Source organism: Oncorhynchus kisutch, linkage group LG7, assembly GCF_002021735.2.
Source record: "Oncorhynchus kisutch isolate 150728-3 linkage group LG7, Okis_V2, whole genome shotgun sequence".
NCBI classification, from domain to species: domain Eukaryota; kingdom Metazoa; phylum Chordata; class Actinopteri; order Salmoniformes; family Salmonidae; genus Oncorhynchus; species Oncorhynchus kisutch.
In genome coordinates, this window is record NC_034180.2 from 56,715,816 (window position 1) to 56,787,669 (window position 71,854).

Below are 71,854 nucleotides of genomic sequence, written 5' to 3' on the forward strand. Positions count from 1 at the left end.
CTAACCTTACAGGTCTATGGGCTAGGCTACATGAGGTGTGATACCAACCTTACAGGACTATGGGCTAGACTACATGAGGTGTGATACTAACCTTATAGGACTATGGGCTAGGCTACATGAGGTGTGATACTAACCTTATAGGACTATGGGCTAGACTACATGAGGTGTGATACTAACCTTATAGGACTATGGGCTAGGCTACATGAGGTGTGATACTAACCTATGGGCTAGACTACATGAGGTGTGATACTAACCTTATAGGACTATGGGCTAGACTACATGAGGTGTGATACTAACCTTATAGGACTATGGGCTAGACTACATGAGGTGTGATACTAACCTTATAGGACTATGGGATAGGCTACATGAGGTGTGACACTAACCTTATAGGACTATGGGCTAGACTACATGAGGTGTGATACTAATCTTATAGGACTATGGGCTAGGCTACATGAGGTGTGATACTAACCTTATAGGACTATGGACTAGACTACATGAGGTGTGATACTAACCTTATAGGACTATGGGATAGGCTACATGAGGTGTGATACTAACCTTATAGGACTATGGGCTAGGCTACATGAGGTGTGATACTAACCTTATAGGACTATGGGCTAGGCTACATGAGGTGTGATACTAACCTTATAGGACTATGGGCTAGGCTACATGAGGTGTGATACTAACCTTATAGGACTATGGGCTAGGCTACATGAGGTGTGATACTAACCTTATAGGACTATGGGCTAGGCTACATGAGGTGTGATACTAACCTTATAGGACTATGGGCTAGACTACATGAGGTGTGATACTAACCTTACAGGTCTATGGGATAGGCTACATGAGGTGTGATACTAACCTTATAGGATGATGGGCTAGGCTACATGAGGTGTGATACTAACCTTACAGGTCTATGGGATAGGCTACATGAGGTGTGATACGAACCTTATAGGATGATGGGCTAGGCTACATGAGGTGTGATACTAACCTTACAGGTCTATGGGATAGGCTACAGGAGGTGTGATACTAACCTTATAGGACTATGGGCTAGGCTACATGAGGTGTGATACCAACCGTACAGGACTATGGGCTAGGCTACATGAGGTGTGACACTAACCTTATAGGACTATGGGCTAGGCTACATGAGGTGTGACACTAACCTTATAGGACTATGGACTAGACTACATGAGGTGTGGTACTAACCTTATAGGACTATGGGCTAGGCTACATGAGGTGTGATACCAACCGTACAGGACTATGGGCTAGGCTACATGAGGTGTGACACTAACCTTATAGGACGATGGGCTAGGCTACATGAGGTGTGATACTAACCTTATAGGACTATGGACTAGACTACATGAGGTGTGATACTAACCTTATAGGACTATGGACTAGACTACATGAGGTGTGATACTAACCTTATAGGACTATGGGCTAGGATACATGAGGTGTGATACTAACCTTATTAAAACATATAGGACTATGGACTAGACTACATGAGGTGTGATACTAACCTTATAGGCCTATGGGCTAGGATACATGAGGTGTGATACTAACCTTATAGGCCTATGGGCTAGGATACATGAGGTGTGATACTAACCTTATAGGACTATGGGCTAGGATTACATGTGCATTGATGTCAGAGTGATTAGAGGGACAATGGAGTGTTGACTACCAGTTAATTATCAAGTTTGGTAGTCTACTAATGACCATCAGCAGCATCAGAGCTTGGAGAAGACTAATCAACATGACTAAACGTTCACGTGGAATTTGACTGCCTTCACGACTCGTGACCACCGGTGTGGCGGTAATACGGTCACCACAACAGCCCTATCGGAAAGTATGAAAGATATATTTTGCTGTAGTCCAATGTTAGTTTAGGTTGGGGAGGAGGGAGATGTCTGTCTGTCTGTTGTCTGTCTGTCTGTCTGTCTGTCTGTCTGTCTGTCTGTCTGTCTGTCTGTCTGTCTGTCTGTCTGTCTGTCTGTCTGTCTGTCTGTCTGTCTGTCTGTCTGTCTGTCTGTCTGTCTGTCTGTCTGTCTGTCTGTCTGTCTGTCTGTCTGTCTGTCTGTCTGTCTGTCTGTCTGTCTGTCTGTCTGTCTGTCTGTCTGTCTGGTCTGTCTGTCTGTCTGTCTGTTGTCTGTCTGTCTGTCTGTCGTCTGTCTGTCTGTCTGTCTGTCCTGTCTGTCTGTCTGCTGTCTGTCTGTCTCTGTCTGTCTGTCTGTCTGTCTGTCTGTCTGGTCTGTCTGTCTGGTCTGTCTGTCTGTCTGTCTGTCTGTCTGTCTGTCTGTCCTGTCTGTCTGTCTGTCTGTCTGTCTGTCTGTCTGTCCTGTCGTCTGTCTGTCTGTCTTCTGTCTGTCTGTCTGTCTGTCGTCTGTCTGTCTGTCTGTCTGTCTGTCTGTCTGTCTGTCTGTCTGTCTGTCCTGTCCTGTCTGTCTCTGTCTGTCTGTCTGTCTGTCTGTCTTGTCTGTCTGTCCTGTCTGTCTGTCTGTCCTGTCTGTCTGTCTGTCTGTCTGTCTGTCTGTCCTGTCTGTCTGTCTGTCTGTCTGTCTGTCTGTCTGTCTTCTGTCTGTCTGTCTGTCTGTCTGTTCTGTCTGTCTGTCTGTCCTGTCTGTCTGTCTGTCTGTCTGTCTGTCTGTCTGTCTGTCTGTCTGTCTGTCTGTCGTCTGTCTGTCTGTCTGTCTTCTGTCTGTCTGTCTGTCTGTCTGTCTGTCCTGTCTCTGTCCTGTCTGTCTGTCTGTCCTGTCTGTCTGTCTGTCTGTCTGTCTGTCTGTCTGTCTGTCTGTCTGTCTTCTGTCTGTCTGTCTCTGTCTGTCTGTCCTGTCTGTCTGTCTGTCTGTCTGTCTGTCTGTCTGTCTGTCTGTCTGTCTGTCTGTCTGTCTCTGTCTGTCTGTCTGTCTGTCTGTCTGTCTGTCTGTGGCTAAACACCTAGAGAGGAAAGGGATGTCTGTCTGTCTGTGGATAAACACCTAGAGAGAATGTTGAAGTGCCTAGAGTGTTGCTGACTGCCAGGAGGAGAATGGCCGACATTAGGACGATAAACGCAATATAAACACACTCTCACCCAAATGCACACGTGCACATACACACACACATGTAAATAGTGCCATAGATCCACTGAAACAAATTCAGTTGGCCTTGCTGTTAGGATTTTAGTTGGCCTTACTGTTAGGATTTTAGTTGGCCTTGCTGCTAGGATTTTAGTTGGCCTTGCTGCTAGGATTTTAGTTGGCCTTGCTGCTAGGATTTTAGTTGGCCTTGCTGTTAGGATTTTAGTTGGCCTTGCTGTTAGGATTTTAGTTGGCCTTGCTGTTAGGATTTTAGTTGGCCTTGCTGTTAGGATTTTAGTTGGCCTTGCTGTTAGGATTTTACTTGGCCTTGCTGTTAGGATTTTAGTTGGCCTTGCTGTTAGGATTTTAGTTGGCCTTGCTGTTAGGATTTTAGTTGGCCTTGCTGTTAGGATTTTAGTTGGCCTTGCTGTTAGGATTTTAGTTGGCCTTGCTGTTAGGATTTTAGTTGGCCTTGCTGTTAGGATTTTACTTGACCTTGCTGTTAGGATTTTACTTGACCTTGCTGTTAGGATTTTACTTGGCCTTGCTGTTAGGATTTTACTTGGCCTTGCTGTTAGGATTTTACTTGGCCTTGCTGTTAGGATTTTACTTGGCCTTGCTGTTTCTGTTTTCCTTTGTCTTTCTCTTTTTTCTCTTTTGTTCATTTTGTTGATTGTTGGTGCATTGGGGGGTGGGGAATGGAATTGTTTGTAAAAATTATTATTATTATTATTATTTTTCTGAGGGGGGGCTGTGTGTGGGGGGGTCTCGGATGGTTGAGGGGCAGTTCTTGGGGAACTCGGAGGGCTGTCGGTTGGGAGCTTGGGCCAGTGGCTGATGGATTGCTGGTTCAGGTCACTGACGACACAACAGTGGTAGACCTGATCACCGACAACGATGAGACAGCCTATAGGAAGGAGGTCAGAGAACTGGCAGTGTGGTGCCAGGACAACAACCACTCCCCCAATGTGAGCAAGACAAAGGAGCTGATCGTGGACTACAGGAAAAGGCAGGTCGAACAGTCCCCCATTAACATCGATGGGGCTGTGTGGAGCAGATTGAGAGATTCAAGTTCCTTGGTGTCCACATCACCAACAAACTATCATGGTCCAAACATACCAAGACAGTTGTGAAGAGGGCACGACAAAACCTTTTCCCCCTCAGGAGACTGAGAAGATTTGGCATAGCTCCCCAGATCCTCAAAAGGTTCTACAGCTGCACCATCGAGAGCATCCTGACTGGTTGCATCACTGCCTGGTAATGACAACTGCACAGCATCTGACCGTAAGAAGCTGCAGAGGGTAGTGCATACTGTCCAGTACATCACAGGGGCCAAGCTTCCTGCCATCCAGGACCTATATAATAGGCGGTGTCAGAGGGAAGCCCATAAATTGTCAGACACTCCAGTCACCCAAGACTGTTTTCTCAAGCGATATCGGAGCACCAAGTCTAGGACCAAAAGGCTCCTTAACAGCTTCTACCCCCAAGCCATAAGACTGCTGAAGAATGAATAAAATCGGCCCCGGACAATTTACATTGAAACCTCCCCCCGCTCCCTTTAGTACAGTGCTGCTACTCGCTGTTTATTATCTATGCATAGTCACTTCAACCCAACCTACATGTACAAATTACCTCTTGTGGATGGGGGGTGGGGGTGGACTCATGATGAAACATTTTTTAGATTCTTCAAAGTAGCCCCGCTTTGCCTTGATGACAGCTTTGCTTTGGGGTAGGGGTGGGCTCATGTCACTTCATGTGCCCAGCTGGGACACGTGTGTTGAGTGTTGGGAGCCTCACCTTGAGTGGTTTGTGGGAGTGTGGGTCAGTCTCCTCCTCCTCTTCTTCCTCCTCCTCCTCCTCCACGGCAGCAGGTTGCTGATTTGCTGCTGTGAGCTGGTGTCGTTGGAACACCAGGGCTTCTTTAAACTCCTCCTGGGTCTTGGTCTCTAGGAGCTTCTGTCTGAACGAGATGTCTGAGAATAACGTCCCAAATGTCCTGCCCAGCTCCATCGCTGTCTTTGTACTCTTCTGTGCAAAGGAGAGGAGATAGAGAGAGCATTATGACTGGACAAACCAAAACGACGAACAAGTTGTTTAGTCTGTCTATTGATTAACAAATTAGAAGAAGAAGAAAAAGAAGAAGAAGAAGAAGAAAAAGGGGAAGAGGAAGAGGAGGAGCAGGAAGTGTTGGGGAATAATCAGAATTAGTTGGTAACATAGATAAGATGTTTTATATTCATGATATGCTTGTGAGTTACTTCTCATCAGAATGTCTATTTTTGGATAATACTGTTGGCCGGTTGCAGTTATCTGTTCTCTGACATGGGGTCAGTTACTTTGCCGCAGAGAGGGGAGGGGTCATATCTTTTAAATCAATTATCTCTTGACTCCACAATGTCTGTGTGCCAGTCACTGTGTCTCTATGATCTTGTCAAGGAGGGGTGGATTTTATATATGCCGGTTGATATGAGGATTTGTTTTATGGTCCTGAGAGCGAGAAAAGAACATTGTTTAGGAGACAAAGCTGAACGATAATTTATGGCCAATGCTGTCTGGCTATGTGTGTCTTTGCTATAATCTCAGTTGCAATGTGTAGGACTCTCAGAGAATTCATTTATAAACACTGAATTGATCTGAGAGTCACAGGGTTGTGATGGAGGCTCATATAATTAAAGATGGACTTTATGATAACTCTGACTTGTGTGTAGTTTGCTCTCATGATTTGGTAAATACAGGAAATTTCCACGACAGAAGAGAAGAAGACTGCGTTCAAACAGAGAAGAAGAGACCAGCAGGGAGTTTAAAGCACCCCAACTCATCCTCCGTCTCCCCCTGGCTTCCCCCAACTCATCCTCCGTCTCCCCCTGGCTTCCCCCAACTCATCCTCCGTCTCCCCCTGGCTTCCCCCAACTCATCCTCCGTCTCCCCCTGGCTTCCCCCACCTCATCCTCCGTCTCCCCCTGGCTTCCCCCACCTCATCCTCCATCTCCCCCTGGCTTCCCCCACCTCATCCTCCATCTCCCCCTTGGCTTCCCCCACCTCATCCTCCGTCTCCCCCTTGGCTTCCCCCACCTCATCCTCCGTCTCCCCCTTGGCTTCCCCCACCTCATCCTCCGTCTCCCCTGGCTTCCCCCAACTCATCCTCCGTCTCCCCCTGGCTTCCCCCAACTCATCCTCCGTCTCCCCCTGGCTTCCCCCACCTCATCCTCCGTCTCCCCCTGGCTTCCCCCACCTCATCCTCCATCTCCCCCTGGCTTCCCCCACCTCATCCTCCGTCTCCCCCTTGGCTTCCCCCACCTCATCCTCCGTCTCCCCCTTGGCTTCCCCCACCTCATCCTCCGTCTCCCCCTTGGCTTCCCCCACCTCATCCTCCGTCTCCCCCTTGGCTTCCCCCACCTCATCCTCCGTCTCCCCCTTGGCTTCCCCCACCTCATCCTCCTTCTCCCCCTTGGCTTCCCCCACCTCATCCTCCGTCTCCCCCTTGGCTTCCCCCACCTCATCCTCCGTCTCCCCCTTGGCTTCCCCCACCTCCATCCTCCGTCTCCCCTTGGCTTCCCCCACCTCATCCTCCGTCTCCCCCTTGGCTTCCCCCACCTCATCCTCCGTCTCCCCCTTGGCTTCCCCCACCTCATCCTCCGTCTCCCCCTTGGCTTCCCCCACCTCATCCTCCGTCTCCCCCTTGGCTTCCCCCACCTCATCCTCCGTCTCCCCCTTGGCTTCCCCCACCTCATCCTCCATCTCCCCCTTGGCTTCCCCCACCTCATCCTCCGTCTCCCCCTTGACTTCCCCCACCTCATCCTCCGTCTCCCCCTGGCTTCCCCCACCTCATCCTCCGTCAAGGTAAGGTTTTGGTTTTAATAAATTATTGCCTCCTGGGTAACTGCTAAAACTGCTTGCTGACTGTACACTGTACTACATGATTGTAGCGGGTTTACTAAAGCATTAGTTATATTAGCTCTGTTGACGATGTAGGCTGTGTGTAGCGGTTAGCGGTAATGAGAGCATGGTTTGGCTTGGAAAGGTGTTTTCGCCTAGTCACAGACAGCTGATGTGTTCTGCACTGTAGTCCACAAGCGGTGAGAGAGGTGGGGAGTGCGTAGATCAGAGAAGGAATTACAACAAGCAAAGTGATCCATGTGTTTGTATGTGTCTGCTATGAGAGTGTACTGTGTTTGCGTGTGATCAGGGGTGTATTCATTCAAATCAAATAAAATGTTCTGCCGAATACAAAATGTGCTTAATTACGAGCCCCTAACCAACAATGCAATTTAAAAAAAAAATATGGATGAGAATAAGAAGTAACCAGTAATTAAAGAGCAGCAGTAAAATAACAATAGCGAGACTATATACAGGGGGGTACCGATACAGAGTCCAATGTGCGGGGGCACCGGTTAGTTGAGGTAGTATGTACATGTAGGTAGAGTTATTAAAGTGGCGATGCATAGATGATAACAACAGAGAGTAGCAGCAGTGTAAAAGAGGGGGGGGGGGAGTGGAAATGCAAATAGTCTATGACTAGTGTGGCTGGAGTCTCAGACAATTTTTAGGGCCTTCCTCTGACACCGCCCTATTATATAGGTCCTGGATGGCAGGAAGCTTGGCCCCAGCGTTGTACCGGGCCATTCGTATCACCCTCTGTAGTGCCGTGCGATCGGAGACCAGCAGTTGTCATTACCAGGCAGTGATGCAACCATGCTCTCGATGTTGCAGCTGTAGAACCTTTTGAGGATTTGAGGACCCATGGCAAATCTTTCAGTCTTCTGAGGGGGAATAGGTTTTTGTCATGCTCTCTTCACGACTGTCTTGGTGTGCTTGGACCATGTTAGTTTGTTGATGATGTGGACACCAAGGAACTTGAAGCTCTCAACTTGCTCCACTGCAGCCCCGTTAACGAGAATGGGGGCATGCTCGGTCCTCTTTTCCCTGTAATTCACAATCATCTCCTTAGTCTTGATCACGTTGAGGGAGAGGTTGTTGTCCTGGCACCACAACGGCCAGGTGTCTGACCTGCTCCCTATATAATGATGGAGACCAGGTGTGTGTAATGATGGAGACCAGGTGTGTGTAATGATGGGGGACCAGGTGTGTGGTAATGATGGGGACCAGGTGTGTGTGTAATGATGAGAGCACCATGGTTACAATTTTCAGTCGGCCAGAGAGTAGAATGATCATTCAATTTGGTTGGCCAGGAAGTTAGGAAAAGAACTCATGTTACCATTTTGAGTTGGCCAAGGAGAGAATGCTGTTACAATGTTAGGGCCAGAAGAAATGATGTTACCATTTTGATTTTAGGAAAGAATCCATAGTTACAATTTTGAGTTTAGGAAAGAATGATAGTTATCATTGTGGTTTGGCCAGGAATAGAATGATGTTACAATTTTGAGTGGGGCCAGTAAAGAATGCCATAGTTACAATTTTGAGGGGGCCAGGAATAGAATGCCATAGTTACAATTTGAATCATAGGCTGCCAAGTAACATTTTGAGTGGGCCAGGAATAAGAATGCCATAGTTAATTTTGAGTGGGGCCAGGAAGAGAATGCCATAGTTACCATTTTGAGTGGGGCCAGGATGAGAATGCCATAGTTACATTTTGAGTGGGGCCAGGAAGAGAATGCCATAGTTACCATTTTGAGTGGGGCCAGGAAGAGAATGCCATAGTTACCATTTTGAGTGGGGCAAGGAAGAGAATGCCATATTACCATTTGAGTGGGGGAAGGAAGAGAATGCCATAGTTACAATTTTGAGTGGGGCCAGGAAGAAAGAATGCCATAGTTACAATTTTGAGTGGGGCCAGGAAGAGAATGCCATAGTTACCATTTTGAGTGGGGCCAGGAAGAGAATGCCATAGTTACCATTTTGAGTGGGGCCAGGAAGAGAATGCCATAGTTACCATTTTGAGTGGGGCCAGGAAGAGAATGCCATAGTTACAATTTTGAGTGGGGCCAGGAAGAGAATGCCATAGTTACAATTTTGAGTGGGGCCAGGAAGAGAATGCCATAGTTACAATTTTGAGTGGGGCCAGGAAGAGAATGAAGAGAATTTTGAGTGGGGCCCTAGGAAGAGAATGGCCGGATAGTTACCATTTTGAGTGGGGCCAGGAACGGAGAGTGCCATAGTTACCATTTTCCAGTGGGGCCAGGAAGAGAATGCCATAGTTACCATTTTTGAGTGGGGCCCAGGATGAGAATGCATAGTTACAATTTTGAGTGGTGCCAGGTATGAGAATGCCATAGTTACATTTTGAGTGGGGCCAGGAAGAGAAATGCCATAGTTACCATTTTGAGTGGGGCCAGGATGAGAATGCCATAGGTACAATTTTGAGTGGGGCCAGGATGAGAAGCCATAGTTACAATTTTGGAGTGGGGCAGAAGAGAATGCCAGAGTTACAATTTTAAGTGGGCCAGGAAGAGAATGGCCATAGTTACCATTTTGAGTGGCGCCAGGAAGAGAATGCCATAAGTTACCATTTTGAGTGGGGCCAGGAAGAGAATGCCATATGTTACCATTTTGAGTGGGGCCAGGGGAGAATGCCATAGTTACCATTTTTGAGTGGGGCCAGGAAGAGAATGCCATAGTTACCATTTTGAGTGGGGCCAGGAAGAGAATGCCATAGTTACCATTTTGAGTGGGGCCAGGAAAGAGAATGCCATAGTTACCAATTTTGAGTGGGGCCAGGATGAGAATGCCATAGTTTACCAATTATTGAGTGGGGCCAGGAAGAGAATGCCATAGTTACCATTTTGAGTGGGGCAAGGAAGAGGAATGCCATAGTTACCAATTTTGAGTGGGGCCAGGAAGAGAGGCCATAGTTACCATTTTGAGTGGGGCCAGGAAGAGAATGCCATAGTTACCATTTTGAGTGGGGCAGGAAGAGAATGTCATAGTTACCATTTTTGAGTGGGGCCAGGAAGAGAATGCCATAGTTACCATTTTGAGTGGGGCCAAGGAGAGAATGCCATAGTTACCAATTTTGAGTGGGGCCAGGAAGAGAAATGCCATAGTTACAATTTTTGAGTGGGGCCAGGAAGAGAATGCCATAGTTACAATTTTGAGTGGGGCAGTGAGAATGCCATAGTTAGCAATTTGAGTGGGCCAGAAGAGGAATGCCATAGTTACCATTTTGAGTGGGGCCAGGAAGAGAATGCCATAGTTACAATTTTGAGTGGGGCCAGGAAGAGAATGCCATAGTTACCATTTTGAGTGGGGCCAGGATGAGAATGCCATAGTTACCATTTTGAGTGGGGCCAGGAAGAGAATGCCATAGTTACAATTTTGAGTGGGGCCAGGAGAGAATGCCATAGTTACAATTTTGAGTGGGGCCAGGGAGAGAATGCCATAGTTACCATTTTGAGTGGGGCCAGGAGAGAATGCCATAGTTACCATTTTGAGTGGGGCCAGGATGAGAATGCCATAGTTACCATTTTGAGTGGGGCCAGGAAGAGAATGCCATAGTTACCATTTTGAGTGGGGCCAGGATGAGAATGCCATAGTTACCATTTTGAGTGGGGCCAGGAGAGAATGCCATAGTTACCATTTTGAGTGGGGCCAGGAAGAGAATGCCATAGTTACCATTTTGAGTGGGGCCAGGAAGAGAATGCCATAGTTACCATTTTGAGTGGGGCCAGGAAGAGAATGCCATAGTTACCATTTTGAGTGGGGCCAGGAAGAGAATGCCATAGTTACCATTTTGAGTGGGGCCAGGAAGAGAATGCCATAGTTACCATTTTGAGTGGGGCCAGGAAGAGAATGCCATAGTTACCATTTTGAGTGGGGCCAGGAAGAGAATGCCATAGTTACAATTTTGAGTGGGGCCAGGAAGAGAATGCCATAGTTACCATTTTGAGTGGGGCCAGGAAGAGAATGCCATAGTTACCATTTTGAGTGGGGCCAGGAAGAGAATGCCATAGTTACAATTTTGAGTGGGGCCAGGAAGAGAATGCCATAGTTACCATTTTGAGTGGGGCCAGGAAGAGAATGCCATAGTTACCATTTTGAGTGGGGCCAGGAAGAGAATGCCATAGTTACAATTTTGAGTGGGGCCAGGAAGAGAATGCCATAGTTACCATTTTGAGTGGGGCCAGGAAGAGAATGCCATAGTTACAATTTTGAGTGGGGCCAGGAAGAGAATGCCATAGTTACCATTTTGAGTGGGGCCAGGAAGAGAATGCCATAGTTACCATTTTGAGTGGGGCCAGGAAGAGAATGCCATAGTTACCATTTTGAGTGGGGCCAGGAAGAGAATGCCATAGTTACCATTTTGAGTGGGGCCAGGAAGAGAATGCCATAGTTACCATTTTGAGTGGGGCCAGGAAGAGAATGCCATAGTTACCATTTTGAGTGGGGCCAGGAAGAGAATGCCATAGTTACCATTTTGAGTGGGGCCAGGAAGAGAATGCCATAGTTACCATTTTGAGTGGGGCCAGGAAGAGAATGCCATAGTTACCATTTTGAGTGGGGCCAGGAAGAGAATGCCATAGTTACCATTTTGAGTGGGGCCAGGAAGAGAATGCCATAGTTACCATTTTGAGTGGGGCCAGGAAGAGAATGCCATAGTTACCATTTTGAGTGGGGCCAGGAAGAGAATGCCATAGTTACCATTTTGAGTGGGGCCAGGAAGAGAATGCCATAGTTACCATTTTGAGTGGGGCCAGGAAGAGAATGCCATAGTTACCATTTTGAGTGGGGCCAGGAAGAGAATGCCATAGTTACCATTTTGAGTGGGGCCAGGAAGAGAATGCCATAGTTACCATTTTGAGTGGGGCCAGGAAGAGAATGCCATAGTTACCATTTTGAGTGGGGCCAGGAAGAGAATGCCATAGTTACCATTTTGAGTGGGGCCAGGAAGAGAATGCCATAGTTACCATTTTGAGTGGGGCCAGGAAGAGAATGCCATAGTTACCATTTTGAGTGGGGCCAGGAAGAGAATGCCATAGTTACATTTTGAGTGGGGCCAGGAAGAGAATGCCATAGTTACCATTTTGAGTGGGGCCAGGAAGAGAATGCCATAGTTACAATTTTGAGTGGGGCCAGGAAGAGAATGCCATAGTTACCATTTTGAGTGGGGCCAGGAAGAGAATGCCATAGTTACCATTTTGAGTGGGGCCAGGAAGAGAATGCCATAGTTACCATTTTGAGTGGGGCCAGGAAGAGAATGCCATAGTTACCATTTTGAGTGGGGCCAGGAAGAGAATGCCATAGTTACCATTTTGAGTGGGGCCAGGAAGAGAATGCCATAGTTACCATTTTGAGTGGGGCCAGGAAGAGAATGCCATAGTTACCATTTTGAGTGGGGCCAGGAAGAGAATGCCATAGTTACCATTTTGAGTGGGGCCAGGAAGAGAATGCCATAGTTACCATTTTGAGTGGGGCCAGGAAGAGAATGCCATAGTTACCATTTTGAGTGGGGCCAGGAAGAGAATGCCATAGTTACCATTTTGAGTGGGGCCAGGAAGAGAATGCCATAGTTACCATTTTGAGTGGGGCCAGGAAGAGAATGCCATAGTTACCATTTTGAGTGGGGCCAGGAAGAGAATGCCATAGTTACCATTTTGAGTGGGGCCAGGAAGAGAATGCCATAGTTACCATTTTGAGTGGGGCCAGGAAGAGAATGCCATAGTTACCATTTTGAGTGGGGCCAGGAAGAGAATGCCATAGTTACCATTTTGAGTGGGGCCAGGAAGAGAATGCCATAGTTACCATTTTGAGTGGGGCCAGGAAGAGAATGCCATAGTTACCATTTTGAGTGGGGCCAGGAAGAGAATGCCATAGTTACCATTTTGAGTGGGGCCAGGAAGAGAATGCCATAGTTACCATTTTGAGTGGGGCCAGGAAGAGAATGCCATAGTTACCATTTTGAGTGGGGCCAGGAAGAGAATGCCATAGTTACAATTTTGAGTGGGGCCAGGAAGAGAATGCCATAGTTACCATTTTGAGTGGGGCCAGGAAGAGAATGCCATAGTTACAATTTTGAGTGGGGCCAGGAAGAGAATGCCATAGTTACAATTTTGAGTGGGGCCAGGAAGAGAATGCCATAGTTACCATTTTGAGTGGGGCCAGGAAGAGAATGCCATAGTTACCATTTTGAGTGGGGCCAGGAAGAGAATGCCATAGTTACCATTTTGAGTGGGGCCAGGAAGAGAATGCCATAGTTACCATTTTGAGTGGGGCCAGGAAGAGAATGCCATAGTTACCATTTTGAGTGGGGCCAGGAAGAGAATGCCATAGTTACCATTTTGAGTGGGGCCAGGAAGAGAATGCCATAGTTACCATTTTGAGTGGGGCCAGGAAGAGAATGCCATAGTTACCATTTTGAGTGGGGCCAGGAAGAGAATGCCATAGTTACCATTTTGAGTGGGGCCAGGAAGAGAATGCCATAGTTACCATTTTGAGTGGGGCCAGGAAGAGAATGCCATAGTTACCATTTTGAGTGGGGCCAGGAAGAGAATGCCATAGTTACCATTTTGAGTGGGGCCAGGAAGAGAATGCCATAGTTACCATTTTGAGTGGGGCCAGGAAGAGAATGCCATAGTTACCATTTTGAGTGGGGCCAGGAAGAGAATGCCATAGTTACCATTTTGAGTGGGGCCAGGAAGAGAATGCCATAGTTACAATTTTGAGTGGGGCCAGGAAGAGAATGCCATAGTTACATTTTGAGTGGGGCCAGGAAGAGAATGCCATAGTTACAATTTTGAGTGGGGCCAGGAAGAGAATGCCATAGTTACAATTTTGAGTGGGGCCAGGAAGAGAATGCCATAGTTACAATTTTGAGTGGGGCCAGGAAGAGAATGCCATAGTTACAATTTTGAGTGGGGCCAGGAAGAGAATGCCATAGTTACAATTTTGAGTGGGGCCAGGAAGAGAATGCCATAGTTACAATTTTGAGTGGGGCCAGGAAGAGAATGCCATAGTTACAATTTTGAGTGGGGCCAGGAAGAGAATGCCATAGTTACCATTTTGAGTGGGGCCAGGAAGAGAATGCCATAGTTACCATTTTGAGTGGGGCCAGGAAGAGAATGCCATAGTTACCATTTTGAGTGGGGCCAGGAAGAGAATGCCATAGTTACCATTTTGAGTGGGGCCAGGAAGAGAATGCCATAGTTACCATTTTGAGTGGGGCCAGGAAGAGAATGCCATAGTTACCATTTTGAGTGGGGCCAGGAAGAGAATGCCATAGTTACCATTTTGAGTGGGGCCAGGAAGAGAATGCCATAGTTACCATTTTGAGTGGGGCCAGGAAGAGAATGCCATAGTTACCATTTTGAGTGGGGCCAGGAAGAGAATGCCATAGTTACCATTTTGAGTGGGGCCAGGAAGAGAATGCCATAGTTACCATTTTGAGTGGGGCCAGGAAGAGAATGCCATAGTTACCATTTTGAGTGGGGCCAGGAAGAGAATGCCATAGTTACCATTTTGAGTGGGGCCAGGAAGAGAATGCCATAGTTACCATTTTGAGTGGGGCCAGGAAGAGAATGCCATAGTTACCATTTTGAGTGGGGCCAGGAAGAGAATGCCATAGTTACCATTTTGAGTGGGGCCAGGAAGAGAATGCCATAGTTACCATTTTGAGTGGGGCCAGGAAGAGAATGCCATAGTTACCATTTTGAGTGGGGCCAGGAAGAGAATGCCATAGTTACCATTTTGAGTGGGGCCAGGAAGAGAATGCCATAGTTACCATTTTGAGTGGGGCCAGGAAGAGAATGCCATAGTTACCATTTTGAGTGGGGCCAGGAAGAGAATGCCATAGTTACCATTTTGAGTGGGGCCAGGAAGAGAATGCCATAGTTACCATTTTGAGTGGGGCCAGGAAGAGAATGCCATAGTTACAATTTTGAGTGGGGCCAGGAAGAGAATGCCATAGTTACCATTTTGAGTGGGGCCAGGAAGAGAATGCCATAGTTACCATTTTGAGTGGGGCCAGGAAGAGAATGCCATAGTTACCATTTTGAGTGGGGCCAGGAAGAGAATGCCATAGTTACCATTTTGAGTGGGGCCAGGAAGAGAATGCCATAGTTACCATTTTGAGTGGGGCCAGGAAGAGAATGCCATAGTTACCATTTTGAGTGGGGCCAGGAAGAGAATGCCATAGTTACCATTTTGAGTGGGGCCAGGAAGAGAATGCCATAGTTACCATTTTGAGTGGGGCCAGGAAGAGAATGCCATAGTTACCATTTTGAGTGGGGCCAGGAAGAGAATGCCATAGTTACCATTTTGAGTGGGGCCAGGAAGAGAATGCCATAGTTACCATTTTGAGTGGGGCCAGGAAGAGAATGCCATAGTTACCATTTTGAGTGGGGCCAGGAAGAGAATGCCATAGTTACCATTTTGAGTGGGGCCAGGAAGAGAATGCCATAGTTACAATTTTGAGTGGGGCCAGGAAGAGAATGCCATAGTTACCATTTTGAGTGGGGCCAGGAAGAGAATGCCATAGTTACCATTTTGAGTGGGGCCAGGAAGAGAATGCCATAGTTACCATTTTGAGTGGGGCCAGGAAGAGAATGCCATAGTTACCATTTTGAGTGGGGCCAGGAAGAGAATGCCATAGTTACCATTTTGAGTGGGGCCAGGAAGAGAATGCCATAGTTACCATTTTGAGTGGGGCCAGGAAGAGAATGCCATAGTTACCATTTTGAGTGGGGCCAGGAAGAGAATGCCATAGTTACCATTTTGAGTGGGGCCAGGAAGAGAATGCCATAGTTACCATTTTGAGTGGGGCCAGGAAGAGAATGCCATAGTTACCATTTTGAGTGGGGCCAGGAAGAGAATGCCATAGTTACAATTTTGAGTGGGGCCAGGAAGAGAATGCCATAGTTACCATTTTGAGTGGGGCCAGGAAGAGAATGCCATAGTTACCATTTTGAGTGGGGCCAGGAAGAGAATGCCATAGTTACCATTTTGAGTGGGGCCAGGAAGAGAATGCCATAGTTACCATTTTGAGTGGGGCCAGGAAGAGAATGCCATAGTTACCATTTTGAGTGGGGCCAGGAAGAGAATGCCATAGTTACCATTTTGAGTGGGGCCAGGAAGAGAATGCCATAGTTACAATTTTGAGTGGGGCCAGGAAGAGAATGCCATAGTTACCATTTTGAGTGGGGCCAGGAAGAGAATGCCATAGTTACCATTTTGAGTGGGGCCAGGAAGAGAATGCCATAGTTACCATTTTGAGTGGGGCCAGGAAGAGAATGCCATAGTTACCATTTTGAGTGGGGCCAGGAAGAGAATGCCATAGTTACCATTTTGAGTGGGGCCAGGAAGAGAATGCCATAGTTACCATTTTGAGTGGGGCCAGGAAGAGAATGCCATAGTTACAATTTTGAGTGGGGCCAGGAAGAGAATGCCATAGTTACCATTTTGAGTGGGGCCAGGAAGAGAATGCCATAGTTACCATTTTGAGTGGGGCCAGGAAGAGAATGCCATAGTTACCATTTTGAGTGGGGCCAGGAAGAGAATGCCATAGTTACCATTTTGAGTGGGGCCAGGAAGAGAATGCCATAGTTACCATTTTGAGTGGGGCCAGGAAGAGAATGCCATAGTTACAATTTTGAGTGGGGCCAGGAAGAGAATGCCATAGTTACCATTTTGAGTGGGGCCAGGAAGAGAATGCCATAGTTACCATTTTGAGTGGGGCCAGGAAGAGAATGCCATAGTTACCATTTTGAGTGGGGCCAGGAAGAGAATGCCATAGTTACCATTTTGAGTGGGGCCAGGAAGAGAATGCCATAGTTACCATTTTGAGTGGGGCCAGGAAGAGAATGCCATAGTTACAATTTTGAGTGGGGCCAGGAAGAGAATGCCATAGTTACAATTTTGAGTGGGGCCAGGAAGAGAATGCCATAGTTACCATTTTGAGTGGGGCCAGGAAGAGAATGCCATAGTTACCATTTTGAGTGGGGCCAGGAAGAGAATGCCATAGTTACCATTTTGAGTGGGGCCAGGAAGAGAATGCCATAGTTACCATTTTGAGTGGGGCCAGGAAGAGAATGCCATAGTTACCATTTTGAGTGGGGCCAGGAAGAGAATGCCATAGTTACCATTTTGAGTGGGGCCAGGAAGAGAATGCCATAGTTACCATTTTGAGTGGGGCCAGGAAGAGAATGCCATAGTTACCATTTTGAGTGGGGCCAGGAAGAGAATGCCATAGTTACCATTTTGAGTGGGGCCAGGAAGAGAATGCCATAGTTACCATTTTGAGTGGGGCCAGGAAGAGAATGCCATAGTTACCATTTTGAGTGGGGCCAGGAAGAGAATGCCATAGTTACCATTTTGAGTGGGGCCAGGAAGAGAATGCCATAGTTACCATTTTGAGTGGGGCCAGGAAGAGAATGCCATAGTTACCATTTTGAGTGGGGCCAGGAAGAGAATGCCATAGTTACAATTTTGAGTGGGGCCAGGAAGAGAATGCCATAGTTACCATTTTGAGTGGGGCCAGGAAGAGAATGCCATAGTTACCATTTTGAGTGGGGCCAGGAAGAGAATGCCATAGTTACATTTTGAGTGGGGCCAGGAAGAGAATGCCATAGTTACCATTTTGAGTGGGGCCAGGAAGAGAATGCCATAGTTACCATTTTGAGTGGGGCCAGGAAGAGAATGCCATAGTTACCATTTTGAGTGGGGCCAGGAAGAGAATGCCATAGTTACCATTTTGAGTGGGGCCAGGAAGAGAATGCCATAGTTACAATTTTGAGTGGGGCCAGGAAGAGAATGCCATAGTTACCATTTTGAGTGGGGCCAGGAAGAGAATGCCATAGTTACCATTTTGAGTGGGGCCAGGAAGAGAATGCCATAGTTACCATTTTGAGTGGGGCCAGGAAGAGAATGCCATAGTTACCATTTTGAGTGGGGCCAGGAAGAGAATGCCATAGTTACCATTTTGAGTGGGGCCAGGAAGAGAATGCCATAGTTACCATTTTGAGTGGGGCCAGGAAGAGAATGCCATAGTTACCATTTTGAGTGGGGCCAGGAAGAGAATGCCATAGTTACCATTTTGAGTGGGGCCAGGAAGAGAATGCCATAGTTACCATTTTGAGTGGGGCCAGGAAGAGAATGCCATAGTTACCATTTTGAGTGGGGCCAGGAAGAGAATGCCATAGTTACCATTTTGAGTGGGGCCAGGAAGAGAATGCCATAGTTACCATTTTGAGTGGGGCCAGGAAGAGAATGCCATAGTTACCATTTTGAGTGGGGCCAGGAAGAGAATGCCATAGTTACCATTTTGAGTGGGGCCAGGAAGAGAATGCCATAGTTACAATTTTGAGTGGGGCCAGGAAGAGAATGCCATAGTTACAATTTTGAGTGGGGCCAGGAAGAGAATGCCATAGTTACAATTTTGAGTGGGGCCAGGAAGAGAATGCCATAGTTACATTTTGAGTGGGGCCAGGAAGAGAATGCCATAGTTACCATTTTGAGTGGGGCCAGGAAGAGAATGCCATAGTTACAATTTTGAGTGGGGCCAGGAAGAGAATGCCATAGTTACCATTTTGAGTGGGGCCAGGAAGAGAATGCCATAGTTACCATTTTGAGTGGGGCCAGGAAGAGAATGCCATAGTTACCATTTTGAGTGGGGCCAGGAAGAGAATGCCATAGTTACCATTTTGAGTGGGGCCAGGAAGAGAATGCCATAGTTACCATTTTGAGTGGGGCCAGGAAGAGAATGCCATAGTTACATTTTGAGTGGGGCCAGGAAGAGAATGCCATAGTTACCATTTTGAGTGGGGCCAGGAAGAGAATGCCATAGTTACCATTTTGAGTGGGGCCAGGAAGAGAATGCCATAGTTACCATTTTGAGTGGGGCCAGGAAGAGAATGCCATAGTTACCATTTTGAGTGGGGCCAGGAAGAGAATGCCATAGTTACAATTTTGAGTGGGGCCAGGAAGAGAATGCCATAGTTACCATTTTGAGTGGGGCCAGGAAGAGAATGCCATAGTTACCATTTTGAGTGGGGCCAGGAAGAGAATGCCATAGTTACCATTTTGAGTGGGGCCAGGAAGAGAATGCCATAGTTACCATTTTGAGTGGGGCCAGGAAGAGAATGCCATAGTTACCATTTTGAGTGGGGCCAGGAAGAGAATGCCATAGTTACCATTTTGAGTGGGGCCAGGAAGAGAATGCCATAGTTACCATTTTGAGTGGGGCCAGGAAGAGAATGCCATAGTTACCATTTTGAGTGGGGCCAGGAAGAGAATGCCATAGTTACCATTTTGAGTGGGGCCAGGAAGAGAATGCCATAGTTACCATTTTGAGTGGGGCCAGGAAGAGAATGCCATAGTTACCATTTTGAGTGGGGCCAGGAAGAGAATGCCATAGTTACCATTTTGAGTGGGGCCAGGAAGAGAATGCCATAGTTACAATTTTGAGTGGGGCCAGGAAGAGAATGCCATAGTTACCATTTTGAGTGGGGCCAGGAAGAGAATGCCATAGTTACAATTTTGAGTGGGGCCAGGAAGAGAATGCCATAGTTACCATTTTGAGTGGGGCCAGGAAGAGAATGCCATAGTTACCATTTTGAGTGGGGCCAGGAAGAGAATGCCATAGTTACCATTTTGAGTGGGGCCAGGAAGAGAATGCCATAGTTACCATTTTGAGTGGGGCCAGGAAGAGAATGCCATAGTTACCATTTTGAGTGGGGCCAGGAAGAGAATGCCATAGTTACCATTTTGAGTGGGGCCAGGAAGAGAATGCCATAGTTACCATTTTGAGTGGGGCCAGGAAGAGAATGCCATAGTTACCATTTTGAGTGGGGCCAGGAAGAGAATGCCATAGTTACCATTTTGAGTGGGGCCAGGAAGAGAATGCCATAGTTACCATTTTGAGTGGGGCCAGGAAGAGAATGCCATAGTTACCATTTTGAGTGGGGCCAGGAAGAGAATGCCATAGTTACCATTTTGAGTGGGGCCAGGAAGAGAATGCCATAGTTACAATTTTGAGTGGGGCCAGGAAGAGAATGCCATAGTTACATTTTGAGTGGGGCCAGGAAGAGAATGCCATAGTTACAATTTTGAGTGGGGCCAGGAAGAGAATGCCATAGTTACAATTTTGAGTGGGGCCAGGAAGAGAATGCCATAGTTACCATTTTGAGTGGGGCCAGGAAGAGAATGCCATAGTTACCATTTTGAGTGGGGCCAGGAAGAGAATGCCATAGTTACCATTTTGAGTGGGGCCAGGAAGAGAATGCCATAGTTACCATTTTGAGTGGGGCCAGGAAGAGAATGCCATAGTTACCATTTTGAGTGGGGCCAGGAAGAGAATGCCATAGTTACCATTTTGAGTGGGGCCAGGAAGAGAATGCCATAGTTACCATTTTGAGTGGGGCCAGGAAGAGAATGCCATAGTTACCATTTTGAGTGGGGCCAGGAAGAGAATGCCATAGTTACCATTTTGAGTGGGGCCAGGAAGAGAATGCCATAGTTACCATTTTGAGTGGGGCCAGGAAGAGAATGCCATAGTTACCATTTTGAGTGGGGCCAGGAAGAGAATGCCATAGTTACCATTTTGAGTGGGGCCAGGAAGAGAATGCCATAGTTACCATTTTGAGTGGGGCCAGGAAGAGAATGCCATAGTTACCATTTTGAGTGGGGCCAGGAAGAGAATGCCATAGTTACCATTTTGAGTGGGGCCAGGAAGAGAATGCCATAGTTACAATTTTGAGTGGGGCCAGGAAGAGAATGCCATAGTTACCATTTTGAGTGGGGCCAGGAAGAGAATGCCATAGTTACAATTTTGAGTGGGGCCAGGAAGAGAATGCCATAGTTACCATTTTGAGTGGGGCCAGGAAGAGAATGCCATAGTTACCATTTTGAGTGGGGCCAGGAAGAGAATGCCATAGTTACAATTTTGAGTGGGGCCAGGAAGAGAATGCCATAGTTACCATTTTGAGTGGGGCCAGGAAGAGAATGCCATAGTTACCATTTTGAGTGGGGCCAGGAAGAGAATGCCATAGTTACCATTTTGAGTGGGGCCAGGAAGAGAATGCCATAGTTACCATTTTGAGTGGGGCCAGGAAGAGAATGCCATAGTTACCATTTTGAGTGGGGCCAGGAAGAGAATGCCATAGTTACCATTTTGAGTGGGGCCAGGAAGAGAATGCCATAGTTACCATTTTGAGTGGGGCCAGGAAGAGAATGCCATAGTTACAATTTTGAGTGGGGCCAGGAAGAGAATGCCATAGTTACCATTTTGAGTGGGGCCAGGAAGAGAATGCCATAGTTACCATTTTGAGTGGGGCCAGGAAGAGAATGCCATAGTTACCATTTTGAGTGGGGCCAGGAAGAGAATGCCATAGTTACCATTTTGAGTGGGGCCAGGAAGAGAATGCCATAGTTACCATTTTGAGTGGGGCCAGGAAGAGAATGCCATAGTTACCATTTTGAGTGGGGCCAGGAAGAGAATGCCATAGTTACCATTTTGAGTGGGGCCAGGAAGAGAATGCCATAGTTACCATTTTGAGTGGGGCCAGGAAGAGAATGCCATAGTTACCATTTTGAGTGGGGCCAGGAAGAGAATGCCATAGTTACCATTTTGAGTGGGGCCAGGAAGAGAATGCCATAGTTACCATTTTGAGTGGGGCCAGGAAGAGAATGCCATAGTTACAATTTTGAGTGGGGCCAGGAAGAGAATGCCATAGTTACCATTTTGAGTGGGGCCAGGAAGAGAATGCCATAGTTACCATTTTGAGTGGGGCCAGGAAGAGAATGCCATAGTTACCATTTTGAGTGGGGCCAGGAAGAGAATGCCATAGTTACCATTTTGAGTGGGGCCAGGAAGAGAATGCCATAGTTACCATTTTGAGTGGGGCCAGGAAGAGAATGCCATAGTTACCATTTTGAGTGGGGCCAGGAAGAGAATGCCATAGTTACCATTTTGAGTGGGGCCAGGAAGAGAATGCCATAGTTACCATTTTGAGTGGGGCCAGGAAGAGAATGCCATAGTTACCATTTTGAGTGGGGCCAGGAAGAGAATGCCATAGTTACCATTTTGAGTGGGGCCAGGAAGAGAATGCCATAGTTACCATTTTGAGTGGGGCCAGGAAGAGAATGCCATAGTTACCATTTTGAGTGGGGCCAGGAAGAGAATGCCATAGTTACCATTTTGAGTGGGGCCAGGAAGAGAATGCCATAGTTACCATTTTGAGTGGGGCCAGGAAGAGAATGCCATAGTTACCATTTTGAGTGGGGCCAGGAAGAGAATGCCATAGTTACAATTTTGAGTGGGGCCAGGAAGAGAATGCCATAGTTACCATTTTGAGTGGGGCCAGGAAGAGAATGCCATAGTTACCATTTTGAGTGGGGCCAGGAAGAGAATGCCATAGTTACCATTTTGAGTGGGGCCAGGAAGAGAATGCCATAGTTACCATTTTGAGTGGGGCCAGGAAGAGAATGCCATAGTTACAATTTTGAGTGGGGCCAGGAAGAGAATGCCATAGTTACAATTTTGAGTGGGGCCAGGAAGAGAATGCCATAGTTACCATTTTGAGTGGGGCCAGGAAGAGAATGCCATAGTTACCATTTTGAGTGGGGCCAGGAAGAGAATGCCATAGTTACCATTTTGAGTGGGGCCAGGAAGAGAATGCCATAGTTACCATTTTGAGTGGGGCCAGGAAGAGAATGCCATAGTTACCATTTTGAGTGGGGCCAGGAAGAGAATGCCATAGTTACCATTTTGAGTGGGGCCAGGAAGAGAATGCCATAGTTACCATTTTGAGTGGGGCCAGGAAGAGAATGCCATAGTTACCATTTTGAGTGGGGCCAGGAAGAGAATGCCATAGTTACCATTTTGAGTGGGGCCAGGAAGAGAATGCCATAGTTACCATTTTGAGTGGGGCCAGGAAGAGAATGCCATAGTTACCATTTTGAGTGGGGCCAGGAAGAGAATGCCATAGTTACCATTTTGAGTGGGGCCAGGAAGAGAATGCCATAGTTACCATTTTGAGTGGGGCCAGGAAGAGAATGCCATAGTTACCATTTTGAGTGGGGCCAGGAAGAGAATGCCATAGTTACCATTTTGAGTGGGGCCAGGAAGAGAATGCCATAGTTACAATTTTGAGTGGGGCCAGGAAGAGAATGCCATAGTTACCATTTTGAGTGGGGCCAGGAAGAGAATGCCATAGTTACCATTTTGAGTGGGGCCAGGAAGAGAATGCCATAGTTACCATTTTGAGTGGGGCCAGGAAGAGAATGCCATAGTTACCATTTTGAGTGGGGCCAGGAAGAGAATGCCATAGTTACCATTTTGAGTGGGGCCAGGAAGAGAATGCCATAGTTACCATTTTGAGTGGGGCCAGGAAGAGAATGCCATAGTTACCATTTTGAGTGGGGCCAGGAAGAGAATGCCATAGTTACCATTTTGAGTGGGGCCAGGAAGAGAATGCCATAGTTACCATTTTGAGTGGGGCCAGGAAGAGAATGCCATAGTTACCATTTTGAGTGGGGCCAGGAAGAGAATGCCATAGTTACCATTTTGAGTGGGGCCAGGAAGAGAATGCCATAGTTACCATTTTGAGTGGGGCCAGGAAGAGAATGCCATAGTTACCATTTTGAGTGGGGCCAGGAAGAGAATGCCATAGTTACCATTTTGAGTGGGGCCAGGAAGAGAATGCCATAGTTACCATTTTGAGTGGGGCCAGGAAGAGAATGCCATAGTTACCATTTTGAGTGGGGCCAGGAAGAGAATGCCATAGTTACCATTTTGAGTGGGGCCAGGAAGAGAATGCCATAGTTACCATTTTGAGTGGGGCCAGGAAGAGAATGCCATAGTTACCATTTTGAGTGGGGCCAGGAAGAGAATGCCATAGTTACCATTTTGAGTGGGGCCAGGAAGAGAATGCCATAGTTACCATTTTGAGTGGGGCCAGGAAGAGAATGCCATAGTTACCATTTTGAGTGGGGCCAGGAAGAGAATGCCATAGTTACCATTTTGAGTGGGGCCAGGAAGAGAATGCCATAGTTACCATTTTGAGTGGGGCCAGGAAGAGAATGCCATAGTTACCATTTTGAGTGGGGCCAGGAAGAGAATGCCATAGTTACCATTTTGAGTGGGGCCAGGAAGAGAATGCCATAGTTACCATTTTGAGTGGGGCCAGGAAGAGAATGCCATAGTTACCATTTTGAGTGGGGCCAGGAAGAGAATGCCATAGTTACCATTTTGAGTGGGGCCAGGAAGAGAATGCCATAGTTACCATTTTGAGTGGGGCCAGGAAGAGAATGCCATAGTTACCATTTTGAGTGGGGCCAGGAAGAGAATGCCATAGTTACCATTTTGAGTGGGGCCAGGAAGAGAATGCCATAGTTACCATTTTGAGTGGGGCCAGGAAGAGAATGCCATAGTTACCATTTTGAGTGGGGCCAGGAAGAGAATGCCATAGTTACCATTTTGAGTGGGGCCAGGAAGAGAATGCCATAGTTACCATTTTGAGTGGGGCCAGGAAGAGAATGCCATAGTTACCATTTTGAGTGGGGCCAGGAAGAGAATGCCATAGTTACCATTTTGAGTGGGGCCAGGAAGAGAATGCCATAGTTACCATTTTGAGTGGGGCCAGGAAGAGAATGCCATAGTTACCATTTTGAGTGGGGCCAGGAAGAGAATGCCATAGTTACCATTTTGAGTGGGGCCAGGAAGAGAATGCCATAGTTACCATTTTGAGTGGGGCCAGGAAGAGAATGCCATAGTTACCATTTTGAGTGGGGCCAGGAAGAGAATGCCATAGTTACCATTTTGAGTGGGGCCAGGAAGAGAATGCCATAGTTACCATTTTGAGTGGGGCCAGGAAGAGAATGCCATAGTTACCATTTTGAGTGGGGCCAGGAAGAGAATGCCATAGTTACCATTTTGAGTGGGGCCAGGAAGAGAATGCCATAGTTACCATTTTGAGTGGGGCCAGGAAGAGAATGCCATAGTTACCATTTTGAGTGGGGCCAGGAAGAGAATGCCATAGTTACCATTTTGAGTGGGGCCAGGAAGAGAATGCCATAGTTACCATTTTGAGTGGGGCCAGGAAGAGAATGCCATAGTTACCATTTTGAGTGGGGCCAGGAAGAGAATGCCATAGTTACCATTTTGAGTGGGGCCAGGAAGAGAATGCCATAGTTACCATTTTGAGTGGGGCCAGGAAGAGAATGCCATAGTTACAATTTTGAGTGGGGCCAGGAAGAGAATGCCATAGTTACCATTTTGAGTGGGGCCAGGAAGAGAATGCCATAGTTACCATTTTGAGTGGGGCCAGGAAGAGAATGCCATAGTTACATTTTGAGTGGGGCCAGGAAGAGAATGCCATAGTTACCATTTTGAGTGGGGCCAGGAAGAGAATGCCATAGTTACCATTTTGAGTGGGGCCAGGAAGAGAATGCCATAGTTACCATTTTGAGTGGGGCCAGGAAGAGAATGCCATAGTTACCATTTTGAGTGGGGCCAGGAAGAGAATGCCATAGTTACAATTTTGAGTGGGGCCAGGAAGAGAATGCCATAGTTACCATTTTGAGTGGGGCCAGGAAGAGAATGCCATAGTTACCATTTTGAGTGGGGCCAGGAAGAGAATGCCATAGTTACCATTTTGAGTGGGGCCAGGATGAGAATGCCATAGTTACCATTTTGAGTGGGGCCAGGAAGAGAATGCCATAGTTACAATTTGAGTGGGGCCAGGAAGAGAATGCCATAGTTACATTTTGAGTGGGGCAGGAAGAGAATGCCATAGTTTACCATTTTGAGTGGGCCAGGAAGAGAATGCATAGTTACCATTTTGAGTGGGCCAGGAATGAGAATGCATAGTTACATTTTGAGTGGGGCCAGGAGAGAATGCCATAGTTACCATTTTGAGTGGGGCCAGGAAGAGAATGCCATAGTTTACCATTTGAGTGGGGCCAGGAAGAGAATGCCATAGTTACCATTTTGAGTGGGGCCAGGAAGAGAATGCATAGTTACCATTTTGAGTGGGCAGGAAAGAGAATGCCATAGTTACAATTTGAGTGGGGCAGGAAGGAAATGCCATAGTTACAATTTTGAGTGGGGCCAGGTGAGAATGCCATAGTTACCATTTTGAGTGGGGCCAGGAAGAGAATGCCATAGTTACAATTTTGAGTGGGGCCAGGAAGAGAATGCCATAGTTACATTTTGAGTGGGGCCAAGGATGAGAATGCCATAGTTACAATTTTGAGTGGGGCCAGGATGAGAAGCCATAGTTACAATTTTGAGTGGGGGCCAGGAAGAGAATGCCATAGTTACAATTTTGAGTGGGGCCAGGATGAGAATGCCATAGTTACAATTTTGAGTGGGGCCAGGATGAGAATGCCATAGTTACAATTTTGAGTGGGGCCAGGAAGAGAATGCCATAGTTACAATTTTGAGTGGGGCCAGGAGAGAATGCCATAGTTACCATTTTGAGTGGGGCCAGGAAGAGAATGCCATAGTTACCATTTTGAGTGGGGCCAGGAAGAGCAATGCCATAGTTACCATTTTGAGTGGGGCCAGGAAGAGAATGCCATAGTTACCATTTTGAGTGGGGCCAGGAAGAGAATGCCATAGTTACCATTTGAGTGGGGCCAGGAGAGAATGCCATAGTTACAATTTTGAGTGGGGCCAGGAAGAGAATGCCATAGTTACCATTTTGAGTGGGGCAAGGAAGAGAATGCCATAGTTACAATTTTGAGTGGGGCAAGGAAGAGAATGCCATAGTTACCATTTTGAGTGGGGCCAGGATGAGAATGCCATAGTTACCATTTTGAGTGGGGCCAGGAAGAGAATGCCATAGTTACCATTTTGAGTGGGGCCAGGAAGAGAATGCCATAGTTACCATTTTGAGTGGGGCCAGGAAGAGAATGCCATAGTTACCATTTTGAGTGGGGCCAGGAAGAGAATGCCATAGTTACCATTTTGAGTGGGGCCAGGAAGAGAATGCCATAGTTACCATTTTGAGTGGGGCCAGGAAGAGAATGCCATAGTTACCATTTTGAGTGGGGCCAGGAAGAGAATGCCATAGTTACAATTTTGAGTGGGGCCAGGATGAGAATGCCATAGTTACAATTTTGAGTGGGGCCAGGATGAGAATGCCATAGTTACCATTTTGAGTGGGGCCAGGAGAGAATGCCATAGTTACAATTTTGAGTGGGGCCAGGATGAGAATGCCATAGTTACATTTTGAGTGGGGCCAGGAAGAGAATGCCATAGTTACCATTTTGAGTGGGGCCAGGAAGAGAATGCCATAGTTACAATTTTGAGTGGGGCCAGGAAGAGAATGCCATAGTTACAATTTTGAGTGGGGGCCAGGAAGCAGAATGCATAGTTACCATTTTGAGTGGGGCCAGGATGAGGATGCATAGTTTAACCATTTTGAGTGGGGCAGGACGAGAATGCCATAGTTACCATTTTGAGTGGGGCCAGGGTGAGAATGCATAGTTACCATTTTGAGTGGGGCCAGGAAGAGAATGCCATAGTTACCATTTTGAGTGGGCCAGGAAGAGAATGCCCATAGTTACCATTTTGAGTGGGGCCAGGTATGAGAATGCCATAGTTACCATTTTGAGTGGGCCAGGATGAGAATGGCATAGTTACCATTTTGAGTGGGGCCAGGAAGAGAATGCCATAGTTACAATTTTTGAGTGGGGCCAGGAAGAGAATGCCATAGTTACCATTTTGAGTGGGGCAGGAAGAGAATGCCATAGTTTACCATTTTGAGTGGGGCCAGGAGAGAATGCCATTTACCATTTTGAGTGGGGCCAGGAAGAGAATGCCATAGTTACCATTTTGAGTGGGGCCAGGAAGATAATGCCATAGTTACCATTTTGAGTGGGGCCAGGAAGAGAATGCCATAGTTACAATTTTGAGTGGGGCAAGGAAGAGAATGCCATAGTTACAATTTTGAGTGGGGCCAGGAAGAGAATGCCATAGTTACCATTTTGAGTGGGCCAGGAAGAGAATGCCATAGTTACAATTTTGAGTGGGCCAGGATGAGAATGCCATAGTTACCATTTTGAGTGGGGCCAGGAAGAGAATGCCATAGTTACCATTTTGAGTGGGGGCCAGGAAGAGAATGCCATAGTTACAATTTTGAGTGGGGCCAGGAGAGAATGCCATAGTTACCATTTGAGTGGGGCCAGGGAAGAGAATGCCATAGTTACAATTTTGAGTGGGGCCAGGAGCAGAATGCCATAGTACCATTTGAGTGGGGCCAGGATGAGAATGCCATAGTTACCATTTTGAGTGGGGCCAGGAAGAGAATGCCATAGTTACCATTTTGAGTGGGGCCAGGAAGAGAATGCCATAGTTACCATTTTGAGTGGGGCCAGGATGAGAATGCCATAGTTACCATTTTGAGTGGGGCCAGGATGAGAATGCCATAGTTACAATTTTGAGTGGGGCCAGGATGAGAATGCCATAGTTGCCATTTTGAGCGGGGCCAGGAAGAGAATGCCATAGTTACAATTTTGAGTGGGGCCAGGATGCGAATGCCATAGTTACCATTTTGAGTGGGGCCAGGATGAGAATGCCATAGTTACAATTTTGAGTGGGGCCAGGAAGAGAATGCCATAGTTACAATTTTGAGTGGGGCCAGGAAGAGAATGCCATAGTTACCATTTTGAGTGGGGCGAGGAAGAGAATGCCATAGTTACAATTTTGAGTGGGGCCAGGATGCGAATGCCATAGTTACCATTTTGAGTGGGGCCAGGATGAGAATGCCATAGTTACCATTTTGAGTGGGGCCAGGAAGAGAATGCCATAGTTACCATTTTGAGTGGGGCCAGGAAGAAAATGCCCTAGTTACCATTTTGAGTGGGGCCAGGATGAGAATGCCATAGTTACCATTTTGAGTGGGGCCAGGATGAGAATGCCATAGTTACAATTTTTCAGTGGGGGCCAGGATGAGATGCCATAGTTGCCAATTTTGAGCGGGGCCAGGAAGAGAATGCCATAGTTACAATTTTGAGTGGGGCCAGGAAGAGAATGCCATAGTTACAATGTTGAGTGGGGCCAGGATGAGGGTGACATAGTTACCATTTTGAGTGGGGCCAGGATGAGGGTGACATAGTTACCATTTTGAGTGGGGCCAGGGTGAGAATGCCATTGTTACCATTTTGAGTGGGGCCAGGAAGTAGAATGCCATAGTTACCATTTTGAGTGGGCCAGGATGAGAATACCATAGTTACCATTTTGAGTGGGGCCAGGGTGAGAATGCCATTGTTACCATTTTGAGTGGGGCCAGGAAGAGAATGCCATAGTTACAATTTTGAGTGGGGCCAGGAAGAGAATGCCATAGTTACCATTTTGAGTGGGGGCCAGATGAGAATGCCATAGTTACCATTTTGAGTGGGGCCAGGATGAGGGTGACATAGTTACCATTTTGAGTGGGGCAAGGATTAGGATTGCATAGTTACCATTTTGAGTGGGGCCAGGATGAGGATGGCATAGTTACCATTTTGAGTGGGGCCAGGCAGAGAATGGCATAGTTACCATTTTGAGTGGGGCCAGGAAGAGAATATCATAGTTAAATTTTGAGTGGGGCAAGGAAGAGAATGCCATAGTTACCATTTTGAGTGGGGGCCAGGTAGAGAATGCCATAGTTACAATTTTGAGTGGGGCCAGGAAGAGAATGCCATAGTTACAATTTTGAGTGGGGCCAGGAAGAGAATGCCATAGTTACAATTTTGAGTGGGGCCAGGAAAGAGAATGCCATAGTTAACAATTTTTGAGTGGGGCCAGGAAGAGAAGCATGTTACAATTTTGAGTGGGGCCAGGAAGAGAATGCCATAGTTTACAAATTTTGAGGGGCCAGGATGAGAATGCCATAGTTACAATTTTGAGTGGGGCCAGGATGCGAATGCATAAGTTACAATTTTGAGTGGGGCCAGGATGAAGATGCCATAGTTACATTTGAGTGGGGCCCAGGAAGAGATGCCATAGTTACCGATTTTAGTGGGGCCAGGTAGAAGAAATGCCATAGTTACAATTTTGAGTGGGGCCAGGAAGAGAAGGCCATAGTTACCATTTTGAGTGGGGCCAGGTTGAGAATGCCATAGTTACCATTTTGAGTGGGGCCAGGATGAGGGTGACATAGTTACCATTTTGAGTGGGGCCAGGGTGAGAATGCCATTGTTACCATTTTGAGTGGGGCCAGGAAGAGAATGCCATAGTTACCATTTTGAGTGGGGCCAGGATGAGAATTCCATAGTTACCATTTTGAGTGGGGCCAGGGTGAGAATGCCATTGTTACCATTTTGAGTGGGGCCAAGATGAGAATGCCATAGTTACCATTTTGAGTGGGGCCAGGATGAGAATGCCATAGTTACCATTTTGAGTGGGGCCAGGAAGAGAATGCCATAGTTACCATTTTGAGTGGGGCCAGGAAGAGAATGCCATAGTTACAATTTTGAGTGGGGCCAGGAAGAGAATGCCATAGTTACCATTTTGAGTGGGACCAGGAAGAGAATGCCATAGTTTCAATTTTGAGTGGGGCCAGGATGCGAATGCCATAGTTACCATTTTGAGTGGGGTCAGGATGAGAATGCCATAGTTACCATTTTGAGTGGGGCCAGGTTGAGAATGCCATAGTTACCATTTTGAGTGGGGCCAGGAAGAAAATGCCATAGTTACCATTTTGAGTGGGGCCAGGATGAGAATGCCATAGTTACCATTTTGAGTGGGGCCAGGATGAGAATGCCATAGTTACAATTTTCAGTGGGGCCAGGATGAGAATGCCATAGTTGCCATTTTGAGCAGGGCCAGGAAGAGAATGCCATAGTTACAATTTTGAGTGGGGCCAGGAAGAGAATGCCATAGTTACAATTTTGAGTGGGGCCAGGATGAGGGTGACATAGTTACCATTTTGAGTGGGGCCAGGATGAGGGTGACATAGTTTACATTTTGAGTGGGGCCAGGGTGAGAATGCCATTGTTACCATTTTGAGTGGGGCCAGGAAGAGAATGCCATAGTTACCATTTTGAGTGGGGCCAGGATGAGAATACCATAGTTACCATTTTGAGTGGGGCCAGGGTGAGAATGCCATTGTTACCATTTTGAGTGGGGCCAAGATGAGAATGCCATAGTTTACCATTTTGAGTGGGGCCAGGATGAGAATGCCATAGTTACCATTTTGAGTGGGGCCAGGAAGAGAATGCCATAGTTACCATTTTGAGTGGGGCCAGGAAGAGAATGCCATAGTTTACAATTTTGAGTGGGGCCAGGAAGAGAATGCCATAGTTACCATTTTGAGTGGGACCAGGAAGAGAATGCCATAGTTTCAATTTTGAGTGGGGCCAGGATGCGAATGCCATAGTTACCATTTTGAGTGGGGTCAGGATGAGAATGCCATAGTTACCATTTTGAGTGGGGCCAGGAAGAGAATGCCATAGTTACAATTTTGAGTGGGGCCAGGATGAGAAGGCCATAGTTACCATTTTGAGTGGGGCCAGGTTGAGAATGCCATAGTTACCATTTTGAGTGGGGCCAGGTAGAGAATGCCATAGTTACAATTTTGAGTGGGGCCAGGAAGAGAAGGCCATAGTTACCATTTGAGTGGGGCCAGGTTGAGAATGCCATAGTTACCATTTTGAGTGGGGCCAGGATGAGGGTGACATAGTTACCATTTTGAGTGGGGCCAGGGTGAGAATGCCATTGTTACCATTTTGAGTGGGGCCAGGAAGAGAATGCCATAGTTACCATTTTGAGTGGGGCCAGGATGAGAATTCCATAGTTACCATTTTGAGTGGGGCCAGGGTGAGAATGCCATTGTTACCATTTTGAGTGGGGCCAAGATGAGAATGCCATAGTTACCATTTTGAGTGGGGCCAGGATGAGAATGCCATAGTTACCATTTTGAGTGGGGCCAGGAAGAGAATGCCATAGTTACCATTTTGAGTGGGGCCAGGGAGAGAATGCCATAGTTACAATTTTGAGTGGGGCCAGGAAGAGAATGCCATAGTTACCATTTTGAGTGGGACCAGGAAGAGAATGCCATAGTTTCAATTTTGAGTGGGGCCAGGATGCGAATGCCATAGTTACCATTTTGAGTGGGGTCAGGATGAGAATGCCATAGTTACCATTTTGAGTGGGGCCAGGTTGAGAATGCCATAGTTACCATTTTGAGTGGGGCCAGGAAGAAAATGCCATAGTTACCATTTGAGTGGGGCCAGGATGAGAATGCCATAGTTACCATTTTGAGTGGGGCCAGGATGAGAATGCCATAGTTACAATTTTCAGTGGGGCCAGGATGAGAATGCCATAGTTGCCATTTTGAGCAGGGCCAGGAAGAGAATGCCATAGTTACAATTTTGAGTGGGGCCAGGAAGAGAATGCCATAGTTACAATTTTGAGTGGGGCCAGGATGAGGGTGACATAGTTACCATTTTGAGTGGGGCCAGGATGAGGGTGACATAGTTTACATTTTGAGTGGGGCCAGGAAGAGAATGCCATAGTTACAATTTTGAGTGGGGCCAGGATGAGGGTGACATAGTTACCATTTTGAGTGGGGCCAGGATGAGGGTGACATAGTTTACATTTTGAGTGGGGGCCAGGGTGAGAATGCCATTGTTACCATTTTGAGTGGGGCCAGGAAGAGAATGCCATAGTTACCATTTTGAGTGGGGCCAGGATGAGAATACCATAGTTACCATTTTGAGTGGGGCCAGGGTGAGAATGCCATTGTTACCATTTTGAGTGGGGCCAAGATGAGAATGCCATAGTTACCATTTTGAGTGGGGCCAGGATGAGAATGCCATAGTTACCATTTTGAGTGGGGCCAGGAAGAGAATGCCATAGTTACCATTTTGAGTGGGGCCAGGAAGAGAATGCCATAGTTACAATTTTGAGTGGGGCCAGGAAGAGAATGCCATAGTTACCATTTTGAGTGGGACCAGGAAGAGAATGCCATAGTTTCAATTTTGAGTGGGGCCAGGATGCGAATGCCATAGTTACCATTTTGAGTGGGGTCAGGATGAGAATGCCATAGTTACCATTTTGAGTGGGGCCAGGAAGAGAATGCCATAGTTACAATTTTGAGTGGGGCCAGGATGAGAAGGCCATAGTTACCATTTTGAGTGGGGCCAGGTTGAGAATGCCATAGTTACCATTTTGAGTGGGGCCAGGAAGAAAATGCCATAGTTACCATTTTGAGTGGGGCCAGGATGAGAATGCCATAGTTACCATTTTGAGTGGGGCCAGGATGAGAATGCCATAGTTACAATTTTCAGTGGGGCCAGGATGAGAATGCCATAGTTGCCATTTTGAGCAGGGCCAGGAAGAGAATGCCATAGTTACAATTTTGAGTGGGGCCAGGATGCGAATGCCATAGTTACCATTTTGAGTGGGGCCAGGATGAGAATGCCATAGTTACCATTTTGAGTGGGGCCAGGAAGAGAATGCCATAGTTACCATTTTGAGTGGGGCCAGGAAGAAAATGCCCTAGTTACCATTTTGAGTGGGGCCAGGATGAGAATGCCATAGTTACCATTTTGAGTGGGGCCAGGATGAGAATACCATAGTTACCATTTTGAGTGGGGCCAGGGTGAGAATGCCATTGTTACCATTTTGAGTGGGGCCAGGAAGAGAATGCCATAGTTACAATTTTGAGTGGGGCCAGGAAGAGAATGCCATAGTTACCATTTTGAGTGGGGCCAGGATGAGAATGCCATAGTTACCATTTTGAGTGGGGCCAGGATGAGGGTGACATAGTTACCATTTTGAGTGGGGCAAGGATTAGGATTGCATAGTTACCATTTTGAGTGGGGCCAGGATGAGGATGGCATAGTTACCATTTTGAGTGGGGCCAGGCAGAGAATGGCATAGTTACCATTTTGAGTGGGGCCAGGCAGAGAATGGCATAGTTACCATTTTGAGTGGGGCCAGGGTGAGAATGCCATTGTTGCCATTTTGAGTGGGGCCAGGATGAGAATATCATAGTTACCATTTTGAGTGGGGCCAGGGTGAGAATGCCATTGTTGCCATTTTGAGTGTGGCCAGTGTGAGAATGCCATTGTTACAATTTTGAGTGGGGCCAGGAAGAGAATGCCATAGTTACCATTTTGAGTTGGGCCAGGATGAGAATGCCATAGTTACCATTTTGAGTGGGGCCAGGATGAGAATGCCATAGTTACCATTTTGAGTGGGGCCAGGATGAGAATGCCATAGTTACCATTTTGAGTGGGGCCAGGAAGAGAATGCCATAGTTACAATTTTGAGTGGGGCCAGGATGAGAAGGCCATAGTTATCATTTTGAGTGGGGCCAGGTTGAGAATGCCATAGTTACCATTTTGAGTGGGGACAGGAAGAAAATGCCGTAGTTACCATTTTGAGTGGGGCCAGGATGAGAATGCCATAGTTACCATTTTGAGTGGGGCCAGGATGAGAATGCCATATTTACCATTTTCAGTGGGGCCAGGATGAGAATGCCATAGTTGCCATTTTGAGCGGGGCCAGGATGAGAATGCCATAGTTACAATTTTGAGTGGGCCCAGGAAGAGAATGCCATAGTTACAATTTTGAGTGGGGCCAGAATGAGGGTGACATAGTTACCATTTTGAGTGGGGCCAGGGTGAGAATGCCATTGTTATCATTTTGAGTGGGGCCAGGAAGAGAATGCCATAGTTACCATTTTGAGTGGGGCCAGGATGAGAATACCATAGTTACCATTTTGAGTGGGGCCAGGGTGAGAATGACATTGTTACCATTTTGAGTGGGGCCAGGATGAGAATGGCATAGTTACCATTTTGAATGGGGCCAGGAAGAGAATGGCATAGTTACCATTTTGAGGGGGGCCAGGTTGAGAATGCCATAGTTACCATTTTGAGTGGGGCCAGGATGAGGATGACATAACGGACTTCACAGCAGTTCTCTCCCCAGTTCTGAGGCCGCTCCAGACGAGAGATACAGACATGACGTCTCTGGAGACTCTTCACATTGCAGCTGTGGAAACAGAGGTTACCACACATCATACCGAGGTTATAACACAAACACATTATAACACATTACACAGGTTATTACACATCATACAGGTTATAACACATCATACCGAGGTTATTACACAAACACATTATAACACATCATAGAGGTTATTACACATCATACAGGTTATAACACATCATACCGAGGTTATTACACAAACACATTATAACACATCATAGAGGTTATTACACATCATACCGAGGTTATTACACAAACACATTATAGCACATCACACAGGTTATAACACATCATACAGGTTATAACACATCATACCGAGGTTATTACACAAACACATTATAACACATTACACAGGTTATTACACATCATACAGGTTATAACACATCATACCGAGGTTATTACACAAACACATTATAACACATCATAGAGGTTATTACACATCATACCGAGGTTATTACACAAACACATTATAACACATCACACAGGTTATAACACATCATAACGAGGTTAAACACAAACACATTATAACACATCACACAGGTTATTACACATCATACAGGTTATAACACATCATCTTCAAAGCAGGCTATTTGGGTGGTCTCCGTCTCGGAAGTGCAGAGCGTTTGGCACAGCAGGTACTTCTTATTTCCCAAGAGTGATGGAATGTTATACCCCATCATGAACTTGGTGTTTTAAAAAAGCACCTCATGGTTTGCAAGTTCAAAATGCTCACACTTCACCGGCTATTGCAGTCGGTAGGCCCCAGTGATTGGTACAGGTCCATAAGATGTGTATCGGTAGGCCCCAGTGATTGGTACAGGTCCATAGTATGTGTATCGGTAGGACACAGTGATTGGTACAGGTCCATAGTATGTGTATCGGTAGGCCTCAGTGATTGGTACAGGTCCATAGGATGTGTATCGGTAGGTCCCAGTTATTGGTACAGGTCCATAAGATGTGTATCGGTAGGCCCCAGCGATTGTGTCTTATAGGTCCCTGTGTCTTATAGGTCCCTGTATCTTATAGGTCCCTGTATCTTATAGGTCCCTGTGTCTTACAGGCCTTACAGGTCCCTGTGTCCTACAGGTCCCTGTATCTTATAGGTCCCTGTGTCTTATAGGTCCCTGTGTCTTACAGGTCCCTGTGTCTTTTAGGTCCCTGTGTCTTATAGGTCCCTGTGTCTTACAGGTCCCTGTGTCTTATAGGTATCTGTGTCTTACAGGTCTCTGTGTCTGATAGGTCCCTGTGTTTTGCAGGTCCCTGTGTCTTACAGGTCCCTGTGTCTTTTAGGTCCCTGTGTCTTATAGGTCCCTGTGTCTTACAGGTCCCTGTGTCTTATAGGTATCTGTGTCTTACAGGTCTCTGTGTCTGATAGGTCCCTGTGTTTTGCAGGTCCCTGTGTCTTACAGGTCCCTGTGTCTTATAGGTCTCTGTGTCTTACAGGTCTCTGTGTCTTATAGGTCCCTGTGTCTTACAGGTCTCTGTGTCTGATAGGTCCCTGTGTTTTACAGGTCCCTGTGTCTTATTTGGTCCCTGTGTTTTACAGGTCCCTGTGTCTTATTTGGTCCCTGTATCTTATAGGTCCCTGTGTCTTATAGGTCCCTGTATCTTATAGGTCCCTGTGTCTTATAGGTCCCTGTGTCTTATAGGTCCTAAAGGTCCCTGTGTCTTTTAGGTCTCTGTGTCTTATAGGTCCTACAGGTCCCTGTGTCTTATAGGTCCTTCAGGTCCCTGTGTTTTATAGGTCCCTGTGTTTTAAACGTCCCTGTGTCTTTCAGGTCCCTGTGTCTTACAGGTCTCTGTGTCTTACAGGTCCTACAGGTCCCTGTATCTTATAGCTCCCTGTGTCTTATAGGTCCCTGTGCTTTATAGCTCCCTGTGTCTTACAGGTCTCTGTGTCTTATAGGTCCCTGTGTCTTACAGGTCTCTGTGTCTGATAGGTCCCTGTGTTTTACAGGTCCCTGTGTCTTATTTGGTCCCTGTGTTTTACAGGTCCCTGTGTCTTATTTGGTCCCTGTATCTTATAGGTCCCTGTGTCTTATAGGTCCCTGTATCTTATAGGTCCCTGTGTCTTATAGGTCCCTGTGTCTTATAGGTCCTAAAGGTCCCTGTGTCTTTTAGGTCTCTGTGTCTTATAGGTCCTACAGGTCCCTGTGTCTTATAGGTCCTTCAGGTCCCTGTGTTTTATAGGTCCCTGTGTTTTAAACGTCCCTGTGTCTTTCAGGTCCCTGTGTCTTACAGGTCTCTGTGTCTTACAGGTCCTACAGGTCCCTGTATCTTATAGCTCCCTGTGTCTTATAGGTCCCTGTGTCTTATAGGTCCCTGTGCTTTATAGCTCCCTGTGTCTTACAGGTCTCTGTGTCTTATAGGTCCTACAGGTCCCTGTGTCTTATAGGTCCTTCAGGTCCCTGTGTCTTTTAGGTCCCTGTGTTTTATAGGTCCCTGTGTCTTATAGGTCCCTGTGTCTTATAGGTCCTACAGGTCCCTGTATCTTATAGGTCCCTGTGTCTTATAGGTCCCTGTGTCTTATAGGTCCTACAGGTCCCTGTATCTTATAGGTCCCTGTGTTTTATAGGTCCCTGTGTCTTATAGGTCCCTGTGTCTTATAGGTCCTACAGGTCCCTGTGTCTTTTAGGTCCCTGTGTTTTATAGGTCCCTGTGTCTTATAGGTCCCTGTGTCTTATAGGTCCCTGTGCTTTATAGCTCCCTGTGTCTTATAGGTCTCTGTGTCTTATAGGTCTTACAGGTCCCTGTATCTTATAGGTCCCTGTGTCTTACAGGTCTCTGTGCCTTATAGGTCCTACAGGTCCCTGTGTCTTATAGGTCCCTGTGTCTTACAGGTCCCTGTGTCTTACAGGCCCTACAGGTCCCGGTGTCTTATAGGTCCCTGTGTCTTATAGGTCCCTGTATCTTTTAGGTCCCTGTGTCTTACAGGTCCCTGTGTCTTATAGGTCCATGTGTCTTACAGGCCCTACAGGTCCCTGTGTCTTATAGGTCCCTGTGTCTTACAGGCCCTACAGGTCCCGGTGTCTTATAGGTCCCTGTGTCTTATAGGTCCCTGTGTCTTACAGGTCCCTGTATCTTTTAGGTCCCTGTGTCTTACAGGTCCCTGTGTCTTACAGGTCCCTGTGTCTTACAGGTCCCTGTGTCTTATAGGTCTCTGTGTCTTATAGGTCCTACAGGTCCCTGTGTCTTATAGGTCTTACAGGTCCCTGTGTTTTACAGGTCCCTGTGTCTTTTAGGTCCCTGTGTCTTATAGGTCCCTGTGTCTTATAGGTCCCTGTGTCTTATAGGTCTCTGTGTCTTACAGGTCTCTGTGTCTTATAGGTCTCTGTGTCTTATAGGTCCCTGTGTCTTACAGATCTCTGTGTCTGATAGGTCCCTGTGTTTTACATGTCCCTGTGTCTTATTTGGTCCCTGTGTTTTACAGGTCCCTGTGTCTTATTTGGTCCCTGTATCTTATAGGTCCCTGTGTCTTATAGGTCCCTGTATCTTATAGGTCCCTGTGTCTTATAGGTCCCTGTGTCTTATAGGTCCTAAAGGTCCCTGTGTCTTTTAGGTCTCTGTGTCTTATAGGTCCTACAGGTCCCTGTGTCTTATAGGTCTTACAGGTCCCTGTGTTTTACAGGTCCCTGTGTCTTATTTGGTCCCTGTGTCTTACAGGTCCCTGTGTCTTATAGGTCTCTGTGTCTTATAGGTCCTACAGGTCCCTGTGTCTTATAGGTCTTACAGGTCCCGGTGTTTTACAGGTCCCTGTGTCTTTTAGGTCCCTGTGTCTTATAGGTCCCTGAGTCTTATAGGTCCCTGAGTCTTATAGGTCCCTGTGTCTTATAGGTCCCTTTGTCTTTCAGGCCCTACAGGTCCCTGTGTCTTTTAGGTCCTTCAGGTCCCTGTGTTTTATAGGTCCCTGTGTTTATACGTCCCTGTGTCTTTCAGGTCCCTGTGTCTTACAGGTCTCTGTGTCTTATAGGTCCTACAGGTCCCTGTATCTTATAGGTCCCTGTGTCTTATAGGTCCCTGTGTTTTATAGGTCCCTGTGTCTTATAGCTCCCTGTGTTTTATAGGTCCCTGTGCTTTATAGCTCCCTGTGTCTTATAGGTCTCTGTGTCTTATAGGTCCTACAGGTCCCTGTGTCTTATAGGTCTTACAGGTCCCTGTGTTTTACAGGTCCCTGTGTCTTTTAGGTCCCTGTGTCTTATAGGTCCCTGAGTCTTATAGGTCTCTGTGTCTTATAGGTCCTACAGGTCCCTGTGTCTTATAGGTCCTACAGGTCCCTGTGTCTTTTAGGTCCCTGTGTCTTACAGGTCCCTGTATCTTTTAGGTCCCTGTGTCTTGTTGGTCCCTGTATCTTATAGGTCCCTGTGTTTTACAGGTCCCTGTGTCTTATTTGGTCCCTGTGTCTTATAGGTCCCTGTGTTTTATACATCCCTTTGTCTTACAGGTCCCTGTGTCTTATAGGTCCCTGTGTCTTACAGGTCCCTGTATCTTATAGGTCTCTGTGTCTTACAGGTCTCTGTGTCTTACAGGTCTCTGTGTCTAACAGGTCCTACAGGTCCCTACACGTACATATGAATTACATATGAAAATCTGAAATGTCTTGAGTCAATAAGTATTCAGCCCCTACAGTACCAGTTTGGACACACCTACTCATTCAAGGGCTTTTCTTTATTTGTACTATTTTCTACATTGTAGAATAATAGTGAAGACATCAAAACTATGAAATAACACATATGGAATCATGTAGTAACCAGAAAAGTGTCAAACCCTTTGCCTTGATGACAGCTTTGCACACTCTTGGCATTCTCTCAACCAGCTTCACCTGGAATGCTCTTCCAAGGCCATTGAAGGAGTTCCCACATATGCTGAGCACTTGTTGGCAGATTTTTAAATTTTTAATTGAACCTTTATTTATCTAGGCAAGTCAGTTTTAAGAACTAATTCTTATTTACAATGACCTATCCCAGTCAAACCCAGACGACGCTGAGCCAATTGTGCGCCGCCCTATGGGACTTCCAATTACAGCTTGTGATACAGCCTGGAATCGAACCAGGGTATGTAGTGACGCCTCTAGCACTGAGATGCAGTGCCTTAGACTGCTGCGCCACTCGGGAGACCCACTCTGCGGTCCAACCCATCCCAAACCATCTCAATTGGGTTGAGGTCAGGTGATTGTTGAGGCCAGGTCATCTGATGCTGCACTCCATCCCCCTCCTTGGTAAAATAGCCCTTACACAGACTGGAGGTGTAAAGGCCACTAAGAGCAAACCAGATGGGATGGGGTACCGCTGCAGAATGCTGTGGTAGCCATGTTGGTTAAGAATGCCTTGAATTCTAAAAATCACCCACAGGACACCAGTTGGGGAACCCTGACTTACAGGATACATAGCCAGGATTGTTAGGGAACCCTGACTTACAGGATACATAACCAGGATTGTTATTGAACAATGACTTACAGGATACTGTGGCAAACCTCTTCATGGTTAGGAGCGTTTTCACAAATTAAGTGGTGAACTGTCACCAAATCACCCAAGAATGAGAGTTCTTTCGAACAGGACAGTACCTGTGTGTTTGTTTCTCCATCCTGGTCCACCCAGGCCGTAGGCGAGGTCAAGGATAGCAGGGTTCGGTACACAAATCGGGTTCTCGATAGGTCCAGGTCCAAACGCCAACAGGTCCAAAACAATCCAGCTCATACACGGTAAATCCAGCCAATCTCTATAGTCTCTTTCTCTATTGTTCATAGCTCCTTCCAGCACTCTCTCTTCCTCTTCCTGGTATTTCTTGACCCTTTATCTGTGGGTCGGCTCCAACTTCTGAGGGTTCCCCTTGCTTCTGGGACTTGTAGTTTTGGCGGTCGGCCATTTTGTGATCTGTAGTTCTGACAGGGGTGGCCATTTGAGTGATCGGGCAGAGCCCGTTTATTAGTTCTGCTCTCCATTTATCACTCGACCCCCTTCTTTGCCACAATACATAACCAGGATTGTTAGGGAACACTGACTTACAGGATACATAACCAGGATTGTTAGGGAACCCTGACTTACAGGATACATAACCAGGATTTTTAGGGAACCCTGACTTACAGGATACATGACCAGGATTGTTGGGGAACCCTGATTTACAGGATACAGAACCAGGATTGTTAGGGAACCCTGACCTACAGGATACATAACCAGGATTGTTGGGGAACCCTGACTTACAGGATACATAACCAGGATTGTTGGGGAACCCTGACTTACAGGATACATAACCAGGATTGTTGGTATTGGACCCCGGTGGCAGTGGCTGTTACTCCCTGGATGGTCTCTGACACCAGGTGGGCTGCAGGGGGGGACAGACAGCTGGTTAGAGGAGGGTGGTGGTGTTCACAAAGTAACCAGCTATGAATGAAAATGACATTTTATTTTCGTGTCAAATCGCCAGTCTCTTATGGGATTAATTGAGACATAAACAAACATTACAATAATTCCCTCACTCCCTAAGATGTTCAAAACATCAAATAAAGAATTAAACAAAGTTCAATAAGGGCCTTGATACAACCTAGGTTTGCAATGGACTGGACTAGTTTTCCAGTGGACTGGACTAGGTTTCCAGTGGACTGGACTAGGTTTCCAGGGGACTGGACTAGGTTTCCAGTGGACTGGACTAGGTTTCCAGTGGACTGGACTAGGTTTCCAGTGGACTGGACTAGGTTTCCAGTGGACTGGACTAGGTTTCCAGTGGACTATGTTTCCAGTGGACTGGACTAGTTTTCCAGTGGACTGGACTAGTTTTCCAGTGGCAGACCATCATTATTAGGCTCTAAAACAATCCCTATATCCCTCCCTCGCTCTATATCCCTCCCTCCCCTATATCCTCCCGCCTTCCATATCCCTCCCTCCCTCCCTCTATATCCCTCCTCCCTCCCTCTATATCCTCCCTTCCTCTATATCCCTCCCTCCCTCTATATCCCTCCCTCCCTCTATATCCCTCCCTCCCTCTATATCCTACCTCCCTCAATATCCCTCCTTCCCTACCTCTATATCCCCCTACTTCTATATCCATCTCTCTCTCCCTCTATATCCCTCCCTCCCTCCCTCTATATCCTACCTCCCTCTATATCCCTCCTTCCCTCCCTCTATATCCCCCTCCCTCTTTATCCCTTCCTCCCTCTATGTCCCCCCTTCCCTCCCTCTATATCCCCCTCCTTCTATATCTCCTCCTTCCCTCCCTCTATATCACCCCTCCTTCTATATCCCTCTCTCTATATCCCCACCTCTATATCCCCCTCCTTCTATATCCCTTCCTCCTTCTATATCCCTCCCTGTATATCCTACATCCTTCTATATCCCCCTCCTTCTATATCCCTCCCTCCCTCTATATCCTACCTCCTTCTATATCCCTCCTTCCTTCCCTCTATATCCCCCTCCCTCTATATCCCTCCCTCCCTCTATATCCCTTCCTCCTTCTATATCCCTCCCTGTATATCCTACCTCCTTCTATATCCCCCTCTTATATATCCCTCCCTCCCTCTATATCCTACCTCCTTCTATATCCCTCCTTCCCTCCCTCTATATCCCCCTCCCTCTATATCCCTCTCCCTCTCTCTATATCCCTCCTTCCCTCCCTCTATATCCTACCTCCCTCTATATCCCCCTCCCTCTATATCCCTCCCTCTCTCCCACTATATTTCTCTCCCTCTATATCCTCCCTCCTTCCATATCCCTCCCTCCCTCTCTCTATATCCCTCCTTCCCTCCCTCTATATCCTACCTCCCTCTATATCCCCCCCCCCTCTATATCCTCCCTCCTTCTATATCCCTCCCTCCCTCTATATCCCTCCCTCCCTCTATATCCTACCACCTCTATCCCTCCTCCCTCCCTCTATATCCATTCCTCCCTCTATATCCTACCTCCCTCTATATCCCTCCTTCCCTCCCTCTATATCCCCCTCTTATATATCCCTCCCTCTCTCCCTCTATATCCCTCCCCCTCCCTCTATATCCTACCTCCCTCTATATCCCTCCTTCCCTCCCTCTATATCCCCCTCCTTCTATATCCCTTCCTCCCTCTATGTCCCCCTCCCTCTATATCCCTCCTTCCCTCCCTCTATATCCCCCTCCTCTATATCCCTCCCTCTCTCCCACTATATCCCTCCCTCTATATCCTCCCTCCTTCCATATCCATCCCTCCCTCCCTCTATATCCTCCCTCTCTCTATATCCCTCCCTCCTTCTATATCCCTCCCTCCCTCTATATCCCTCCCTCCTTCTATATCCCTCCCTCCTTCTATATCCTCCCTCCTTCCATATCCCTCCCTCCCTCTATATCCCTCCCTCCCTCTATATCCCTCCCTCCCTCCCTCTATATCCCTCCCTCCTTCTATATCCCTCCCTCCTTCTATATCCTCCCTCCTTCCATATCCCTCCCTCCCTCTATATCCCTCCTTCCCTCTATATCCCTCCCTCCCTCTGTATCCTCTCTCCTTTCATATCCCTCCCTCCCTCCCTCGATATCCCTCCCCCTCCCTCTAAATCCCTCCCCCTCCCTCTATATCCTACCTCCCTCTATATCCCTCCCTCCCTCTATATCCTACCTCCCTCTATATCCCCCTCCTTCTATATCCCTCCCTCCCTCTCTATCCCTCCCTCCATCTCTATCCCTCCCTCTATATCCCTCCTTCCCTCCCTCTATATCCCCCTCCTTCTATATCCCTCTCTCCCTCCCTCTATATCCTACCTCCCTCTATATCCCTCCTTCCCTCCCTCTATATCCCTCCTTCCCTCCCTCTATATCCCCCTCCTTCTATATCCCTCCCTCTATATCCTACCTCCCTCTATATCCCTCCTTCCCTCCCTCTATATCCATCCATCCCTCCCTCCCTCTATATCCTTTCTCCCTCTATCCCTCCCACTATATCCCCCTCCTTCTCTATGCCTCCCTCTCTCCCACTATATCCCTCCCTCTATATCCTACCTCCCTCTATATCCCCCTCCTTCTATATCCCTCCCTCCCTCTATATTCCTCCTTCCCTCCCTCTATATCCCCTTCCCTCTATATCCCTCCCTCCCTCTATATCCCTCCTTCCCTCCCTCTATATACCTCCCTCAAACTATATCCTACCTCCCTCTATATCCCCCTCTTATATATCCCTCCCTCTCTCCCTCTATATCCCTCCCTCTATATCCTACCTCCCTCTATATCCTACCTCCCTCTATATCCTACCTCCCTCTATATCCCTTCCTCCCTCTATGTCCCCCTTCCCTCCCTCTATATCCCCTCCATCTATATCCCTCCTTCCCTCCCTCTATATCACCCCTCCTTCTATATCCCTCCCTCCCCTCCATAGCCCCCCTCTATATCCCCCTCCCTCTATATCCCTTCCTCCTTCTATATCCCCTCTCTCTATATCACCCCCCTCTATATCCCTCCTTCTATATCCCTCCCTCTATATCCTCCCTCCTTCTATATCCCTCCCCCTTCCCTCCCTCTATATGCCTCCTTCCCTCCCTCTATATCCCTCCCTCCCTCTATATCCCTCCCTCCCTCCTTCTATATCCCTCCCTCTATATCCTCCCTCCTTCTATATCCCTCCCCCTTCCCTCCATCTATATGCCTCCTTCCCTCCCTCTATATCCCTCCCTCCCTCTATATCCTACCTCCCTCTAAATCCATCCCTCTATAACCCCCTCTTTTATATCCCTCCCTCTCCCCTCTATATCCCTCCCCCTCCATCTATATCCTACCTCCCTCTATATCCTACCTCCCTCTATATCCCTCCCTCCCTCTATATCCCTCCTTCCCTCCCTCTATTTCCCCCTCCCTCTATATGCCTCCTTCCCTCCCTCTATATCCCTCCCTCAAACTATATCCTACCTCCCTCTATATCCATCCCTATATATCCCCCTCTTATATATCCCTACCTCTCTCCCTCTATACCCCTCCCTCTATATCCTACCTCCCTCTATATCCTACCTCCCTCTATATCCCCCTCCTTCTATATCCCTTCCTCCCTCTATGTCCCCCCTTCCCTCTCTCTATATCCCCTCCCTCTATATCCCTCCTTCCCTCCCTCTATATCACCCCTCCTTCTATATCCCTCCCTCCCTCCCTCCATAGCCCCCTCTATATCCCCCTCCCTCTATATCCCTTCGTCCTTCTATATCCCTCTCTCTATATCACCCCCCTCTATATCCCTCCCTCTATATCCCTCCCTCCCTCCTTCTATATCCCTCCCTCTATATCCTCCCTCCTTCTATATCCCTCCCCCCCTTCCCTCCCTCTATATGCCTCCTTCCCTCCCTCTATATCCCTCCCTCCCTCTATATCCTACCTCCCTCTATATCCATCCCTCTATATCCCCCTCTTTTATATCCCTCCCTCTCCCCTCTATATCCCTCCCCCTCCATCTATATCCTACCTCCCTCTATATCCCCCTCCTTCTATATCCCTCCCTCCCTCTATATCCCTCCCTCCCTCCCTCTATATCCCTCCTTCTATATCCCTCCCTCCATATCCCTCCTTCCCTCCCTCTATATCCATCCCTCCATCCCTCCCTCTATATCCTTTCTCCCTCTATCCCTCCTTCCCTCCCTCTATATCCCCCTCCTTCTATATCCCTCCCTCTCTCCCACTATATCCCTCTATATCCTACCTCCCTCTATATCAACCTCCTTCTATATCCCTCCCTCCCTCTATATCCCTCCCTCCCTCTATATCCCACCTCCCTCTATATCCCTCCTTCCCTCCCTCTATATCCCCCTCCCTCTATTTCCCTCCCTTCCTCTATATCCCTCCTTCCTTCCCTCCCTCTATATCCCCCTCCCTCTATATGCCTCCCTCTCTCCCACTATATCCCTCCCTCTATATCCTACCTCCCTCTATATCCCTCCCTCCCTCTATATCCCTCCCTCCCTCTATATCCTACCTCCCTCTATATCCCTCCTTGCCCTCCCTCTATACCCCCCTCCCTCTATATCCCTCCCTCCTTCTATATCCCCCTCCCTCTATATGCCTCCTTCCCTCCCTCTATATCCCTCCCTCAAACTATATCCTACCTCCCTCTATATCCATCCCTCTATATCCCCCTCTTATATATCCCTCCCTCTCTCCCTCTATATCCCTCCCCCTCCCTCTATATCCTACCTCCCTCGATATCCCCCTCCTTCTATATCCCTTCCTCCCTCTATGTCCCCCCTTCCCTCCATCTATATCCCCTCCCTCTACATCCCTCCCTCTATATACTCTCTCCTTTCATATCCCTCCTCCCTCCCTCCATCTCCATCTCCATCTCAGCCTCCAGTATTTATGCTGCAGTAGTTTATGTGTCGGGGGGCTGGGGTCAGTTTGTTATATCTGGAGTACTTCTCCTGTCCTATTCGGTGTCCTGTGTGAATCTAAGTGTGCGTTCTCTAATTCTCTCCTTCTCTCTTTCTTTCTCTCTCTCGGAGGACCTGAGCCCTAGGACCATGCCCCAGGACTACCTGACATGATGACTCCTTGCTGTCCCCAGTCCACCTGGCCATGCTGCTGCTCCAGTTTCAACTTCCACCTGACTGTGCTGCTGCTCTAGTTTCAAACTGTTCTGCCTTATTATTATTCGACCATGCTGGTCATTTATGAACATTTGAACATCTTGGCCATGTTCTGTTATAATCTCCACCCCGGCACAGCCAGAAGAGGACTGGCCACCCCACATAGCCTGGTTCCTCTCTAGGTTTCTTCCTAGGTATTGGCCTTTCTAGGGAGTTTTTCCTAGCCACCGTGCTTCTACACCTGCATTGCTTGCTGTTTGGGGTTTTAGGCTGGGTTTCTGTACAGCACTTTGAGATATCAGCTGATGTACGAAGGGCTATATAAATAAATTTGATTTGATTTGATTTGATCCATAGCCCCCCTCTAGATCCCCCTCCTTCTATATCCCTTCCTCCTTCTATATCCCTCTCTCTATATCACCCCCCTCTATATCCCCTCCCTCCCTCCTTCTATATCCCTCCCTCTATATCCTCCCTCCTTCCATATCCCTCCCCCCTTCCCTCCCTCTATATGCCTCCCTCCCTCTATATCCTACCTCCCTCTATATCATCCCTCTATATCCCCCTCCTATAGATCCCTCCCCTCTCCCCTCTATATCCCTCCCCCTCCATCTATATCCTACCTCCCGCTATATCCCCCCTCCTTCTATATCCCTCCCTCCCTCCCTCTATATCCCTCCCGCTATATCCTCCCTCCCTCTATATCCTCCCTCCCTCTATATCCCTCCCTCCCTCTATATCCCTCCCTCCCTCTATATCCCTCCTTCCCTCCCTCTAATATCCCCCTCCCTCTATATCCCTCCCTCCCTCTATATCCCCCTCCCTCTATATGCATCCTTCCCTCCTTTATATCCTCCCTCAAACTAATATCCTACCTCCCTCTATATCCATCCCTCTATATCCCCCTCTTATATATCCCTCCCTCTCTCCCTCTATATCCTCCCCCTCCCTCTATATCCTACCTCCCTCGATATCCCCCTCCTTCTATAATCCCTTCCTCCCTCTATGTCCCCCCTTCCCTCCATCTATATCCCCTCCCTCTACATCCCTCCCTCTATATACTCTCTCCTTTCAAATCCCTCCTCCCTCCCTCCATAGCCCCCCTCTAGATCTCCCTCCTTCTATATCCCTTCCTCCTTCTATATCCCTCTCTCTATATCACCCCCTCTATATCCCTCCCGTCTATATCCTCCTCCCTCCTTCTATATCCCTCCCCTCTATAATCCTCCCTCCTCTAATATCCTCCCTCCTTCCCTCCCTCTATATGCCTCTCCCCCTCTATATCCCTCCCCCTCCATCTATATCCTACCTCCCGCTATATCCCCCTCCTTCTATATCCCTCCCTCCCTCCTCCCTCTATATCCCTCCCTCCCTCTATATCCTCCCTCTATATCCCTCCTTCCCTCCCTCTATATCCCCCTCCTTCTATATCCTACCTCCCTCTATATCCTTCCTTCCCTCCCTCTATATCCATCCACCCCCCCTCTATATCCTTCTCTTCTCCCTCTATCCCTCCTTCCCTCCCTCTATATCCCCCTCCTTCTATATCCCTCCCTCCCTCTATATCCCTCCCTCCCTCTATATCCTACCTCCNTATATCCTACCTCCCTCGATATCCCCCTCCTTCTATATCCCTTCCTCCTCTATGTCCCCCTTCCTCCATCTATATCCCCTCCCTCTACATCCCTCCCTCTATATACTCTCTCCTTTCAAATCCCTCCTCCCTCCCTCCATAGCCCCCCTCTAGATCTCCCTCCTTCTATATCCTTCCTCCTTCTATATCCCTCTCTCTATATCACCCCCTCTATATCCCTCCCTCTATATCCCTCCCTCCCTCCTTCTATATCCCTCCCTCTATATCCTCCCTCCTTCTATATCCCTCCCTCCTTCCCTCCCTCTATATGCCTCTCCCCCTCTATATCCCTCCCCCTCCATCTATATCCTACCTCCCGCTATATCCCCCTCCTTCTATATCCCTCCCTCCCTCCCTCTATATCCCTCCCTCCCTCTATATCCCTCCCTCTATATCCCTCCTTCCCTCCCTCTATATCCCCCTCCTTCTATATCCTACCTCCCTCTATATCCTTCCTTCCTCCCTCTATATCCATCCACCCCCCTCTATATCCTTTCTCCCTCTATGCCCTCCTTCCCTCCCTCTTATATCCCCTCCTTTCTATATCCCTCCCTCCCTCTTATATCCCTTCCCTCCCTCTATATCCTAACCTCCCTCTATATCCCCCTCCTTCTATTATCTTCCCTCCCTTCTATATCCCTCCCTCCCTTCTATATCTAACCTCCCTCTATTATCCCCTCCTTCCATTCCCTCCCTCTATATCCCTCCTTTCCTTCCTCCCTCTATATCCCCCTCCCTCTTATATGGCCTCCTTCCCTCCCTCTATATCCCTCCCATTCCCTCTATATCCTACCTCCCTCTAATATCCATCCCTCTATTTATCCCCCTCTTATATATCCCTCCCTCTCTCCCTCTATATCCCTTCCCCCTCCCTCTATATCCTACCTCCCTCTATATCCCCCTCCTTTCTATATCCCTTCCTCCCTCTATGTTCCCCCTTCCCTCCCTCTATATCCCCTCCCTCTATATCCCTCCTTCCCTCCCTCTATATCACCCCTCCTTCTATATCCCTCCCTCCCTCCCTCTATAGCCCCCCTCTATATCCCCCTCCTTCTATATCCCTTCCTCCTATATCCCTCTCTCTATATCACCCCCCTCTATATCCCTCCCTCTATATCCCTCCCTCCCTCCTATATACCTCCCTCTATATCCTCCCTCCTTCCATATCCCTCCCTCCCTCCCACTATATCCTCCCTCCTATATCCCTCCTTCCCTCTATATACCTCCCTCCCTCCCTCCCTCCCTCTATATACTCTCTCCTTTCATATCCCTCCTCCCTCCCTCTATATCCCTCCCCCTCCCTCTATATCCCTCCCCCTCCCTCTATATCCTACCTCCCTCTATATCCCTCCCTCCCTCTATATCCCTCCCTCCCTCCCTCTATATCCCTCCCTCCCTCCCTCTATATCCCTCCCTCTATATCCTCCCTCCTTCCATATCCCTCCCTCCCTCCCTCCCACTATATCCTCCCTCCTTCTATATCCCTCCTTCCTCTATATACCTCCCTCCCTCTAAATCCTCTCTCCTTTCATATCCCTCCCTTCCTCCCTCTATATCCCTCCCCCTCCCTCTATATCCCTCCCCCCCTCTATATCCCTCCCTCTATATCCCCCTCCCTCTATATGCCTCCCTCTATAACCCCCTCTTATATATCCCTCCCTCTCTCCCTCTATATCCCTCCCTCTATATCCTACCTCCCCTCTATATCCCCCTCCTTCTATATCCCTTCCTCCCTCTATGTCCCCCCCTTCCCTCCCTCTATATCCCCTCCCTCTATATCCCTCCTTCCCTCCATCTATATCCCCCTCCTTCTATATCCCTTCCTCCTTCTATATCCCTCTCTCTATATCACCCCCCTCTATATCCCTCCCTCTATATCCATCCCTCCCTCCCTCCTTCTATATCCCTCCCTCTATATCCTCCCTCCTTCTATATCCCTCCCCCCCTTCCCTCCCTCTATATGCCTCCTTCCCTCCCTCTATATCCCTCCCTCCCTCTATATCCATCCCTCTATAACCCCCTCTTTTATATCCCTCCCTCTCCCCCTCTATATCCCTCCCTCCCTCTATATCCCCCCTCCCTCCCTCTATATCCTTTCTCCCTCTATCCCTCCTTCCCTCCCTCTATATCCCCCTCCTTCTATATCCCTCCCTCCCTCTATATCCCTTCCTCCCTCCCTCTATATCCTTTCTCCTTCTATCCTTCCTTCCCTCCCTCTATATCCCCCTCCTTCTATATCCCTCCCTCCCACTATATCCCTCCCTCCCACTATATCCCTCCCTCCCACTATATCCCTCCTTCCCTCCCTCTATATCCCCCTCCTATGTCCCTCCCTCCCTCTATATCCCTCCCTCCCTCTGTATCCTACCTCCCTCTATATCCCTCCTTCCCTCCATATCCCTCCCGCTATATCCCTCCCTCCCTCCCTTTTTATCCTTTCTCCCTCTATCCCTCCTTCCCTCCCTCTATATCCCCCCTCCTTCTATATCCCTCCCTCTCTCCCACTATATCCCTCCCTCTATATCCTACCTCCCTCTATATCCCCTCCCTACTATATCCCTCCCTCTATATCCCTCCCTCCCTCTATATCCCTCCTTCCCTCCCTCTATATCCCCCTCCTATATCCCTCCCTCCCTCTATATCCCTCCTTCCCTCCCTCTATATCCCCCTCCCTCTATATCCCTCCTTCCCTCCCTCTATATCCCCCTCTTATATATCCCTCCCTCTCTCCCTCTATATCCCTCCCCCTCCCTCTATATCCTACCTCCCTCTATATCCCTCCTTCCCTCCCTCTATATCCCCCTCCTTCTATTTCCCTTCCTCCCTCTATATCCCCCCTTTCCTCCCTCTATATCTCCCTCCCTCTATATCACCCCTCCTACTATATCCCTCCCTCCCTCTATAGCCCCCCCCTCTATATCCCCCTCCTGCTATATCCCTTCCTCCTTCTATATCCCTATCTCTATATCCCTCCCTCCCTCCTATATACCTCCCTCCCTCTATATCCTCCCTCCTTCCATATCCCTCCCTCCCCACTATATCATCCCTCCTTCTATTTCCCTCCTTCCCTCTATATTCCTCCCTCCCTGCCTCTATATCCTCTCTCCTTTCATATCCCTCCCTCCCTCCTTCTATATCCCTCCACCTCCCTCTATATCCCTCCCCGTCCCTCTATTTCCTACCTCCCTCTATATCCCTCCCACCCTTCCTCTATATCCTCCCTCCCTCCCTCTATATCCCTCCCTCCCTCTATATCCTACCTCCCTCTATATCCCTCCTTCCCTCCCTCTATATCCCTCCCTCCCTCTATATCCCTCCCTCTCTCTATATCCCTTCTCCCTCTATCCCTCCTTCCCTCCCTCTATATCCCCCTCCTTCTATATTCTTCCCTCTCTCCCACTATATCCCTCCCTCTGTATCCTACCTCCCTCTATATCCCCCTCCTTCTATATCCCTCCCTCCCTCTATATCCCCCTCTTTCTATATCCCTCCCTCCCTCCCTCTATATCTCTCTCTCCATATCCTACCTCCCTCTATATCCCTCCCTCTATATCCCTCCCTCCCTCTATATCCTCCCTCCTTCCATATCCCTCCCTCCCACTATATCCTCCCTCCTTCTATATCCCTCCTTCCCTCTATATTCCTCCCTCCCTCCCTCTATATCCTCTCTCCTTTCATATCCCATGCTGCTGCTCCAGTTTCAACTTCCACCTGACTGCGCTGCTGCTCCAGTTTCAACTGTTCTGCCTTATTATTATTCGACCATGCTGGTCATTTATGAACATTTGAACATCTTGGCCATGTTCTGTTATAATCTCCACCCGGCACAGCCAGAAGAGGACTGGCCACCCCACATAGCCTGGTTCCTCTCTAGGTTTCTTCCTAGGTATTGGCCTTTCTAGGGAGTTTTTCCTAGCCACCGTGCTTCTACCCCTGCATTGCTTGCTGTTTGGGGTTTTAGGCTGGGTTTTGTACAGCACTTTGAGATATCAGCTGATGTACGAAGGTTTGATTTGATTCCCTCCCTCCCTCTATATCCTTCCCCCTCCCTCTATATCCCTCCCCCTCCCTCTAATATCCCTCCCTCCCTCTATATCCCTCCCTCCCTCTATATCCCTCCCTCTCTCTATATCTCTCCCTCCATCCCTCTATATCCTACCTCCCTCTATATCCTCCCTCCCTCCCTCTATATCCCTCCCTCCCTCCCTCCCTCTATATCCCTCCCTCCCTCTATATCCCTCCCTCCCTCCCTCTATATCCTACCTCCCTCTATATTCCTCCCCTCCCCTCTATATCCCTCCCTCCCTCTCTCTATATCTCTCCCTCCATCCGTCTATATCCTACCTCCCTCTATATCCCTCCCTCCATATCCCTCCCTCTATATCCCTCCCTCCCTCTATATCCCTCCCTCCCTCCCTCTATATCCCTCCCTCCCTCCCTCTATATCCCTCCCTCCCTCCCTCTATATCCCTCCCTCCCTCTATATCCTTCCCTCCCTCTATATCCTTTCTCCCGCTATCCCTCCTTCCCTCCCTCTATATCCCCCTCCTTCTATATACCTCCCTCGCTCCCACTATATCCCTCCCTCTGTATCCTACCTCCCTCTATATCCCCCTCCTTCTATATCCCTCCCTCCCTCTATATCCCCTCCTTCTATATCCTACCTCCCTCTATATCCCCCTCCTTCTATATCCCTCCCTCCCTCTATATCCCTCCCTCCCTCTATATCCCCCTCCTTCTATATCCTACCTCCCTCTATATCCTACCTCCCTCCCTCTATATCCCCCTCCTTCTATATCCCTCCCTCCCTCCCTCTATAGCCCTCCTTCCCTCCCTCTATATCACCCTCCCTCCCTCTATATCCCTCCCTCTATATCACCCTCCCTCTATATCCCTCCTTCCCTCCCTCTATATCCCTCCCTCCCTCTATATCCTACCTCCCTCTATCCCTCCTTCCCTCCCTCTATATCCCCCTCCTTCTATATCTCTCCCTTTCTCCCACTATATCCCTCCCTCTATATCCTACCTCCCTCTATAACCTACCTCCCTCTATATCCCCCTCCTATCTCCTCCCTCCTTCTATATCCCTCCCTCCCTCTAGATCCCTCCCTCCCTCTAAATCCCTCCTTCTATAACCCTCCCTCTATATCCCTCCCTCCTTCTATATCCCTCCATCCCTCTATATCCCTTCCTCCTTCTATATCCCTCCCTCCCTCTATATCCCTCCTTCTCTCCCTCTATATCCCCCTCCTTCTATATCTCTCCCTTTCTCCCACTATATCCCTCCCTCTATATCCTACCTCCCTCTATATCCCCCTCCTTCTATATCCTCCCTCCTTCTATATCCCTCCTTCCCTCCCTCTATATCCCCCTCCCTCTATCTCCTCTCTCCTTCTATATCCCTCCCTCCCTCTATTTTCATCCCCCCTCTATATCCTACCTCCCTCTATATCCCTCCTTCCCTCCCTCTATCCCCCTCCTTCTATATCCCTCCCACTATATCCCTCCCCCCTCTATATCCCTCTCTCCCTCTATATCCCTACTTCCCTCCCTCTATATCCTCCTCCTTATATATCCCTCCCTCTATATCCTCCCTCCTATATCCCACCCTCCCTCTATATTCCTCCCTCCGTCTATATCCCTTCCACTCTATCACCCCCCCTTTTTCCCTCAATCTATAACCCTCCCTCTATATCCCTCCCTCCTTCTATATCCCTCCATCCCTCCCTCTATATCCCTCCATATCCTACATCCCTCTATATCCCTCCTTCTCTCCCTCTATATCCCTCCCTCTACATCCCTCCCTCTATATCCTACCCTCCTTCTATAACCCTCCCTCTATATCCCTCCCTCCTATATCCCTCCATCCCTCTCTATATCCCTCCCTCCCTCTATATCCTCCCTCCTTCCATATCCCTCCCTCCCGCCCTCCCTCTATATCCTCCCTTGTTCCGTATCCCTCCCTCCCTCCCTCTATATCCTTCCCCCCTCCCTCTATATCCTCCCTCCTATATCCCTCCCTCCTTCTATATCTCTCCCTCCCTCAAAATCTCCCTCTATATCCCTCCCTCTATATCCCTCCCTCCTATATCATCCCTCCCTCTATATCCATCCCTCCCTCTATATCCATCCCTACTTCTATATTCCCCTCCTTCTATATACTCCCTCTGTGGGGATGTTTCTCAGCGGCAGGGACTGGGAGACTAGTTAGGATTGAGGGAAAGATGAACGGATCAAAGTACAGAGAGATCCTTGATGAAAACCTGCTCCAGAGCACTCAGGACCTCAGACTGGGGTGAAGGTTCACCTTCCAACAAGACAACGACCCTAAGCACACAGCCAAGACAACACAGTAGTGGCATCGGTACAAGCATCAGAATGTCCTTGAGTGGCCCAGCCAGAGGCTGGACTTGAACCCGATTGAACATCTCTGGAGAGACCTGAAAATAGCTGTGCAGCGACACTCCCCATCCAACCTGACAGAGCTTGAGAGGATCTGCAGAGAAGAATGGGAGAGACTCCCCAAATACAGGTGTGCCAAGCTTGTAGCATTATACCCAAGAAGGCTGGAGGCTGTAATCGCTGCCAAAGGTGCTTCAACAAAGTACTGAGTAAAGCGTCTGAATACTTACTGTATCTAAATGTTATATTTCAGCTTTTCATTTTTATAAATTAGCAAACATTTCTAAAAAACACAGGGAGAGACAGAGGGAGAGACAGAGGGGGAGACAGAGGGGGAGACAGAGGGAGAGTCAGAGGGAGAGACAGTGAAAGACATAGGGAGAGACAGAGGGAGAATCAGTGAGAGACAGAGGGAGTCAGTGAGAGACAGAGGGAGAGTCAGTGAGAGACAGAGAGAGAGACAGAGGGAGAGACAGAGGGAGAGACAGTGAGAGACAGAGAGAGAGAGGGAAAATACAAATGCCTGGATGCCCAACATTGAACCTGGATCCTTCCAACATGGCTCATGTCTGTCAGTTTATTTCTAAACACAACTCCCTCCATCCATCACCATCTCTGTTATAAACTATCATATAGACCTCATAGAGAGCTGTACAAGGTTAGGATTACAGCTGCTCACTGTTAACCTCTGCGCTCCAGCACCAGTGAACAACATGCTCATGACCTGCCAATAACCTGTCATTAGACTGCTATAACCTGACATAGGGACCTCATATAGAGCTCCTTACCGTTAACCTCCTGAGCTCCTGCGTCAGTGAACAACATGCTCATGAACTACCAATAACCTGTCATTAGAATGCTATAACCTGACATAGGGACCTCATATAGAGCTCCTTACCGTTAACCTCCTGAGCTCCTGTGTCAGTGAACAACATGCACATAACCTGTCATTAAACTGCCAGTTATAACCTGTCATATAGACCTCATAAAGAGCTATGTAGTGTGTTGCTCACCGTTAATCTCCTGTGCTCCTGTGTCAGTGAACAACATGCACATAACCTGTCATTAAACTGCCAGTTATAACCTGTCATATAGACCTCATAAAGAGCTATGTAGTGTGTTGCTCACCGTTAACCTCCTGAGCTCCTGTGTCAGTGAACAACATGCACATAACCTGTCATTAAACTGCCAGTTATAACCTGTCATATAGACCTCATAAAGAGCTATGTAGTGTGTTGCTCACCGTTAACCTCCTGAGCTCCTGTGTCAGTGAACAACATGCTCATGACCTCCTCAAAATGGCATCCTGGCTCGGCCGTGTGGCTGTCCTGCCCCACGTGATGCAACATCCTCTTCAGAACGTCGTCTAGTGCCGGCGCAGTTTCATCCAATATGATGCTAGCTCTGGCCAGGAAGCCGTCCAGGTCTCGATGCGCCCTCACCTCCTCCTCGAAGTTCATCAGCTTCACGTACTGGGAGGGAAGGATTGTGGAGGTGGGTAGTTACACACACAGGCTTCACTAACCTTAATCACAGATTGGAACAGTGTTTCCGATGCAGTCGTTTATCTGTGGCGCTGCACCACGGCAATTAAAAAAAATGTCTTCTATGTTCTGAGGCGCACTACGAAGATGATAAAACTGGTCATGAATAGAAACATCAGACAACCCCATAGTGGAATAGTTCATCTATTTACCTAGTGGGGTTGTTGTGTTCTATGAGATAACTGGAGGCAACATACATTATATTTACCTAGTGGGGTAGTTGTTGTGTTCTATGAGATAACTGGAGGCAACATACATTCTGAAAAGCAGTTCAAGCAAAGCGGGGAAATCAGCAGTTTTAATGAGATTTCCATTAGATTTCCATTAAAAAGGAGAGGGATCCCAGATTTCCATTAAAAAGGAGAGGGATCCCAGATTTTCATTAAAAAGGAGAGGGAACCCAGATTTTCATTAAAAAGGAGAGGGGTCCCAGATTTCCATTAAAAAGGAGAGGGATCCCAGATTTTCATTAAAAAGGAGAGGGATCCCAGATTTCCATTAGATTTCCATTAAAAAGGAGAGGGATCACAGATTTCCATTAAAAGAAGAGGGATCCCAGATTTCCATTAAAAAGGAGTTATCCCAGATATATTTCCATTACATTTCCGTTAAAAAGGAGAGGGATCCCAGATTTCCATTAGATTTCGATAAAAAAGGAGAGGAGTCCCAGATTTCCATTAAAAAGGAGAGGGGTCCCAGATTTCCATTAAAAAGGAGAGGAGTCCCAGATTTCCATTAAAAAGGAGAGGGATCCCAGATTTCCATTAAAAAGGAGAGGGATCCCAGATTTCCATTAGATTTCCATTAAAAAGGAGTGGGATCACAGATTTCCATTAAAAAGAAGAGGGATCCCAGATTTCCATTAAAAAGGAGAGTTATCCCAGATTTCCATTAGATTTCCATTAAAAAGGAGAGGGATCCCAGATTTCCATTAGATTTCGATTAAAAAGGAGAGGGATCCCAGATTTCCATTAGATTTCCATTCAAAAGGAGAGGGATCCCAGATTTCCATTAAAAAGGAGAGGGATCCCAGATTTCCATTAAAAGGAGGGATCCCAGATTTCGAATAAAAAGGAGAGGGATCCCAGATTTCGACCCAGATTTCCATTAAAAAGGAGAGTGATCCCAGATTTCCATTAAAAAGGAGAGGGATCCCAGATTTCCATTAAAAAGGAGAGGGATCCCAGATGTCCATTAAAAAGGAGAGGGATCCCAGATGTATATTAAAAAGGAGGGATCCCAGATGTCCATTAAAAAGGAGAGGGATCCCAGATTTCCATTAAAAAGGAGAGGGATCCCAGATTTCCATTAAAAAGGAGAGGGATCCCAGATTTCCATTAAAAAGGAGAGGGATCCCAGATTTCCATTAAAAAGGAGAGGGATCCCAGATTTCCATTAAAAAGGAGAGGGATCCCAGATGTCCATTAAAAAGGAGAGGGATCCCAGATGTCCATTAAAAAGGAGGGATCCCAGATGTCCATTAAAAAGGAGAGGGATCCCAGATTTCCATTAAAAAGGAGAGGGATCCCAGATTTCCATCAAAAAGGAGAGGGATCCCAGATTTCCATTAAAAAGAAGAGGGATCCCAGATGTCCATTAAAAAGGAGAGGGATCCCAGATGTCCATTAAAAAGGAGAGGGATCCCAGATGTCCATTAAAAAGGAGGGATCCCAGATGTCCATTAAAAAGGAGGGATCCCAGATGTCCATTAAAAAGGAGAGGGATCCCAGATGTCCATTAAAAAGGAGAGGGATCCCAGATGTCCATTAAAAAGGATAGGGATCCCAGATTTCCATTAAAAAGGAGAGGGATCCCAGATTTCCATTAAAAAGGAGAGGGATCCCAGATGTCCATTAAAAAGGAGAGGGATCCCAGATGTCCATTAAAAAGGAGAGGGATCCCAGATGTCCATTAAAAAGGAGAGGGATCCCAGATTTCCATTAAAAAGGAGAGGGATCCCAGATTTCCATTAAAAAGGAGAGGGATCCCAGATTTCCATTAGATTTCCATTAAAAAGGAGAGGGATCCCAGATTTCCATTAGATTTCCATTAAAAAGGAGAGGGATCCCAGATTTCCATTAAAAAGGAGAGGAGTCCCAGATTTCCATTAAAAAGGAGCGGGGTCCCAGATTTCCATTAAAAAGGAGAGGGATCCCAGATTTCCATTAAAAAGGAGAGGGATCCCAGATGTCCATTCAAAAGGAGAGGGATCCCAGATGTCCATTCAAAAGGAGAGGGATCCCAGATTTCCATTAGATTTCCATTAAAAAGGAGAGGGATCACAGATTTCCATTAAAAAGAAGAGGGATCCCAGATGTCCATTAAAAAGGAGGGATCCCAGATGTCCATTAAAAAGGAGGGATCCCAGATGTCCATTAAAAAGGAGAGGGATCCCAGATGTCCATTAAAAAGGAGAGGGATCCCAGATGTCCATTAAAAAGGATAGGGATCCCAGATTTCCATTAAAAAGGAGAGGGATCCCAGATTTCCATTAAAAAGGAGAGGGATCCCAGATGTCCATTAAAAAGGAGAGGGATCCCAGATGTCCATTAAAAAGGAGAGGGATCCCAGATGTCCATTAAAAAGGAGAGGGATCCCAGATTTCCATTAAAAAGGAGAGGGATCCCAGATTTCCATTAAAAAGGAGAGGGATCCCAGATTTCCATTAGATTTCCATTAAAAAGGAGAGGGATCCCAGATTTCCATTAGATTTCCATTAAAAAGGAGAGGGATCCCAGATTTCCATTAAAAAGGAGAGGAGTCCCAGATTTCCATTAAAAAGGAGCGGGGTCCCAGATTTCCATTAAAAAGGAGAGGGATCCCAGATTTCCATTAAAAAGGAGAGGGATCCCAGATTTCCATTAGATTTCCATTAAAAAGGAGAGGGATCCCAGATTTCCATTAAAAAGGAGAGTTATCCCAGATTTCCATTAAAAAGGAGAGGGGTCCCAGATTTCCATTAAAAAGGAGAGGGGTCCCAGATTTCCATTAAAAAGGAGAGGGATCCCAGATTTCCATTAAAAAGGAGAGGGATCCCAGATTTCCATTAGATTTCCATTAAAAAGGAGAGGGATCACAGATTTCCATTAAAAAGAAGAGGGATCCCAGATTTCCATTAAAAAGGAGAGTTATCCCAGATTTCCATTAAAAAGCAGAGGGATCCCAGATTTCCATTAGATTTCCATTCAAAAGGAGAGGGATCCCAGATTTCCATTAGATTTCCATTCAAAAGGAGAGGGATCCCAGATTTCCATTAGATTTCCATTAAAAAGGAGAGGAGTCCCAGATTTCCATTAAAAAGGAGAGTGATCACAGATTTCCATTAAAAAGGAGAGGGATCCAAGATTTCCACTAAAAAGGAGGGATCCCAGATTTCCATTAGATTTCCATTAAAAAGGAGAGGGATCCCAGATGTCCATTAAAAAGGAGAGGGATCCAAGATTTCCACTAAAAAGGAGGGATCCCAGATTTCCGTTAGATTTCCATTAAAAAGGAGAGGGATCCCAGATTTCCATTAAAAAGGAGAGGGATCCCAGATTTCCATTAAAAAGGAGAGGGATCCAAGATTTCCACTAAAAAGGAGAGGGATCCCAGATTTCCATTAGATTTCCATTAAAAAGGAGAGGGATCCCAGATGTCCATTAAAAAGGAGAGGGATCCCAGATGTCCATTAAAAAGGAGAGGGATCCCAGATGTCCATTAAAAAGGAGAGGGATCCCAGATTTCCATTAAAAAGGAGAGGGATCCCAGATTTCCATTAGATTTCCATTAAAAAGGAGAGGGATCCCAGATTTCCATTAAAAAGAAGAGGGATCCCAGATGTCCATTAAAAAGGAGAGGGATCCCAGATGTCCATTAAAAAGGAGAGGGATCCCAGATGTCCATTAAAAAGGAGGGATCCCAGATGTCCATTAAAAAGGAGGGATCCCAGATGTCCATTAAAAAGGAGAGGGATCCCAGATGTCCATTAAAAAGGAGAGGGATCCCAGATGTCCATTAAAAAGGATAGGGATCCCAGATTTCCATTAAAAAGGAGAGGGATCCCAGATTTCCATTAAAAAGGAGAGGGATCCCAGATGTCCATTAAAAAGGAGAGGGATCCCAGATGTCCATTAAAAAGGAGAGGGATCCCAGATGTCCATTAAAAAGGAGAGGGATCCCAGATTTCCATTAAAAAGGAGAGGGATCCCAGATTTCCATTAAAAAGGAGAGGGATCACAGATTTCCATTAGATTTCCATTAAAAAGGAGAGGGATCCCAGATTTCCATTAGATTTCCATTAAAAAGGAGAGGGATCCCAGATTTCCATTAAAAAGGAGAGGAGTCCCAGATTTCCATTAAAAAGGAGCGGGGTCCCAGATTTCCATTAAAAAGGAGAGGGATCCCAGATTTCCATTAAAAAGGAGAGGGATCCCAGATTTCCATTAGATTTCCATTAAAAAGGAGAGGGATCCCAGATTTCCATTAAAAAGGAGAGTTATCCCAGATTTCCATTAAAAAGGAGAGGGGTCCCAGATTTCCATTAAAAAGGAGAGGGGTCCCAGATTTCCATTAAAAAGGAGAGGGATCCCAGATTTCCATTAAAAAGGAGAGGGATCCCAGATTTCCATTAGATTTCCATTAAAAAGGAGAGGGATCCCAGATTTCCAATAAAAAGAAGAGGGATCCCAGATTTCCATTAAAAAGGAGAGTTATCCCAGATTTCCATTAAAAAGCAGAGGGATCCCAGATTTCCATTAGATTTCCATTCAAAAGGAGAGGGATCCCAGATTTCCATTAGATTTCCATTCAAAAGGAGAGGGATCCCAGATTTCCATTAGATTTCCATTAAAAAGGAGAGGAGTCCCAGATTTCCATTAAAAAGGAGAGTGATCACAGATTTCCATTAAAAAGGAGAGGGATCCAAGATTTCCACTAAAAAGGAGGGATCCCAGATTTCCATTAGATTTCCATTAAAAAGGAGAGGGATCCCAGATGTCCATTAAAAAGGAGAGGGATCCAAGATTTCCACTAAAAAGGAGGGATCCCAGATTTCCATTAGATTTCCATTAAAAAGGAGAGGGATCCCAGATTTCCATTAAAAAGGAGAGGGATCCCAGATTTCCATTAAAAAGGAGAGGGATCCAAGATTTCCACTAAAAAGGAGAGGGATCCCAGATTTCCATTAGATTTCCATTAAAAAGGAGAGGGATCCCAGATGTCCATTAAAAAGGAGAGGGATCCCAGATGTCCATTAAAAAGGAGAGGGATCCCAGATGTCCATTAAAAAGGAGATGGATCCCAGATTTCCATTAAAAAGGAGAGGGATCCCAGATTTCCATTAGATTTCCATTAAAAAGGAGAGGGATCCCAGATTTCCATTAGATTTCCATTAAAAAGGAGAGGAGTCCCAGATTTCCATTAAAAAGGAGAGGGATCCCAGATTTCCATTAAAAAGGAGAGGGATCCCAGATTTCCATTAAAAAGGAGAGGGATCCCAGATGTCCATTAAAAAGGAGAGGGATCCCAGATGTCCATTAAAAAGGAGGGATCCCAGATGTCCATTAAAAAGGAGAGGGATCCCAGATTTCCATTAAAAAGGAGAGGGATCCCAGATTTCCATCAAAAAGGAGAGGGATCCCAGATTTCCATTAAAAAGAAGAGGGATCCCAGATGTCCATTAAAAAGGAGAGGGATCCCAGATGTCCATTAAAAAGGAGGGATCCCAGATGTCCATTAAAAAGGAGGGATCCCAGATGTCCATTAAAAAGGAGAGGGATCCCAGATGTCCATTAAAAAGGAGAGGGATCCCAGATGTCCATTAAAAAGGATAGGGATCCCAGATTTCCATTAAAAAGGAGAGGGATCCCAGATTTCCATTAAAAAGGAGAGGGATCCCAGATGTCCATTAAAAAGGAGAGGGATCCCAGATGTCCATTAAAAAGGAGAGGGTTCCCAGATGTCCATTAAAAAGGAGAGGGATCCCAGATTTCCATTAAAAAGGAGAGGGATCACAGATTTCCATTAAAAAGGAGAGGGATCACAGATTTCCATTAGATTTCCATTAAAAAGGAGAGGGATCCCAGATTTCCATTAGATTTCCATTAAAAAGGAGAGGGATCCCAGATTTCCATTAAAAAGGAGAGGAGTCCCAGATTTCCATTAAAAAGGAGCGGGGTCCCAGATTTCCATTAAAAAGGAGAGGGATCCCAGATTTCCATTAAAAAGGAGAGGGATCCCAGATTTCCATTAGATTTCCATTAAAAAGGAGAGGGATCCCAGATTTCCATTAAAAAGGAGAGTTATCCCAGATTTCCATTAAAAAGGAGAGGGGTCCCAGATTTCCATTAAAAAGGAGATGGGTCCCAGATTTCCATTAAAAAGGAGAGGGATCCCAGATTTCCATTAAAAAGGAGAGGGATCCCAGATTTCCATTAGATTTCCATTAAAAAGGAGAGGGATCACAGATTTCCATTAAAAAGAAGAGGGATCCCAGATTTCCATTAAAAAGGAGAGTTATCCCAGATTTCCATTAAAAAGCAGAGGGATCCCAGATTTCCATTAGATTTCCATTCAAAAGGAGAGGGATCCCAGATTTCCATTAGATTTCCATTCAAAAGGAGAGGGATCCCAGATTTCCATTAGATTTCCATTAAAAAGGAGAGGAGTCCCAGATTTCCATTAAAAAGGAGAGTGATCACAGATTTCCATTAAAAAGGAGAGGGATCCAAGATTTCCACTAAAAAGGAGGGATCCCAGATTTCCATTAGATTTCCATTAAAAAGGAGAGGGATCCCAGATGTCCATTAAAAAGGAGAGGGATCCAAGATTTCCACTAAAAAGGAGGGATCCCAGATTTCCATTAGATTTCCATTAAAAAGGAGAGGGATCCCAGATTTCCATTAAAAAGGAGAGGGATCCCAGATTTCCATTAAAAAGGAGAGGGATCCAAGATTTCCACTAAAAAGGAGAGGGATCCCAGATTTCCATTAGATTTCCATTAAAAAGGAGAGGGATCCCAGATGTCCATTAAAAAGGAGAGGGATCCCAGATGTCCATTAAAAAGGAGAGGGATCCCAGATGTCCATTAAAAAGGAGATGGATCCCAGATTTCCATTAAAAAGGAGAGGGATCCCAGATTTCCATTAGATTTCCATTAAAAAGGAGAGGGATCCCAGATTTCCATTAGATTTCCATTAAAAAGGAGAGGAGTCCCAGATTTCCATTAAAAAAGAGAGGGATCCCAGATTTCCATTAAAAAGGAGAGGGATCCCAGATTTCCATTAAAAATGAGAGTGATCCCAGATTTCCATTAGATTTCCATTAAAAAGGAGAGGGATCCCAGATTTCCATCAGATTTCCATTAAAAAGGAGAGGGATCCCAGATTTCCATTAGATTTCCATTAAAAAGGACAGGGATCCCAGATTTCCATCAGATTTCCATTAAAAAGGAGAGGGATCCCAGATTTCCATTAGATTTCCATTAAAAAGGAGAGGGTTCCCAGATGTCCATTAAAAAGGAGAGGGATCCCAGATTTCCATTAAAAAAGAGAGGGATCTCAGATTTCCATTAGATTTCCATTAAAAAGGAGAGGGATCCCAGATTTCCATTAGATTTCCATTAAAAAGTAGAGGGATCCCAGATTTCCATCAGATTTCCATTAAAAAGGAGAGGGATCCCAGATTTCCATTAGATTTCCATTAAAAAGGACAGGGATCCCAGATTTCCATCAGATTTCCATTAAAAAGGAGAGGGATCCCAGATTTCCATTAGATTTCCATTAAAAAGGAGAGGGTTCCCAGATGTCCATTAAAAAGGAGAGGGATCCCAGATTTCCATTAAAAAAGAGAGGGATCTCAGATTTCCATTAGATTTCCATTAAAAAGGAGAGGGATCCCAGATTTCCATTAGATTTCCATTAAAAAGTAGAGGGATCCCAGATTTCCATTAGATTTCCATTAAAAAGGAGGGGTCCGAGATTTCCATTAAAAAGGAGAGGGATCCCAGATTTCCATTAGATTTCCATTAAAAAGGAGAGGGATCCCAGATTTCCATTAGATTTCCATTAAAAAGGAGAGGGATCCCAGATTTCCATCAGATTTCCATTAAAAAGGAGAGGGATCCCAGATTTCCATTAGATTTCCATTAAAAAGGAGAGGGTTCCCAGATGTCCATTAAAAAGGAGAGGGATCCCAGATTTCCATTAAAAAAGAGAGGGATCTCAGATTTCCATTAGATTTCCATTAAAAAGGAGAGGGATCCCAGATTTCCATTAGATTTCCATTAAAAAGTAGAGGGATCCCAGATTTCCATTAGATTTCCATTAAAAAGGAGAGGGATCCCAGATTTCCATTAGATTTCCATTAAAAAGGAGAGGGATCCCAGATTTCCATTAGATTTCCATTAAAAAGGAGAGGGATCCCAGATTTCCATTAAAAAAGAGAGGGATCTCAGATTTCCATTAGATTTCCATTAAAAAGGAGAGGGATCCCAGATTTCCATTAGATTTCCATTAAAAAGTAGAGGGATCCCAGATTTCCATTAGATTTCCATTAAAAAGGAGGGGTCCGAGATTTCCATTAAAAAGGAGAGGGATCCCAGATTTCCATTAGATTTCCATTAAAAAGGAGAGGGATCCCAGATTTCCATTAGATTTCCATTAAAAAGGAGAGGGATCCCAGATTTCCATTAGATTTCCATTAAAAAGGAGAGTTATCCCAGATTTCCATTAGATGTCCTTTAAAAAGGAGAGGGATCCCAGATTTCCATTAGATGTCCATTCAAAAGGAGAGGGATCCCAGATTTCCATTAGATGTCCATTCAAAAGGAGAGGGATCCCAGATTTCCATTAGATGTCCATTCAAAAGGAGAGGGATCCCAGATTTCCATTAGATGTCCATTCAAAAGGAGAGGGATCCCAGATTTCCATTAGATGTCCATTCAAAAGGAGAGGGATCCCAGATTTCCATTAGACGTCCATTCAAAAGGAGAGGGATCCCAGATTTCCATTAGATGTCCATTCAAAAGGAGAGGGATCCCAGATTTCCATTAGATGTCCATTCAAAAGGAGAGGGATCCCAGATTTCCATTAGATGTCCATTCAAAAGGAGAGGGATCCCAGATTTCCATTAAAAAGGAGAGGGATCCCAGATTTCCATTAAAAAAGAGAGGGATCTCAGATTTCCATTAGATTTCCATTAAAAAGGAGAGGGATCCCAGATTTCCATTAGATTTCCATTAAAAAGTAGAGGGATCCCAGATTTCCATTAGATTTCCATTAAAAAGGAGGGGTCCGAGATTTCCATTAAAAAGGAGAGGGATCCCAGATTTCCATTAGATTTCCATTAAAAAGGAGAGGGATCCCAGATTTCCATTAGATTTCCATTAAAAAGGAGAGGGATCCCAGATTTCCATTAGATTTCCATTAAAAAGGAGAGTTATCCCAGATTTCCATTAGATGTCCTTTAAAAAGGAGAGGGATCCCAGATTTCCATTAGATGTCCATTCAAAAGGAGAGGGATCCCAGATTTCCATTAGATGTCCATTCAAAAGGAGAGGGATCCCAGATTTCCATTAGATGTCCATTCAAAAGGAGAGGGATCCCAGATTTCCATTAGATGTCCATTCAAAAGGAGAGGGATCCCAGATTTCCATTAGATGTCCATTCAAAAGGAGAGGGATCCCAGATTTCCATTAGATGTCCATTCAAAAGGAGAGGGATCCCAGATTTCCATTAGATGTCCATTCAAAAGGAGAGGGATCCCAGATTTCCATTAGATGTCCATTCAAAAGGAGAGGGATCCCAGATTTCCATTAGATGTCCATTCAAAAGGAGAGGGATCCCAGATGTCCATTAGATGTCCATTCAAAAGGAGAGGGATCCCAGATGTCCATTCAAAAGGAGAGGGATCCCAGATGTCCATTCAAAAGGAGAGGGATCCCAGATTTCCATTAGATTTCCATTAAAAAGGAGAGGGATCCCAGATTTCCATCAGATTTCCATTAAAAAGGAGAGGGATCCCAGATTTCCATTAGATTTCCATTAAAAAGGAGAGGGTTCCCAGATGTCCATTAAAAAGGAGAGGGATCCCAGATTTCCATTAAAAAAGAGAGGGATCTCAGATTTCCATTAGATTTCCATTAAAAAGGAGAGGGATCCCAGATTTCCATTAGATTTCCATTAAAAAGTAGAGGGATCCCAGATTTCCATTAGATTTCCATTAAAAAGGAGAGGGATCCCAGATTTCCATTAGATTTCCATTAAAAAGGAGAGGGATCCCAGATTTCCATTAGATTTCCATTAAAAAGGAGAGGGATCCCAGATTTCCATTAAAAAAGAGAGGGATCCCAGATTTCCATTAGATTTCCATTAAAAAGGAGAGGGATCCCAGATTTCCATTAAAAAGGAGAGGGATCCCAGATTTCCATTAGATTTCCATTAAAAAGTAGAGGGATCCCAGATTTCCATTAGATTTCCATTAAAAAGGAGGGGTCCGAGATTTCCATTAAAAAGGAGAGGGATCCCAGATTTCCATTAGATTTCCATTAAAAAGGAGAGGGATCCCAGATTTCCATTAGATTTCCATTAAAAAGGAGAGGGATCCCAGATTTCCATTAGATTTCCATTAAAAAGGAGAGTTATCCCAGATTTCCATTAGATGTCCTTTAAAAAGGAGAGGGATCCCAGATTTCCATTAGATGTCCATTCAAAAGGAGAGGGATCCCAGATTTCCATTAGATGTCCATTCAAAAGGAGAGGGATCCCAGATTTCCATTAGATGTCCATTCAAAAGGAGAGGGATCCCAGATTTCCATTAGATGTCCATTCAAAAGGAGAGGGATCCCAGATTTCCATTAGATGTCCATTCAAAAGGAGAGGGATCCCAGATTTCCATTAGACGTCCATTCAAAAGGAGAGGGATCCCAGATTTCCATTAGATGTCCATTCAAAAGGAGAGGGATCCCAGATTTCCATTAGATGTCCATTCAAAAGGAGAGGGATCCCAGATTTCCATTAGATGTCCATTCAAAAGGAGAGGGATCCCAGATGTCCATTAGATGTCCATTCAAAAGGAGAGGGTTCCCAGATGTCCATTAAAAAGGAGAGGGATCCCAGATGTCCATTCAAAAGGAGAGGGATCCCAGATGTCCATTCAAAAGGAGAGGGATCCCAGATGTCCATTCAAAAGGAGAGGGATCCCAGATGTCCATTCAAAAGGAGAGGGATCCCAGATGTCCATTCAAAAGGAGAGGGATCCCAGATGTCCATTCAAAAGGAGAGGGATCCCAGATGTCCATTCAAAAGGAGAGGGATCCCAGATGTCCATTCAAAAGGAGAGGGATCCCAGATGTCCATTCAAAAGGAGAGGGATCCCAGATGTCCATTCAAAAGGAGAGGGATCCCAGATGTCCATTCAAAAGGAGAGGGATCCCAGATTTCTATTAAAAAGGAGTTGAAAGACGGCGGAGGAAGTTGAAAGACGGCGGAGGAAGTTGAAAGACGGCGGAGGAAGTTGAAAGACAGCGGAGGAAGTTGAAATACGGCGGAGGAAGTTGAAAGGAGGAGGGGTTGAAAGACGGCGGAGGAAGTTGAAAGACGGCGGAGGAAGTTGAAAGGAGGAGGGGTTGAAAGACGGCGGGGGGGTTGAAAGATGGCGGAGGCGTTGAAAGATGGCGGAGGAAGTTAAAAGATGGCGGAGGAAGTTAAAAGATGGTGGAGGGGTTGAAAGATGGCGGAGGGGTTGAAAGATGGAGGAGAGGTTGAAAGATGGCGGATGGGTTGAAAGATGGTGGATGGGTTGAAAGATGGTGGAGGGGTTGAAAGATGGTGGAGGGGTTGAAAGATGGTGGAGGGGTTGAAAGATGGAGGGGTTGAAAGATGGAGGGGTTGAAAGATGGAGGAGGGGTTGAAAGATGGAGGAGGGGTTGAAAGATGGAGGAGGGGTTGAAAGATGGAGGAGGAAGGTCAAAGATGGCGGAGGGGGGTTGAAAGATGGTGGGGGGGTTGAAAGATGGCGGGGGGGTTGAAAGATGGCAGGGGGGTTGAAAGATGGAGGAGGCGTTGAAAGATGGAGGCGGAAGTTGAAAGATGGCGGAGGAAGTTGAAAGATGGCTGAGGAAGTTGAAAGATGGAGGAGGAGTTGAAAGATGGCGGAGGGGTTGAAAGATGGCGGAGGGGTTGAAAGATGGCGGAGGCGTTGAAAGATGGCGGAGGGGTTGAAAGATGGCGGAGGGGTTGAAAGATGGCGGAGGGGTTGAAAGATGGCAGAGGGGTTGAAAGATGGCGGAGGGGTTGAAAGATGGCGGAGGTGTTGAAAGATGGCGGAGGTGTTGAAAGATGGCGGAGGTGTTGAAAGATGGCGGAGGAAGTTGTAAGATGGCGGAGGTGTTGAAAGATGGCGGAGGTGTTGAAAGATGGCGGAGGAAGTTGAAAGATGGCGGACGGGTTGAAAGATGGCAGAGGGGTTGAAAGATGGAGGAGAGGTTGAAAGATGGCGGAGGGGTTGAAAGATGGTGGAGGGATTGAAAGATGGTGGAGGGGTTGAAAGATGGTGGAGGGGTTGAAAGATGGTGGAGGGGTTGAAAGATGGCGGAGGAAGGTCAAAGATGGCGGAGGGGGGTTGAAAGATAGCGGGGGGGTTGAAAGATGGCGGGGGGGGTTGAAAGATGGCGGGGGGGTTGAAAGATGGCGGAGGCGTTGAAAGATGGAGGCGTTGAAAGATGGCGGAGGAAGTTGAAAGATGGCGGAGGAAGTTGAAAGATGGAGGAAGTTGAAAGATGGAGGGGTTGAAAGATGGCGGAGGGGTTGAAAGATGGCGGAGGCGTTGAAAGATGGCGGAGGGGTTGAAAGATGGCGGAGGGGTTGATAGATGGCGGAGGGGTTGATAGATGGCGGAGGGGTTGATAGATGGCGGAGGAAGTTGAAAGATGGCGGAGGGGTTGAAAGATGGCGGAGGGGTTGAAAGATGGCGGAGGTGTTGAAAGATGGCGGAGGTGTTGAAAGATGGCGGAGGAAGTTGTAAGATGGCGGAGGAAGTTGAAAGATGGCGGAGGAAGTTGAAAGATGGCGGAGGGGTTGAAAGATGGCGGAGGGGTTGAAAGATGGCGGAGGAGTTGAAAGATGGAGGGGTTGAAAGATGGCAAAGGGGTTGAAAGATGGAGGAGTGATTGAAAGATGGCGGAGGAAGTTGAAAGATGGCGGAGGAGTTGAAAGATGGCGGAGGAGTTGAAAGATGGAGGGGTTGAAAGATGGAGGGGTTGAAAGATGGCAAAGGGGTTGAAAGATGGAGGAGTGATTGAAAGATGGCGGAGGAGTTGAAAGATGGCGGAGGAGTTGAAAGAGTCACTGGAGAACAAACTGGATGAGCTCCATTCGAGACTATCCTATCAACGGGACCTGAAAAACTGTTTTCTATGTTTCACAGAGTCGTGGCTGAATAAGGACATGAATGTATACATCTCTCTGGATTTTGCACGCCTGAGTTAGAATAACTCATGATTAGCTGCAGAACATACTATTTAACAAGAGCTGTATATTTACCACCACAAACCGATGCTAAGACCACACCCAAATGAGCTGTATAGGGACATAAGCAAAGGGATAGACCATAACTCTATCCTCCAGATTACAAGCTAAAACTCAACAGGACGTACCAGTGACATGCTCAACACAGAAGTGGTCCGATGAAGTGGATGCTAAACTACAGAACTGTTTCACTAGCACAGACTGGTATACGTTCTGGGAATCATCCGATAATATCTGATATCAGTCACCTACTTTAATAGGTGCATTAATATTAATAGGTGCATCAACCACTTCGTCCCCACAGTGACCATACGTACATACCCCATCCAGAAGGTAACATGGATTACAGGTAACATCCACGAGCTGCCTGGTGACGCAAGCCGACTAGACAAGCTAAACTCCTTGTATGCTCGCATCAAGGCAAGCAACACTGAACCATGCATGAGAGCACCAGCTGTTCCAGACAACTGCGTCATCTCACTCACTCTGCAGCAAATGTGGTTAACAATTGTGTGCAGCCCTATGGGACTCCCAGTCACGACACAGCCTGGGATTGAACCTGGGTCTCAAGCACTGTGATGCAGTGCCTTAGACTGCTGCGCCACTCAGGAGGCCAGATTTTAGAATTATTATCACAGAATGTGATCCCTGTGCTGTTTAAGGGGTGGCAAAATTCCACTTGTCACCCTGAAAAGAATGACATAGATTTTTGTAGATGCCAGTAGTTAATGCCATAGAGTATTGTAGATGCCAGTAGTTAATGCCATAGAGTATTGTAGATGTCAATAATTAATGACATAGAGTATTGTAGATGCCAGTAGTTAATGCCATAGAGTATTGTAGATGCCAGTAGTTAATGCCATAGAGTATTGTAGATGCCAGTAGTTAATGCCATAGAGTATTGTAGATGCCAGTAGTTAATGCCATAGAGTATTGTAGATGCCAGTAGTTAATGCCATAGAGTATTGTAGATGCCAGTAGTTAATGCCATAGAGTATTGTAGATGCCAGTAGTTAATGCCATAGAGTATTGTAGATGTCAATAATTAATGCCATAGAGTATTGTAGATGTCAATAATTAATGTCATAGAGTATTGTAGATGTCAATAATTAATGGCATAGAGTATTGTAGATGCCAGTAGTTAATGACATAGAGTATTGTAGATGCCAGTAGTTAATGCCATAGAGTATTGTAGATGCCAGTAGTTAATGCCATAGAGTATTGTAGATGCCAGCAGTTAATGACATAGAGTATTGTAGATGCCAGTAGTTAATGCCATAGAGTATTGTAGATGCCAGTAGTTAATGCCATAGAGTATTGTAGATGTCAATAGTTAATGCCATAGCGTATTGTAGATGCCTGTAGTTAATGACATAGAGTATTGTAGATGCCAGTAATTAATGGCATAGAGTATTGTAGATGTCAATAGTTAATGCCATAGAGTATTGTAGATGCCAGTAGTTAATGACATAGAGTATTGTAAATGCCAGTAGTTAATGCCATAGAGTATTGTAGATGTCAATAGTTAATGCCATAGAGTATTGTAGATGTCAATAATTAATGACATAGAGTATTGTAGATGCCAGTAGTTAATGACATAGAGTATTGTAGATGCCAGTAGTTAATGCCATAGAGTATTGTAGATGCCAGTAGTTAATGCCATAGAGTATTGTAGATGCCAGTAGTTAATGCCGTAGAGTATTGTAGATGCCAGTAGTTAATGCCATAGAGTATTGTAGATGCCAGTAGTTAATGCCATAGAGTATTGTAGATGCCAGTAGTTAATGCCATAGAGTATTGTAGATGCCAGTAGTTAATGCCATAGAGTATTGTAGATGCCAGTAGTTAATGCCATAGAGTATTGTAGATGCCAGTAGTTATTGCCATAGAGTATTGTAGATGCCAGTAGTTAATGCCATAGAGTATTGTAGATGCCAGTAGTTAATGCCATAGAGTATTGTAGATGCCAGTAGTTAATGCCATAGAGTATTGTAGATGCCAGTAGTTAATGCCATAGAGTATTGTAGATGCCAGTAGTTAATGCCATAGAGTATTGTAGATGCCAGTAGTTAATGCCATAGAGTATTGTAGATGCCAGTAGTTAATGCCATAGAGTATTGTAGATGCCAGTAGTTAATGACATAGAGTATTGTAGATGCCAGTAGTTAATGCCATAGAGTATTGTAGATGCCAGTAGTTAATGCCATAGAGTATTGTAGATGCCAGTAGTTAATGCCATAGAGTATTGTAGATGTCAATAGTTAATGCCATAGAGTATTGTAGATGCCAGTAGTTAATGCCATAGAGTATTGTAGATGCCAGTAGTTAATGCCATAGAGTATTGT

The 71,854-nt window shown here is 46.6% G+C and overlaps 1 protein-coding gene across 1 annotated transcript; it reads right to left on the bottom strand.

Moving 5' to 3' along the window:
* Window positions 1–4,569: 4,569 nt before the first annotated feature.
* Window positions 4,570–55,920, bottom strand: LOC116374607 (sodium bicarbonate transporter-like protein 11). Its single transcript, XM_031828102.1, has 4 exons — window positions 55,704–55,920; window positions 41,154–41,235; window positions 34,797–34,920; window positions 4,570–5,075 (listed from the first exon to the last, which is right to left on the bottom strand). Exons 1-4 carry the CDS (start codon window positions 55,918–55,920, stop codon window positions 4,794–4,796), a joined length of 705 nt encoding a protein of 234 aa, XP_031683962.1. The 3' UTR covers window positions 4,570–4,793.
* Window positions 55,921–71,854: the final 15,934 nt, after the last annotated feature.

Excerpts from the sequence above, each read along its gene's own strand:
- LOC116374607 (XM_031828102.1), bottom strand. The coding sequence starts at position 55,920 with ATGAACTTCGAGGAGGAGGTGAGGGCGCATCGAGACCTGGACGGCTTC. Across the intron at positions 41,236-55,703 it reads AGGAGCTCAGGAGGTTAACG|CCCACCTGGTGTCAGAGACC; the intron begins GTGAGCAACACA and ends CCCCCCCTGCAG. Across the intron at positions 34,921-41,153 it reads CAATCCTGGTTATGTATCCT|CTGCAATGTGAAGAGTCTCC; the intron begins GTAAGTCAGGGT and ends CTGTTTCCACAG.